The sequence below is a fragment of the Salvelinus namaycush genome, unplaced genomic scaffold, assembly GCF_016432855.1.
Source record: "Salvelinus namaycush isolate Seneca unplaced genomic scaffold, SaNama_1.0 Scaffold648, whole genome shotgun sequence".
Classification (NCBI taxonomy): domain Eukaryota; kingdom Metazoa; phylum Chordata; class Actinopteri; order Salmoniformes; family Salmonidae; genus Salvelinus; species Salvelinus namaycush.
The window spans coordinates 61,242-132,003 of NW_024061362.1; the positions used below are offsets into that span (position 1 = coordinate 61,242).

Consider the following 70,762-nt stretch of genomic DNA (forward strand, 5'->3'; position numbering starts at 1 on the left):
CGGTTGGTATGGTGTTCTTTCGCTTGCAAGCCTCTCCCTTTTTCCTCCAAACATAACGATGGTCATTATGGCCAAACAGTTCTATTTTTGTTTCATCAGACCAGAGGACATTTCTCCAAAAAGTACAATCTTTGTCCCCATGTGCAGAGTTTGAGTTCAAACTGAGTTTGAAGGTAGGCCTTGAAATACATCCACAGGTACACCTCCAATTGACTCAAATTATGTCAATTAGCCTATCAGAAGCTTCTAAAGCCATGACATAATTTTCTGGAATTTTCCAAGCTGTTTAAAGGCACAGTCAACTTAGTGTATGTTAACTTCTGACCCACTGGAATTGTGATACAGTGAATTATAAGTGAAATAATCTGTCTGTAAACAATTGTTGGAAAAATGACTTGTGTCATGCAGAAAATAGATGTCCTAACCGACATGCCAAAACTATAGTTTGTTAACAAGAAATGTGTGGAGTTGTTGAAAAATGAGTTTTAATGACTCCAACCTAAGTGTATGTAAACTTCTGACTTCAACTGTAGATGCTATAGGATAGGAATCCAGACTGGAATGATATTACCTATAATGATATTACCTGGAATGATATTACCTATAATTATATTACCTGGAATGATATGACCTATAATTATTTTACCTATAATTATATTACTTATAGTACCTTGCAGCCTGACGCACCTGTAAAACATGTTTACTCAGCACTACTATGGATGATCCTGTCTACACATCTCTATCTCTCTCAGCAAATGTATAAAAACCAAAAATCTGAAATATCACATTTACATCAGTATTCAGACCCTTTACTCACTACTTTGTTGAAGCACCTTTGGCAGCGATTAAAGCCTAGAGTCTTCTTGGGTATGACGCTACAATCTTGGCACACCAGTATTCAGGGAGTTTCTCCCATTATTCTCTGCAGATCCTCTCAAGCTCTGTCAGGTTTTTGGAAAACTCCAAGCGAGCTGTCATGTACCTTTTACTGACAGGTGTGTGCCTTTCCAAATCATGTCCAATCAATTGAATTTACTACAGGTGCACTCCAATCAAGTTGTAGAAACATCTCAAGGATGGTCAATGGAAACAGGATGTACCTGAGCTTAATTTCAAGTCTCATAGCAAATGGTCTGAATACTTATGTAAAAAGGTATTTCTGTTTTTTGTTTTTAATACATTTGCAAAAATTCTAAAAACCTGTTTTAGTTTTGTCATTATGGGGTATTGTGATGTCATTATGGGGTATTGTGATGTCATTATGGGGTATTGTGTGTAAATTGATGAGGACATTTTTATTTTAATCAATTTCAGAATAAGGCTGTAATGTAACAAAATGTGGAAAAAGTCAAGGGGTCTGAATACTTTCCGAATGCACTGTATGTGCTGTGTTGTGACTGTTGATAGTGTTATGTTTCTATACACTAGGCAGCAGGGGGTGTTGTGTTGTGACTGTTGATAGTGTTATGTTTCTATACACTAGGCAGCAGGGGGTGTTGTGTTGTGACTGTTGATAGCGTTATGTTTCTATACACTAGGCAGCAGGGGGTGTTGTGTTGTGACTGTTGATAGAGTGTTATGTTTCTATACACTAGGCAGCAGGGGGTGTTGTGTTGTGACTGTTGATAGCGTTATGTTTCTATACACTAGGCAGCAGGGGGTGTTGTGTTGTGACTGTTGATAGAGTGTTATGTTTCTATACACTAGGCAGCAGGGGGTGTTGTGTTGTGACTGTTGATAGCGTTATGTTTCTATACACTAGGCAGCAGGGGGTGTTGTGTTGTGACTGTTGATAGCGTTATGTTTCTATACACTAGGCAGCAGGGGGTGTTGTGTTGTGACTGTTGATAGAGTGTTATGTTTCTATACACTAGGCAGCAGGGGGTGTTGTGTTGTGACTGTTGATAGCGTTATGTTTCTATACACTAGGCAGCAGGGGGTGTTGTGTTGTGACTGTTGATAGAGTGTTATGTTTCTATACACTAGGCAGCAGGGGGTGTTGTGTTGTGACTGTTGATAGCGTTATGTTTCTATACACTAGGCAGCAGGGGGTGTTGTGTTGTGACTGTTGATAGTGTTATGTTTCTATACACTAGGCAGCAGGGGGTGTTGTGACTGTTGATAGTGTTATGTTTCTATACACTAGGCAGCAGGGGGTGTTGTGACTGTTGATAGTGTTATGTTTCTATACACTAGGCAGCAGGGGGTATTGTGACTGTTGATAGTGTTATGTTTCTATACACTAGGCAGCAGGGGGTGTTGTGACTGTTGATAGTGTTATGTTTCTATACACTAGGCAGCAGGGGGTGTTGTGTTGTGACTGTTGATAGAGTGTTATGTTTCTATACACTAGGCAGCAGGGGGTGTTGTGACTGTTGATAGTGTTATGTTTCGATGCGTCTGGTCCAGTCTGTTGAACACAGTGATGCGTCTGGTCCAGTCTGTTGAACACAGTGATGCGTCTGGTCCAGTCTGTTGAACACAGTGATGCGTCTGGTCCAGTCTGTTGAACACAGTGATGTGTCTGGTCCAGTCTGTTGAACACAGTGATGTGTCTGGTCCAGTCTGTTGAACACAGTGTAGTGATGTGTCTGGTCCAGTCTGTTGAACACAGTGTAGTGATGTGTCTGGTCCAGTCTGTTGAACACAGTGTAGTGTCTGGTCCAGTCTGTTGAACACAGTGATGTGTCTGGTCCAGTCTGTTGAACACAGTGATGTGTCTGGTCCAGTCTGTTGAACACAGTGATGTGTCTGGTCCAGTCTGTTGAACACAGTGTAGTGATGCGTCTGGTCCAGTCTGTTGAACACAGTGTAGTGATGCGTCTGGTCCAGTCTGTTGAACACAGTGTAGTGATGCGTCTGGTCCAGTCTGTTGAACACAGTGATGTGTCTGGTCCAGTCTGTTGAACACAGTGATGTATCTGGTCCAGTCTGTTGAACACAGTGGAGTGATGTGTCTGGTCCAGTCTGTTGAACACAGTGTAGTGATGTGTCTGGTCCAGTCTGTTGAACACAGTGATGTGTCTGGTCCAGTCTGTTTAACACAGTGATGTGTCTGGTCCAGTCTGTTTAACACAGTGATGTGTCTGGTCCAGTCTGTTTAACACAGTGATGTGTCTGGTCCAGTCTGTTTAACACAGTGATGTGTCTGGTCCAGTCTGTTTAACACAGTGATGTGCCTGGTCCAGTCTGTTGAACACAGTGCAGTGATGTGTCTGGTCCAGTCTGTTGAACACAGTGTAGTGATGTGTCTGGTCCAGTCTGTTGAACACAGTGTAGTGATGTGTCTGGTCCAGTCTGTTGAACACAGTGTAGTGATGTGTCTGGTCCAGTCTGTTTAACAAAGTGATTTGTCTGGTCCAGTCTGTTTAACAAAATGATGTGTCTGGTCCAGTCTGTTGAACACAGCGATGCGTCTGGTCCAGTCTGTTGAACACAGCGATGCGTCTGGTCCAGTCTGTTGAACACAGCGATGTGTCTGGTCCAGTCTGTTGAACACAGTGATGCGTCAGGTCCAGTCTGTTGAACACAGTGATGCGTCAGGTCCAGTCTGTTGAACACAATGATGCGTCTGGTCCAGTCTGTTGAACACAGCGATGCGTCTGGTCCAGTCTGTTGAACACAGCGATGCGTCTGGTCCAGTCTGTTGAACACAGCGATGCGTCTGGTCCAGTCTGTTGAACACAGCGATGCGTCTGGTCCAGTCTGTTGAACACAGCGATGCGTCTGGTCCAGTCTGTTGAACACAGCGATGCGTCTGGTCCAGTCTGTTTAACACAGCGATGTGTCTGGTCCAGTCTGTTTAACACAGTGATGTGTTGTGTTGTGACTGTTGATAGTGTTATGTTTCTATACACTAGGCAGCAGGGGGTGTTGTGACTGTTGATAGTGTTATGTTTCTATACACTAGGCAGCAGGGGGTGTTGTGACTGTTGATAGTGTTATGTTTCTATACACTAGGCAGCAGGGGGTGTTGTGACTGTTGATAGTGTTATGTTTCTATACACTAGGCAGCAGGGGGTGTTTGCTCTGTTCCAACATCTTTGCTGAGGAGATTCTTGTATTAATAGAGGAACCTTACTAAATAAAGTAACAATATTTCATCTATATTTCTCCCACAGGTTTGTCCCTTTACCCTAACCCCTGTACCCTAACCTCTGTTCCCTAGCCCCTAACTCCTGTACCCTAACCCCTGTACCCTAACCTCTGTACCCTAGCCCCTAACCCCTGTACCCTAGCCCCTAACCCCTGTACCCTAGCCCCTAACCCCTGTACCCTGTACCCTACCCCCTTTATCCTAACCCCTGTACCCTAGCCCCTAACCCCTGTACCCTAGCCCCTAACCCCTGTACCCTAGCCCCTAACCCCTTTACCCTGTACCCTACCCCCTTTATCCTAACCCCTGTACCCTAACCCCTTTACCCTAGCCCCTAACCCCTTTACCCTAACCCCTTTACCCTAGCCCCGACCCCATCATGGCCCACAGGTCCCAGAGTTCGGACTTCGGGGACAACCCCCTGGACCCTAACTTCCTGCCCCCCCACTACAGAGAAGAATACCGTCTCGCCATTGATGCTCTGGTGGAGACAGACCTACAGGTACAGTAGGAGTGTTTGTCTGGGACTGCGCGTTTTGGCGTGTGTGTGTGTGTGTGATAACTCAGTGTGTGTGTGTGTGTGTGTGTGTGTGTGTGTGTGTGTGTGTGTGTGTGTGTGTGTGTGTGTGTGTGTGTGTGTGTGTGTGTGTGTGTGTGTGTGTGTGTGTGTGTGTGGGTGCGTGCGTGCGTGCGTGTAATAACTCAGTGTGTGTGTGTGTGTGTGTGATAACTCAGTGTGTGTGTGTGTGTGTGCGTGCGTGATAACTCTCTCTGTGTGTGTGTGTGTGTGTGTGTGTGTGTGTGTGTGTGTGTGTGTGTGTGTGTGTGTGTGTGTGATAACTCAGTGTGTGCGTGTGCGTGATAACTCAGTGTGTGTTCTCTCTCTCCAGGGTTACTATGAGTTCCTTCAGACAGCAGACGTGGTGGACTTCCTTTGTCAACCGGAGATCGAACACATCAAGACCACCATCCAGACCCCCAGCCAGGCGCCAACCTCCAACGTACCAGAGCTGTCTTATCATGAGGTAGCGCTTATTATCATCATACTGTTATTGAAATGACAAGGACTTCTGAAAGACTGATACTGTTATTGAAATGACAAGGACTTCTGAAAGACTGATACTGTTATTGAAATGACAAGGACTTCTGAAAGACTGATACTGTTATTGAAATGACAAGGACTTCTGAAAGACTGATACTGTTGTTGAAATGAGAAGAGAAGGACTTCTGAAAGTCTGATACTGTTGTTGAAATGAGAGGGACTTCTGAAAGACTGATACTGTTGTTGAAATGAGAAGAGAAGGACTTCTGAAAGTCTGATACTGTTGTTGAAATGAGAGGGACTTCTGAAAGACTGATACTGTTGTTGAAATGAGAAGAGAAGGACTTCTGAAAGACTGATACTGTTATTGAAATGAGAGGGACTTCTGAAAGACTGATACTGTTATTGAAATGAGAGGGACTTCTGAAAGACTGATACTGTTATTGAAATGAGAAGAGAGGGACTTCTGAAAGACTGATACTGTTATTGAAATGAGAGGGACTTCTGAAAGACTGATACTGTTATTGAAATGAGAAGAGAGGGACTTCTGAAAGTCTGAGCTATGTGAAGATGTCCTAGTATAATGGAGTGTCACCTCATTCTTGACGGAGTCTGACTATGAATGATTCATTAATTTATTTCACTAAAATAGAGGTGGAGGCATTGTATAATATCGTATATATATATATATTGATATTTTCCTGTTGTCATAGTGTAAATATAGTTCACTAACAGCCCGCTCATGTTTTCCCCAGGCAGATGCAGACGGCTCGTCTGACACCTACTGGCCGTTGCACTCTGACACGGCGGCCCCGGGGTTGGACCTGGGCTGGCCCCTCCAGGCGCACAGCTTCATCGGTCCCACAGAGGTCACGACCCTGGTCAACCCCAGCGACCCCGACATGCCCAGCATCAAGGAGCAGGCCAGGAGGCTCATCAAGAACGCACAACATGTAAGAGAAGGGCTGTACACACACACACACACACACACACACACACACACACACACACACACACACACACACACACAGCTGTTCAGGTCTATGTGGTGTAAGGTGAACGTGTTCCAGCAGTGAGGTTATGAGTCTAATTGACAGATCTGTATTCTCAGAGCCAGGCCTTCTCAGCCTAATGCTCCCAACAACACACCCTCATCCCGATAGCATTCCTATCCCACGGAATCTCTCTTCTTTTTTATCAGGGCTTATCTCAGTCACTATCGCTCAGACAGAGATCCAGTGTTGCATATAGAGCCAAGACAGTGATTATCTGTCAAGTAGAACTATGGACGGTGTTGTCATAAAGTCTGTCAGTCTGTCTGTCTGTCTGTCTGTCTGTCTGTCTGTCTGTCTGTCTGTCTGTCAGTCAGTCAGTCAGTCAATCTGTCAGTCTGTCAGTCAATCTGTCTGTCTGTCTGTCAGTCAGTCAATCTGTCTGTCAGTCAGTCAATCTGTCTGTCTGTCAGTCAATCTGTCTGTCTGTCAGTCAATCTGTCTGTCTGTCTGTCAGTCAATCTGCCTGTCAGTCAATCTGTCTGTCTGTCTGTCTGTCTGTCTGTCTGTCTGTCTGTCTGTCTGTCTGTCTGTCTGTCTGTCAACCTGTCTGTCTGTCTGTCAACCTGTCTGTCTGTCTGTCAGTCAGTCAATCTGTCTGTCTGTCTGTCAATCAGTCAATCTATCTGTCTGTCAGTCAGTCAATCTGTCTGTCAGTCAGTCTGTTTGTCAATCTGTCTGTCTGACTGACTGACAGACAGACAGACAGATTGACTGATTGACTGATTGACTGACAGACAAACTGACTGACTGGCTGACAGACAGTCTGTCTGTCTGTCAGCCAGTCAGTCAGTCAGTCAGCCAGTCAGTCAGTCAGTCTGTCAGCCAGCCAGTCAGCTAGCCAGTCAGCCAGTTAGTCAGACAGTCAGTCTGTCAGTCTGTCAGTCAGCCAGTCAGTCAGGCAGTTAGTCAGCCAGCCAGTCAGCTAGCCACTCAGTCAGTCAGGTCGGTCTGTCTGTCTGTCAGTCTGTCAGTCTATTTGTCTGTCTGTCAGTCAGTCAGCCAGTCATCCTGTCAGTCGGTCGGTCTGTCTGTCAGTCTATTTGTCTGTCTGTCAGCCAGTCAGCCTGTCAGTCGGTCGGTCTGTCTGTCAGTCTATTTGTCTGTCTGTCAGCCTGTCAGTCGGTCGGTCTGTCTGTCAGTCTATTTGTCTGTCTGTCAGTCAGCCGGCCGGTCGGTCGGTCGGTCGGTCGGTCGGTCTGTCAGTCTATTTGTCTGTCTGTCAGTCAGTCAGCCTGTCAGTCGGTCGATCTGTCTGTCAGTCAGTCAGTCAGTCAGTCAGTCAGTCAGTCTGCCCCAGCTCTGCTTTGCTGTGCTCCACCACACCCTGTCCCTGAAGGTGAATGACTTGCTCTCAGCCAACCTCCTATAGAAAACAATTACATTTCAGTGTGTGTGTGTGTGTGTGTGTGTGTGTGTGTGTGTGTGTGTGTGTGTGTGTGTGTGTGTGTGTGTGTGTGTGTGTGTGTGTGTGTGTGTGTCTAAATGTCAAAAGTGTCCAAACCTGTTAGTCTGACTGACCACGTCTCTCTCACTGTCCTCCCTTCTATCTGTGTGTGTGAGCTAGTGTGTGTGAGCTAGTGGGTGTGAGCTAGTGGGTGTGAGCTAGTGTGTGTGAGCAAGTGTGTGTGAGCTAGTGTGTGTGAGCTAGTGTGTGTGAGCTAGTGGGTGTGAGCTAGTGTGTGTGAGCTAGTGGGTGTGAGCTAGTGTGTGTGAGCTAGTGTGTGTGAGCTAGTGGGTGTGAGCTAGTGTGTGTGAGCTAGTGGGTGTGAGCTAGTGTGTGTGAGCTAGTGGGTGTGAGCTAGTGGGTGTGAGCCAGTGTGTTCTATCTGTGAGTGTGAGCTAGTGTGTGTGAGCTAGTGGGTGTGAGCTAGTGTGTGTGAGCTAGTGGGTGTGAGCCAGTGTGTTCTATCTGTGAGTGTGAGCTAGTGTGTGTGAGCTAGTGGGTGTGAGCTAGTGTGTGTGAGCTAGTGGGTGTGAGCCAGTGTGTTCTATCTGTGAGTGTGAGCTAGTGTGTGTGAGCTAGTGTGTGTGAGCTAGTGGGTGTGAGCCAGTGTGTTCTATCTGTGAGTGTGAGCTAGTGGGTGTGAGCCAGTGTGTTCTATCTGTGAGTGTGAGCTAGTGTGTGTGAGCTAGTGTACAAGACTGTGTGATTCCATACAGTATTATAAAGGACAGGCAAAAGTTGCTTTTAAATGGTATCACACTTTCTGTATTTTTCATATACAACGTTGCTAAATAAACCTAGACCTAATGCAGTGGAGGCTGGTGAGGGGAGGACGGCTCATAATAATGTCTGGAACGGAGCAAATGGAATGGCATCAAACACATGGAAACCATGGAAACCAAGTGTTTGATGTATTTGATACCATTCTACTAATTCCACTCCAGGCATCACTATGAGCCTATCCTCCCCAATTAAGGTGCCACCAACCTCCTGTGACTTCTGTTTTTAATTGGCTAATGTGATATTTCCATGTCTCTGATTGGGCTTTGCTAGGTGATTGCCGTGGTGATGGACATGTTTACAGACGTGGATCTGTTTGCTGACTTGCTGGATGCCACGGCGCGTAACGTCCCCGTCTACATCCTATTGGACGAACAGAACGCCCATCACTTCGTCTCCATGGTGACTAACTGCAAGATCAACCTTGACCTTGTCCATGTGAGTCTCAATGTTTCCCCTAGTTGGAACTATTTTAGGCGGGGTGACTCACGTTTCCCCATTGAATCCCACGTTCCTGAAGACATTCTGGGTGTGCAGGAATGGCTGTAGTTATAATGGGTTTGACAACCTCTGCCTACAGTCTTAAAGACAGCATAGCAGTGTTTTTGTGTTGACTGGCAGCAGGCCACTGCCTCATAGTGGTGATGTAATGTATTTACCTACTGTGCTACGACATGACGTCTGACTGAGCCTGGTTACATAAATGTCAACAGAGCGGCTAAACTGGTTGGATTAGAACCCACTACAGAATAACACCGTTTATTAAAGACAACCCCTTGTGACTTCGATTAACGATTGTGAGTATGTGTGTGTGTGCTCGTGTGTGTGCTCGTGTGTGTGCTCGTGTGTGTGTGTGTGTGTGTGTGTGTGTGTGTGTGTGTGTGTGTGTGTGTGTGTGTGTGTGTGTGTGTGTGTGTGTGTGTGTGTGCTCGTGTGTGTGTGTGTGTGTGTGTGTGTGTGTGTGTGTGTGTGTGTGTGTGTGTGTGTGTGTGTGTGTGTGTGTGTGTGTGTGTGTGTGTGTGTGTGTGTGTGTGTGTGTGTGTGTGTGTGTGTGTGTGTGTGTGTGTGTGTGTGTGTGTGTTCGTGTGTTCGTGTGTGTGTGTTTTACAGATGATGCGTGTGCGGACTGTGGCGGGGATGACGTATTTCTGTCGGACAGGGATGTCGTTTAAAGGACAGGTGAAAGACCGCTTCCTATTGGCTGACTGCAGGGCCGTGCTCAGCGGAAACTACAGGTGCGCATTGAAATATAGAACAGATATCAGATACCTTTTAGTGTAGAAGCTAACGTGTCATTTCCTGTTTCCTCTAGTTTCATGTGGTCCTATGAGAAGCTGCATCGCTGTATCGCTCATCTCTTCCTGGGAGAACTAGTCACCACCTTTGACGAGGAGTTCCGCATCCTGTTCGCCCAATCACAGCCTCTCACCGTAGACCACGCCCTAGTGCCTGTGTCCTCTGACAGCAGCAGCAGCAGTTACTACGGCAACCAGTTCGGGATGAAGGGGCCTCATCGACACCCTCGGGGTTTCCAACGACACACCCCAGAACTTACGGGCTTCCCCTTCGGAGGAGGAGAAACTGAGCGTTCTGCATTCCGTAGGGATGACCTGTTCCGACATGCCATAGAATCCGGAGGAGGACTGAATCTTGGGACGTTTGCAGCGTCGCAGCAGCTCAGGATGCAGCAGTCCTTCCTGGAGCAGGGCCGCTCCATGGTCTCCAGGTGGGATGGTGCACATAGATGTATTATTTAAAACTAGATTTATGTAGAACTAGATTTCATGTAGAACTCACTATCACATGAAGGTTGTAGAACTCACTATCACGTGAAGTTTGTAGAACTGAATATCACGTGAAGGTTGTAGAACTCACTATCACGTGAAGGTTGTAGAACTCACTATCACATGAGGGTTGTAGAACTCACTATCACATGAGGGTTGTAGAACTCACTATGACATGAAGGTTGTAGAACTCACTATGACATGAAGGTTGTAGAACTCACTATCACATGAAGGTTGTAGAACTCACTATCACATGAGGGTTGTAGAACTCACTATGACATGAAGGTTGTAGAACTCACTATGACATGAAGGTTGTAGAACTCACTATCACATGAAGGTTGTAGAACTCACTATCACATGAGGGTTGTAGAACTCACTATCACATGAGGGTTGTAGAACTCACTATGACATGAAGGTTGTAGAACTCACTATCACATGAGGGTTGTAGAACTCACTATCACATGAAGGTTGTAGAACTCACTATCACGTGAAGGTTGTAGAACTCACTATCACATGAAGGTTGTAGAACTCACTATCACATGAAGGTTGTAGAACTCACTATCACATGAAGGTGTAGAACTCACTATCACATGAAGGTTGTAGAACTCACTATCACATGAAGGTTATAGAACTCACTATCACATGAAGGTTGTAGAACTCACTATCACATGAGGGTTGTAGAAATCACTATCACATGAAGGTTGTAGAACTCACTATGACATGAAGGTTGTTGAACTCACTATGACATGAAGGTTGTAGAACTGAATATCACATGAAGGTTGTAGAACTCACTATCACGTGAAGGTTGTAGAACTCACTATCACATGAAGGTTGTAGAACTCACTATCACATGAAGGTTGTAGGACTCAATATGACATGAAGGTTGCAGAACTCACTATCACGTGAAGGTTATAGAACTCACTATCACATGAAGGTTGTAGAACTCACTATCACATGAAGGCTGTAGAACTCACTATGACGTGAAGGTTGTAGAACTCACTATCACATGAAGGTTGTAGAACTCACTATGACGTGAAGGTTGTAGAACTCACTATCACGTGAAGGTTGTAGAACTCACTATCACGTGAAGGTTGTAGAACTCACTATGACATGAAGGTTGTAGAACTCACTATCACATGAAGGTTGTAGAACTCACTATCACATGAAGGCTGTAGAACTCACTATGACGTGAAGGTTGTAGAACTCACTATCACATGAAGGTTGTAGAACTCACTATCACATGAAGGTTGCAGAACTCACTATCACGGGAAGGTTGTAGAACTCACTATCACGTGAAGGTTGTAGAACTCACTATGACATGAAGGTTGTAGAACTCACTATCACATGAAGGCTGTAGAACTCACTATCACATGAAGGCTGTAGAACTCACTATGACGTGAAGGTTGTAGAACTCACTATCACGTGAAGGTTGTAGGACTCAATATGACATGAAGGTTGTAGAACTCACTATCACATGAAGGTTGTAGAACTCACTATCACATGAAGGTTGTAGAACTCACTATGACATGAAGGTTGTTGAACTCACTATGACATGAAGGTTGTAGAACTGAATATCACATGAAGGTTGTAGAACTCACTATCACATGAAGGTTGTAGAACTCACTATGACATGAAGGTTGTTGAACTCACTATGACATGAAGGTTGTAGAACTGAATATCACATGAAGGTTGTAGAACTCACTATCACATGAAGGTTGTAGAACTCACTATTACATGAAGGTTGTAGAACTCACTATGACATGAAGGTTGTAGAACTCACTATCACATGAGGGTTGTAGAACTCACTATCACATGAAGGTTATAGAACTCACTATCACATGAGGGTTGTAGAACTCACTATCACATGAAGGTTGTAGAACTCACTATCACATGAAGGTTGTAGAACTCACTATCACATGAAGGTTGTAGGACTCAATATGACATGAAGGTTGCAAAACTCACTATCACGTGAAGGTTGTAGAACTCACTATCACATGAAGGTTGTAGAACTCACTATCACATGAAGGCTGTAGAACTCACTATGACGTGAAGGTTGTAGAACTCACTATCACATGAAGGTTGTAGAACTCACTATCACGTGAAGGTTGTAGAACTCACTATCACGTGAAGGTTGTAGAACTCACTATGACATGAAGGTTGTAGAACTCACTATCACATGAAGGTTGTAGAACTCACTATCACATGAAGGTTGTAGAACTCACTATCACATGAAGGCTGTAGAACTCAATATGACATGAAGGTTGTAGAACTCACTATCACGTGAAGGTTGTAGAACTCACTATCACGTGAAGGTTGTAGAACTCACTATCACATGAAGGTTGTAGAACTCACTATCACATGAAAGTTGTAGAACTCAATATGACATGAAGGTTGTAGAACTCACTATCACGTGAAGGTTGTAGAACTCACTATCACATGAAGGTTGTAGAACTCACTATGACATGGAGGTTATAGAACTCACTATGACATGGAGGTTGTAGAACTCACTATGACATGAAGGTTGTAGAACTCACTATCACATGAAGGTTGTAGAACTCACTATGACATGGAGGTTGTAGAACTCACTATGACATGGAGGTTGTAGAACTCACTATGACATGAAGGTTGTAGAACTCACTATGACATGAAGGTTGTAGAACTCACTATGACATGAAGGTTGTAGAACTCACTATCAAATGAAGGTTGTAGAACTCACTATCAAATTAAGGTTGTAGAACTCACTATGACATGAAGGTTGTAGAACTCACTATCAAATGAAGGTTGTAGAACTCACTATCACATAAAGGTTGTAGAACTCACTATCACATGAAGGTTGTAGAACTCACTATGACATGAAGGTTGTAGAACTCACTATAAAATGAAGGTTGTAGAACTCACTATGACATGAAGGTTGTAGAACTCACTATTAAATGAAGGTTGTAGAACTCACTATGACATGAAGGTTGTGTCTGCAATGGCGTGCTATTCCCTATTCCCTATATTTCACTGTGAATGGAATAGGATGCCAAAGTCAATCATGAAAGTCTACTTCCACCGTCTTCACATTTTGATGCCTTAAAAATTAAATCTAAAAATGTATTCAATGTTATATTTTTCTACAGATCTACGCAACCTACTCTACATTTTCAAAGTGAATGAAAATTATAGAAAATGTTTCTAATTGAATATTAAAAAGTTTAGATTTCTTGATTGCTTATGTCTTCACACCCCAGAGTTCATACTTGGGAAGATTTAATTTAATTTAATCTCATGTAAAATGTTAATTTAAAGAGGTAAAATGTGAAAACTGTGCAAGGGGTGTGTAGACTTTCACTAGCGACTGTAACTTAGTATATTAAAGTGTATGTTTCTACTGTTCCCATATGAAAGTGTTTGTGTTTGCGGTGGTCCCAGGCAGATGGAGATAAGTGCCAGTGACTATAAGGGTCAAAGCAACGCAGAGGGAACCCAGGAGAGTTACTCCTCTTCCAGACAGTACATGAAGCACAGAGTCATCAACAACCAGGAGGAGACAGAGCAGCACTACCACAGGTACTAGTTAGTTCCTTAGTTCATTAGTTAGTTTGTTCGTTTGATAGTTAGTTCACTAGTTTGTCAGTTAGGTCGTTTATGTTGTCTTTGTCAGCTTGAATAAATATTGTGATCAAATCAGGGAAACTCTGGCCATAGTTATAATCTGTAATATGTAAATCATGTTATAATCTTTAATAAAATAATCTGTCATATGTAAATCCTTTTTATAATCTTTAATAAAATAGTCTGTGATATGTAAATCCTTTTTATAATCTTTAATAAAATAGTCTGTGATATGTAAATCCTTTTTATAATCTTTAATAAAATAGTCTGTGATATGTAAATCCTTTTTATAATCTTTAATAAAATAGTCTGTGATATGTAAATCCTTTTTATAATCTTTAATAAAATAGTCTGTGATATGTAAATCCTTTTTATAATCTTTAATAAAATAGTCTGTGATATGTAAATCCTTTTTATAATCTTTAATAAAATAGTCTGTGATATGTAAATCCTTTTTATAATCTTTAATAAAATAGTCTGTGATATGTAAATCCTTTTATAATCTTTAATAAAATAATCTGTCATATGTAAATCATTTTATAATCTTTAATAAAATAGTCTGTGATATGTAAAGCATGTTGGGTTATGATGATGATGATGATGATTTATGACTATTTCTGTATCCCAGGGAGCAGAGCCAGTCCAGCCACTACTACCAGGGTGGTGAGGGACCTGGGTTAATGCCGGGGCTGGGGCTAGGCTCAGGGCTAGGAGGACCTGGGTTAATGCCGGGGCTGGGGCTAGGCTCAGGGCTAGGAGGACATGGGTCAGGACATGGGTCAGGCCATGGACGCTACGACAGGCTGAGGAACAGACCAGCGCTGGACCAGTACTCTGACTCAGGCTACCCCCATGAGGAACCTCCTGGTCCAGAGGACTACGGCAGAGACTACCTCTCCTCTCAGGACCTGAAACACAACCCGGGACCACCACCGGCAGGGGGGAGGTACGTGGTATGGAGGGTCCACTGGACTGAAGAATGATAACTAATGTCTTTTCACTGTTGAATGCTCCCGCTACAGTTATTTGATGAAGCGTTTAGTGACACACACACAAACTTTAGTATTGTCTCAACCATATCAGTAGAAATGTGGCTAAACTAAAGTAACCCCCTCTCACCTCTCCAGGTACGGAGGTGGCAGCGACCACAAGAGACCGACGGTGGGCCAGCCCTACGTCTGCCAGTCCTCCCCCACCCATCCCAACCCCCCAGAGAAGCAGCTGTTCCCCGTCCCAGCAGAGGCAGACCAGGACCCCAAAGTCAGACAGGGCCTCCGTAGCTGGAGGATCAACTCCTACCTCAGCACCCACGAAGACACAGGAGAGGAGGGGCTGCCACAACCTCTGGGCCCTGATGCTTTCCAAGACCCAGAGTCTGAGGGGAAACCATTCGCCAGTGAGGGGTCTGTATCCCGCTTTGAAGCGAGAGAGCCTCCGGATGTCCCCTCCAAGCCTAGGCCGGATATCCGACCGCCACGGTACGGCAAGCCCTTCATGCCCGAGGGCACGAGAAAGGACGGGGCCGACAGCAGGACCATAGAGCGGGAGAGAGCGAGAGAGAAAGACCGAGAGAGGGAGAGGGAGGTGGGGGGGAGGGAGGTTGGGGTGGATGTGGAGATGCCATCGTCGAGGGAGACTTCGGGAGAGGTTGTGCTCTCCAAACACGAGTCGTTCCGGACACGGATCAACCCGATGCTCCAGAGGACCTCCCGGCTGCGCTCCTCCCTCATCTTCTCCTCCTCCAAGACGGAGACCCACCTGGGAGGCCTGGGCATGAAGGTCTTTATTACCTTTCAAATCATCTCTGATTGTTTTTATTTTGTTTATTTCAAATTGTATTTTTTGTTTATTTTTTTGCGCATTGTATCGCTACCTTGCATAAAATGTATGTGCCATACAAATAAATCTTAATTTGATTTGATGCAGGTGGCCAATGAGGAGGATGAGGAATCCGACATGCTTCGCACCACCTCCATCGTCCAACAGATCCTGGAGAAGAGATTTACCCGGGAACCCTTCGAGTGGCGGAAGAAGGCAGAGGAGAACGAGAGAGAGAAGAAGAAGAAGGCAGAGGAGAACGAGAGAGAGAAGAAGAAGGAAGACGAAGGGAAAGAGGTTGGGTTGAAAGAGGCTATGCCCCCCAAAGTCGCCCCAGCATCTATAGATCCCCCCCAGCCGTTGAACATGAATGACCCTGCCAATAGACTGCAGTACTTCAAGGAGCTGGCTGCTAAGAGAAACGCATCCAAAGAGGCCGCCATGAAAGAACCACTTCAGAAGACACCAGACCTCTCAAACACGACTTCTTCCACCACCACCTCCTCCACCACCACATCTTCCCCCACCACCTCCTCCTCCTCCACCACCACCTACTCCACCACCACCTCTTCCCCCACCACCACCTCCTCCACCACCACCTCAGCCCCCAAAGTCCCCTCGTTCTCTGTGACTGCTTCAGAGCCTGCCCCGATGAAACCACAAGTCCCAGCCATACTAGAGCGAACACGCAAACTGTCCATCACCTCAAGATTCAAAACCTTTGAGCCTTCTACTACCACAGTCCAGAGGAAAGACAGCAGCTCAGAGTCACAGAGGACAGACAGCAGCTCGGAGTCACAGAGGAAAGACAGCAGCTCTGAGTCACAGAGGACAGACAGCAGCTCTGAGTCACAGAGGAAAGACAGCAGCTCTGAGTCACAGAGGAAAGACAGCAGCTCTGAGTCACAGAGGACAGACAGCAGCTCTGAGTCACAGAGGAAAGACAGCAGCTCTGAGTCACAGAGGAAAGACAGCAGCTCTGAGTCACAGAGGAAAGACAGCAGCTCTGAGTCACAGAGGAAAGACAGCAGCTCTGAGTCACAGAGGAAAGACAGCAGCTCTGAGTCACAGAGGACAGACAGCAGCTCTGAGTCACAGAGGAAAGACAGCAGCTCTGAGTCACAGAGGAAAGACAAGGAGCCCAGTAAGATTCTGAAACCTTTCTCTTCTCTGAAGCCTTTCTCTTCTCTGAAGCCGTTCAAGAGCTCCAACCCTCGCCGCGTCTCCTGTGATGTGGAAACGCTAACAACAGACGCCACGGACGCGGAGAAAAGCGAGCTGAAAAAATCTCGCTCCCAAAGCTTGTCCAGTATGTCTCGCGCTGAGTCCAAGGAGATAAAGAACCTGGGCTCCAACACCTCCCTCAACACCCTGGGAGGGGAGGGCAAGGTCGACACCAAGCCCCTGGACTTCCTGAAGAAGCAGACCCAGAAACTCAAAGGTATGTTGTACTGTCTGTCTGTCCGTCCGTCCGTCTGTCTGTCTGTCTGTCTGTCCGTCCATCTGTCACAGATTGTTACGTCCATGTTTGCTGGTATCTTTTATTTTTTAATTGCTGTGCTCATGATCTATAAAACAAATTCCCTTCAGAGCAATTAAGATTTGAATTGATTAATTAGTTAATTCGTTCATTCATTCATTCATTCATTCTTTAATACAAAGGCTTCCTGGGACCCAAGGACAAGAAGAGCTCTGTTGGTGCGACATCGGTTTCCAGCGGAGACAACAAGACGATGAGAACTGTGGTGGAGAGCTCCGAGGAGTCTGGGGCCGCAGCTACACGCCTAGGCTCCTCTTCCGCTGCCGACACTAAAGCCGCAGACTACGTCACTTCCTCAGACAATCACAAAATGGCAGGTCCGTCTCGATACCAGACCTCCAGCGGCTCGGTTCTGTTCAGTAGCAACCTGAGAGATGACACCAAGGTCATCCTGGAACAGATTTCTGCCAACAGCCAGAAAAAACGTCTGGAGAGAGGAGGAGGAGAGGAGGCCGGAGGGGAGAAGGGGGTAGACATGGCAGGAGAGAAAGGAGGGTTGGAGAGGAATCCGTCGCTTGGGAGGAACCGCTTCCTACGGCCCCAGAGCAACCCTCAGGAGAGAGACAGCCTGCTGAAGAGGATGGAGAGCATGAGGAAGGAGAAGAAAGTCTACAGCCGTTTTGAGGTACTCTACTGTCATAGACAGGAGGTCTGAAGGGAGGAAGAGGAGGGGAGGGGGAGTTGAGGAGTTGAGGAGTTGATGTTGCTATTGAAAGATGTTACACAACATATATATATATATTTTTTACAGATAGTTTGATAAGGATTTGCAGAAGGGGGAGGATGAGAGAGTGGGGTGGAGGGGTATGACGAAGGGAAAGGGGGGTGAGAGAGAGGGGTGGATGGGGATGAGGAAGGGAAAGGGGGAGGATGAGAGAGGGGGGTGGAGGGGGATGAGGAAGGGAAAGGGGGAGGGTGAGAGAGGGGGTGGATGGGGGAAGGGAAAGGGGGAGGATGAGAGAGAGGGGTGGATGGGGTATGATGAAGGGAAAGGGGGAGGATGATAGAAGGGGGTGGAGGGGGATGATGAGAGAGAGGGGTGGAGGGGTATGGGAAAGGGGGAGGATGAGAGAGGGGGGTGGAGGGGTATGACGAAGGGAAAGGGGGAGGATGAGAGAGGGGGTGGAGGGGGATGAGGAAGGGAAAGGGGGGGTGAGAGAGAGGGGTGGAGGGGGATGAGGAAGGGAAAGGGGGAGGATGAGAGAGGGGGGTGGAGGGGGATAACGAAGGGAAAGGGGGAGGATGAGAGAGGGGGGTGGAGGGGGATGAGGAAGGGAAAGGGGGAGGATGAGAGAGGGGGTGGAGGGGGATAACGAAGGGAAAGGGGGAGGATGAGAGAGGGGGGTGGAGGGGGATGAGGAAGGGAAAGGGGGAGGATGAGAGAGGGGGTGGAGGGGGATGAGGAAGGGAAATGGGGAGGATGAGAGAGGGGGGTGGAGGGGGATGACGAAGGGAAAGGGGGGGTGAGAGAGAGAGGGGTGGAGGGGGATGACGAAGGGAAAGGGGGGGTGAGAGAGAGTCAAATTGTATTCCACTCACTGTTGTTCCTGTTGTTCTGCAGATGGGGAATAACCTGGGATAACTAAAGATGGCCGAGGAAGCTATTGACTGGAAGCTTAGTGTGCGTGGAGGGCTCACAAACACACACACCATTCCCAGTTCACCAACATATGTGGCAAACGCATCATCAGAACCCCCGAAGGAGAGAGAGGGAGAACACAAAACACAACAACAGCAGATAGCTGTGTCATCAGACTGTAGTCTTCCTGGTACAGTCAGACACCGTTCACAACCTTTAAAAAACAGACTACAAAAAACAGGAGTTGAAACTGTACCCATATGTGTGCCAAAGCTGGTCTTCTCTGGTTGGTTATTTTGCCTTATATGGACTCTATGGGACAACTCTTCACTAATTCACTGCAACCCTTCATCAAACACCTGGAGTGAGAGAGAGAGTGTGTTCATGTTTTACTGCAAGAAAGCAACTGAAAACATGCCCAGTCACAAACCATGCCTGTACAGAACTGCAAACTCCCAGTGTGTGTGTGTGTGTGTGTGTGTGTGTGTGTGTGTGTGTGTGTGTGTGTGTGTGTGTGTGTGTGTGTGTGTGTGTGTGTGTGTGTGTGTGTGTGTGTGTGTGTGTGTGTGTGTGTGTGTGTGTGTGTGTGTGTGTGTGCGCGCGCATGTGAGTGGAAATGTGTGTGTGTAAACTGGTAATGCTGAAAGTATGTCTGTGGGTTTACACAGCGCCACGTCACTCACCAAACTCAGAGAACTATTATTAACCAGTCTCTGAAGACAGAGGAGAGAGGGAAAGAAGAAGAGAGAGGGAGAGAGAGAGAGAGAGGGAGAAGGAAAGAAGAAGAGAGAGGGAGAGGGAAAGAAGAAGAGAGAGGGAGAGAGAGAGAGAGAGAGGGAAAGGGAAAGAAGAAGAGAGGGAGAGAAGGAGGGAGGGAAAATACAGATTGAAGGAGATGGAACAAGGCAGACCGACAGAGTCAGTAAGAAAGAGAGAGAGAGAGAGAGGTCTTTACAAAAAGTATTTTATTAATTAATCGGCAGTACTTTAGATGACAAGTTGACATTGAGACTGTTTTGTTTCAGCCCTGTGTGAATACAGGTACCTTGAAAACATGCATCCTTCAGTTCCTTTACTTCCTGGTCTGACCTTAGAGAGTTGGATTGGGTCTGACTTTAGAGAGTTGGATTGGGTCTGACTTTAGAGAGTTGGATTGGGTCTGACTTTAGAGAGTTGGATTGGGTCTGACTTTAGAGAGTTGGATTGGGTCTGACTTTAGAGAGTTGGATTGGGTCTGACTTTAGAGAGTTGGATTGGGTCTGACCTTAGAGAGTTGGATTGGGTCTGACCTTAGAGAGTTGGATTGGGTCTGACCTTAGAGAGTTGGATTGGGTCTGACCTTAGAGAGTTGGATTGGGTCTGACTTTAGAGAGTTGGATTGGGTCTGACCTTAGAGAGTTGGATTGGGTCTGACCTTAGAGAGTTGGATTGGGTCTGACCTTAGAGAGTTGGATTGGGTCTGACCTTAGAGAGTTGGATTGGGTCTGACCTTAGAGAGTTGGTTTGGGTCTGACCTTAGAGAGTTGGATTGGGTCTGACCTTAGAGAGTTGGATTGGGTCTGACCTTAGAGAGTTGGATTGGGTCTGACCTTAGAGAGTTGGATTGGGTCTGACCTTAGAGAGTTGGATTGGGTCTGACCTTAGAGAGTTGGATTGGGTCTGACCTTAGAGAGTTGGATTGGGTCTGACCTTAGAGAGTTGGATTGGGTCTGACCTTAGAGAGTTGGATTGGGTCTGACCTTAGAGAGTTGGATTGGGTCTGACCTTAGAGAGTTGGATTGGGTCTGACTTTAGAGAGTTGGATTGGGTCTGACCTTAGAGAGTTGGATTGGGTCTGACCTTAGAGAGTTGGATTGGGTCTGACTTTAGAGAGTTGGATTGGGTCTGACCTTAGAGAGTTGGATTGGGTCTGACCTTAGAGAGTTGGATTGGGTCTGACCTTAGAGAGTTGGATTGGGGGGGGGGGGTTAGTGGGGGGGGGGGGGGGGGGGGGGGGGTTAGTGGGTGGGTGCGTGTGAACAGAGTGGCATAGTGTATTATGGGGTAAAACTCTGGGCCTGAACTTAATAAAACAGTGACACCATAAACTACACATCCAGCTACTGTAAAACACTGCCATCTACTGTGTGTGTATGTGCTTGTGTTACTATCTTCATGGGGTACCTGAAATCCCCACAAGGAAAATTCTCCCTCATGGGGACATTTCCCAGGTCCACACGAGGACAAAGGCTATTTTAGGGGTTATGATTACAATTAGAGTTAGGGTTTAGGAGTTAGGGTTTAGTTTACATTTAGGGGTTAGGGTTTAGTTTAGGGTTAGTGTTAAAAAAAATAGGATTTTGAATGGAAATCAATTTTAGGTAATAATAATACCAATAATACCAAACGTGTGTGTCTGTGTTTTATTTCATGTTTAATCCCCTCCAAACTCAACTAACTCCACCCAGTCTGGTCTAGATAGTACAGCAGGGGTTAGAGGTTAGACAAGGAAGTGTACAGCAGGGGTTAGAGGTTAGACAAGGAAGTGTACAGCAGGGGTTAGAGGTTAGACAAGGAAGTGTACAGCAGGGGTTAGAGGTTAGACAAGGAAGTGTACAGCAGGGGTTAGAGGTTAGACAAGGAAGTGTACAGCAGGGGTTAGAGGTTAGACAAGGAAGTGTACAGCAGGGGTTAGAGGTTAGACAAGGAAGTGTACAGCAGGGGTTAGAGGTTAGACAAGGAAGGGGTTGAGGTCATGTCATGTGTTATTAAAAGGTCATAGTCAAGCTTCGTCTCACTGTCATTTCCTCTGTCTGTGGTTTTGGTAAAGAAGACAATGGAATACCCGTGTTCACTCAGAGGTTTATGTGAAGATGAAAAGATTGTGGTCAACACCGCTGCTTTTGTGCAACACGTGATCCCACGGTTTGTCTGTCTGTCTCCAAAATACACTCTATCCTTCCTCCTCAAATTGGTTTGTTGTATGTTTGTCTGTCTGTTGGTTTCTCTGTTGTCTCTTCTCAGGATTCTGGATTGTAAGAAAAGGTTAAAAGGTCATAGCTTCATCTCACTGTAATTGCATCTGTCTGTGGTTGTGGTCCTGTACAGAAGAGAAAGGATACCCGTGTTCATTCTGCTTCATTTGATTGACAGAACAAAGTTCCCAACCACTGTCTTTCTCCCGCCTTCTAGAAGAATATAAGAGAACTTATGCACGGGAATTAAGTGACATTTCTGTTGTAAATCGATGAGCATGCGATGAGGCTAGACCTATCATATTCTACGGTATGTTGTATCTTATCTACCATCTCTATTTGCATAGGTAGACCGGAGTAAAGATTATTGGCCTTGGGTTCAGAGGTTTATTTGAAAATGAAAGAATTGTGGTCAGCAACACTGCTTTTTGCCACCTGTCACCAATATATGGTTTATGAATGCTCAAACTGTCAACTTCTACTCTGTTTACATGCAACAACTTGCCTATCTGCATGTTGTATTGTCATGGTGAAGCACCTGTAGCCATCCAATGGAAAACCACGGTAGGTCAGGAGGGCAGGCTGAGATGCAACCATGGGATTGAGAACGCTGACTTCAGCGGGGGGGGGGGGGGGGGGGGGGGGGGGGGGGGGGGGGGGGTTTGCAGCTGGCCCGCTGGGACAGGGGCGACCTCCAACGTGGAACCACGTTACAATCTAACAAATGGAAGGGCCACCCTGATCATCAAATAATGTCACCGAGGAGGATGCTGGGAACTACACCTGTGAGGCATACATCATACACCAGGATCCCTCCAATGGGGTGGAGGGAGAGCTACATGTTGCATGGGTTTCTTCCTGCTCTTAAGTCATCACCACTTTTGGAAAAAAATATGGTGAAAAACTGGTGCTTTAATTGTATGGGGAGAAGTGTACGACTAGCACTCTTTGGAAGAATTAAGAAAATTAAGATGCATTATCTGTCACACCCTGACCTTAGTTCCTTTTTTATGTCTCTATTTTGGTTTGGTCAGGGCGTGAGTTGGGGTGGGCATTCTATGTTTTTGTTCTATGTTTTATATTTCTATGTGTTTGGCCGAGTGTGGTTCTCAATCAGAGGCAGCTGTCTATCGTTGTCTCTGATTGAGAACCATACTTAGGTAGCCTCATCCCACCTGTGTTTTGTGGGTAGTTGTTTTCTGTTGTGTGTCTGCACCAGCCAGAACTGTTTCGGTCGTTCTCTTTGTTATTTCTGTGTTCATTAAATAAATATGGACACGTACCACGCTGCACCTTGGTCCTCTCCTTCCAACAGCCGTTACATTATCAAAACTTTTTCAAATGAAATAATTGGCTAAATGACGTGGTAAAAATTGGCATACTGAAATAAGATGGTAATGAACTACCTTACTAATTATAATGTAATTGCCATTATCTTAGAATTACATATTTCTTATGCCATACTGATATTAATGTCATACACATGTTTTAAGATATTTCCATTGTTGTTCAGATGAATGTCTACCTGACTCAGGCAGCACAGTTCATGGTTCTCTATTCACTGGTAAGATTCTGACCTCACTCTCTACACTAGATAGAGGCCCACAATGGAAACAACTCTATTTTTTGTATATCTATCTGTTGCCTATATGTCTATTTTCTGACAGAAAAAAAGCTTGGTAAGATTTAGACAAGGGAAATAAGTGGGCAGAATCAATATTTGTTTTTTAAATAAAAACATAAACTTTAGAAGGGGGTGTTTTGCCCCACTATCGGGGGGGGGGGGGGGGGGGGACAAATCTGTGAAAAAATAACAATTATAAAATCATTTCTTTCATCTCTGTGTTTTTATAATTTTCTGTTAATTCACAAGCGGCTGAATCTCACTGGTGAAATGATCAGAGCGAGGGAAACAGCTCCCCTCTTTCTCAGTATGTGATGCCCATTTATCTGATGCTGTCTGAACCAAAAGAGTATAACCTGTTGCCGTGGTACCATTTGATTGATTGATGCTAGCAAGCATTTTGCCTAATCATTTTTTGTTTTAAGAATTAGCCAATAAGCATTGAGCTGAGCTCAACTGTGGGTTGTCCTGGCGTCGCAATACACACCCCTAAGGGAGGCCAATTTGGCTTTGGCTTCACACCAATCAAATAACATCGTAAGCGAAACGTCATAATTGTAAGAAAAACGTGTCAGTTTCTTGTCTGCTTGTGTTGATGTCGTGCAGTAGCTAGCTTGCCAAATCGGCCCTTTCCTAAGCCATGGATGGAAATTTGGGCTTGTGGTTTTGACTTAATTCTCTGTACAGGCCAATGATTATCATAGCGATTCTGATCTAACCACACATTATTATATTGTGCCTCTGGCCTGAGACAATTGAAGTTCAATATGTAGCCTAGATGTAGCCTAGTAGCCTCACGTTAACTAGCTAGCTAACTTACCTGGTTCATTGTCACCCATGCAAGGAAGTTAGGCTAGCAAGCATTTTAGCTAGGTGGCCTGTGAAAATGAAAACTAACAGCATACAGAGCCATCGACCGTTTTTCCAACATGAAAGAGAGGAGGGTGGCATTGGCATTCAACTAGTCTACAAGTAGGCTGAGTCACCCCCTCAAAAAATCTTACACATGCACGCACGCACACACACACACACACACACACACACACACACACACACACACACACACACACACACACACACACACACACACACACACACACACACACACACACACACAGAAATCAGTACCATGGACAGCCACATGATATTTAGCAACATTAATTGGACTGAATTATTTTTGGTATCTTTAAGTTTGTTTTCAGCGTATTAAACTAAGTTTATATAGCCTAGTTGATTTGATGATGTTTATGTGTTTAAGTGTAAATGGTGCTGGAATAGCGGAGGCAGGGCTCCTGTTGTCTTTGTGCTGACTTGAGGTAACTCCGTGGGTCTGAATCACTATTTGTTTAGTAAAACTATCAAAAACATTAACTTGCTTGACCGTGCTGCAGGTCATTTAACTGTTTGTATATGCAATATTTGCTTTGTGGACTTCACCAGACAGATGTCACTTCACCTGCCCCCTCCCCTGACAATCCCACCTACAGTGATTGATTGACAGGCCAAACTTCTAAAGGGATTGTTCACCCAAATTACAAAACGACACATTGGCTCTCGACAGCAGGAGCGAAAATAAAATGTATATTTTGAAAAACAAGCATTGTGGAATTTCATATCTTGCAGTAAAACTGTAAATATGACATTAATATCAAGAGAAGACAGGGGTTTAATGGTACAAAAAGGTTATCATATAGGCCTAATATCCAAAACAACTAACAATACACTGAGTTTATACATTTTCAGTAATTTTAATTGTAAAGAAATGTCTTTCTACTCAATACCAAAACAAATGTTACCAATCTGGGAGATAAAGTCGTTAAAGTATTCAATAATTTAGCTGTGTATTTCGGATGGAATCAAGGCATTAGAAGATGGATGGAATCAAGAACGCTAAAATAGAATTTGCTCTCTTCGGAACCCCCCAGCCCGGAACTCTTTTCCTATTTGGCTGACTACTCCATGTACTTACGGAAAACACTGCCTAAAGGAAGTAAAGCAGGCGACAAGCTTAGGTCTGCATATAGAGACCATTTTGTGTTTTCAAACATTGCCGCACGAGGGCGATGCGCGCAAATTGGTGGCAGAACAAGGGAGAGTTCTTATAGAACACCAGCAAAAAAAGCGTCTATTTACATGTTGCTTATGAGTGCATTTCACACTACTTTTGGATTATAATTGGATTTTAAGGCTCGTATGAATGTCTTGCTTAATATAATGTTTGTGTCATCATTGCAAATCAACTGCAAATCAACTTTTTTAAAAACACTTCAACCAGTGTAATGGCTCCCAAGTGGTGCAGTGGTCTGCATCTCAGTGCTGGAGGCGTCAATGTTTCGATCCGGGGCTGTATCACAACCGGCCGTGGTCGGGAGTCCCATAGGGCGGCACACAATTGGCCCAGCGTCATCTGGGTTAGAGGACGGTTTGGCCGGGGTAGGCCGTCATTATAAAACAAGAATTTGTACTTAACTGACTTGTCTGGTTAAATAAAATGGCTCTTTGGCTAGCTTTAGCTACAGCCTATATCAATGAGAGTTAGCATTCTAGCTAACAAATACTGCACCCAAAATAGTTATTTTCCAAATATCACAACCAAATATAATCTTAGCGAGTGTTCAAGCACGAGTCAAAACATCATTGTAAGCGTATGAGAACCCCCCAAAATTATTTTGTTTGTAAGTAATAAAAACATAAATTTAGGCTATGTTGAATGGGCGCAGATGAAGATGGCTTTCTTATACCGTACCCACGCGTGCGCCATCCTGCGCAAATTGATTTTGTCGCCCCACACCAAACGCAATCACGACACGCAGGTTGAAATATCAAAACAAACTCTGAACCAATTATATTAATTTGAGGACAGGTCGAAAAGCATTAAACATTTATGGCAATTTAGCTAGCTAGCTTGCAGTTGCTAGTTAATTTGTCCTATTTAGCTAGCTTGCTGTTGCTAGCTAATTTGTCCTAGGATAAGAACGTTGAGTTGTTATTTTACCTGAAATGCACAAGGTCCTCTACTCCGACAATTAATCCAGACATAAACCGGTCAACCGAGTCGCTTCTAGTCATCTCTCTTCCTTCCAGGCTTTTTCTTCTTTGGACATTATATTGAGATTAGCATCTAATAGTATTACCATCATGACTACTGACCTCAGTTCATCTTTCAATAAGCCACGTGGGTATAACCAATGAGGAGATGGGAGAGGCAGGACTTGCAGAGCGTTCTGCGCCACAAATAGAAGCAACTTCAATTTTAGCACCTGGCAATGCAGACGCTCGTTGGCGGCGCGAGCAGTGTGGGTGCAATGATTGAATAACATTTATGTTGAAACGCTTGCGCACGCGACGAGAGAGGTGTGGTCAGCATGTTACTGCCACCAAGAGTAGCGTGCATCTGTGCGTTATGTAAATGTGTCGTGTACTGGAAAAATATATATTCTACACAAAAAAATATATAATAATAATAAAAAATATATAAATAAATAAGAACAAAAGATTAAAATATATATATAAATGTATAAAGAAAATCTGGATATTCCCCACAGGCTTCAAAGGGATGATTTCCACCATATATGGTTAAATAGAGGCGTTTCGAAATGCAAATAGCCTAGGTCGTGCACAAGCACTGATTAATGGTTATCTCCTATGGGTGTACATATGACGCTCGTAGGATTGTTTGATAAATTACACTTTTTTTAATGTAATATTTTAGAATAGTTTCTACGCAATATTGATACATGAGGCCCCTGGTAAATATAATGGACAATCTGTGCTGAAGGGCTGGTCTTCAATAGGGCACAGTGACAGACTGCATACTACGTACGGACTGGGCTGTGGCGAAGAGAAAACAGACAGTCAGTTTCGTTTTCCAAATCTCAACGTCAGGGGAATACCAGCAGGACCATATAAAATATTCAGCTCATACCGGACAATATCATAACCACACAAACAGATCATTTGTTCTTCAACAGCATTTTGTTTTCATTTGTTCTCCGACATTGACGATCATGAGCACAGGTAGGCAATGAATACTTTTAATGTACTTTCTTTTATCCTATTATGCCGTTTTTTTTGGACATATGATCTGTGATCTAGCTTGTTTGTTTATTTATTTATTTACATAAAGGAAGTAGGCCTATTTATATGCATTAATCAGGAAAGTTATTTAATAGCTAAGCTCTTGCTGCACTATCCGAACCAGTCCGGTCCTGTCTAAGTGCGTGTGTGTTGTTTGCGTACCTGCGCTTGCATGTTTGTCTATGTGTGTGTGCGTGCTTGTTATTGTGTGTGTGCGCGCGCGCGCGCGTGTGTGTGTGTGTGTGTGTAACCCAGACTGGACACCCACCCTGTGGTCAGAGTGTTTTGAGGAGATGTTGGATGAGGAGTTGGACAGCAGTGACCAGTGGGCCTTCCACTTCAACTATGGCCTGGCAGAAGCACTCACCGAGGAGGAGAGGAGGAGAGGATGGAGGGTGTACAGCCACTGTGCCAATGGACGGTAGGTATCTCTTTCTTATACTGTCATTGTCTTTATGCTTGTTATGTGTTGTGTATGCCTGTGGTTTCCCGACTCAGTTCCACATAGAGCTCACACTTTCAGAAGATTGGCACTGCAGCACCAGTGGAAACTGACCACTCTAAAATGTACGGATAGACATGCTTTCATTCAAATGCTCTCTCTCTCTCTCCCCCTCTCTTCCTCTCTCTGTCCCCGTCTCTCTCTCCACCTCTCCCCCTCCACCTCTCCCCCTCTCTCCTCCTCTCTCTCTCCACCTCTCCCCTCTCTCTCTCCACCTCTCCCCTCTCCCCCTCCACCTCTCCCCATCTCTCCCCCTCTCTCCCCCTCTCTCTCCACCTATCCCCCTCCCCCTCCACATCTCTCCCTCTCTCTCCCCCTCTCTCCCTCTCTGTCCCCGTCTCTCTCCCCATCTCTCCCTCTCTCCCCCTCTCTCCCTCTCTCTCCCCCTCTCTCCCCCTCTACCTCTCTCCCTCAGGTTCCAGTGTGGTGAGTGCTCTAAGACGTGGTGGTCGGCGCGGGTGGTGCTAGTGTTCCGGTACCGTCTGCGGGATACGACAGCCAGGGGGACCGTGCTGATGCGGCCGTACGGCCAGGCATGCAAACGCTGCCGGGAAGAGTTTGAACTCCCAGGTTTCTCCCAGGACGAGGTGGAGGAGGCACTGCTTGGATTGTTTGGAAAAATTAAGAAGAACTGCTACGACGAGGATGAGGAGGATGATGAGGAGGATGATGAGGAAGATGATGAGGATGATGAGGAGGATGATGAGGAAGAGGAGGAGGAGGAAGAGGAGGAGGAGGAGGAAGAAGAGGATGGGTCAGAGAAGGTGTCGAGGAGGCCCCATGAGAAAGCCCTGTGTGAAGCCTGCAGACTGGGCATCTGCTGTCAAGAGTAGAGAAAAAGAGAGAAAGTGTGTGTGTGTGTGTGTGTGTGTGTGTGTGTGTGTGTGTGTGTGTGTGTGTGTGTGTGTGTGTGTGTGTGTGTGTGTGTGTGTGTGTGTGTGTGTGACAGAGAGACAGTGGGGGGTACGTATATCCTAATGCTGTCTAGAATTGGTTGTAAAAATATTAAGAACAGCATTATCTATATTGTGCCTATGGACTCCATACAATCTTTATGTAGCCTAATGTAATGTACTATCGTTGGCCAATAGCAATGACCTAATATTTTATCCATAACTTACTTGTACTTTGGAGTTGTGTAGTAAACATGTATTATGTGTAATAAACATACAAAATGGGAAGACTTTCATGTGTTTCGAGTGTTTTTTATGTCAATGGTTTGGGCAAATTTGAGGCACGTTTACCAACCTTTATAAACAATCTTTGAGACAGAGTACACGGAGACGAATACATTTATTGACCAATCAGGTGTAAGTGGCCAGAGACAGCTTGTGCTGCGCATGCGTATGATTGCACTTCCTGGCAAGCAATAAGAACAGAAACAGCAGCATCTCGAATCATCACTCAGAATAACTGAGTTTGGAGAGAAAGAGAGGAGGATGGTGGGTAGTCGAGAAGGAAAATAATGAAATAACGGTATTCTGCCCGTGTGAATGTTTGGATGTCCGACTGGTGACCAAGTGAATCGATAGTGGTGTAAGTAGTAGATTGATAGCTAGCTAAGTAACGTTACATTCTATCAGCTAGATGCTGTATCATTATCTAGCTTGTTAGCTAACGTTAGCTGTTTTAGACAGTTGTAGCTAGGTAGCTTTAATGATTTAACAACACTAAATTGAGAGGCCAACAACGATGTACTCTCTATGTATCTAGCTACCTAGCTCTTACCATTAAAACCATACAACAACAACAAAAAATGCCCCAAAAAATAAACAGCCCTGGCATCAGCTTGAACCAGCCCGGCATCAGCTTGAACCAGCCCGGTAGATAGAGTCTGTCCATGCTAGCCTGTTGAAAGAGCCAGAGACCAAGGAATAAAGCAATTAGCCAGGCTAGGCTACATGGGGGAGTGGAGTTTAGTCTGCATTATCTGTCACGCCTTGACCTTAGTTCCTTTTTTATGTCTCTATTTTGGTTTGGTCAGGGCGTGAGTTGGGGTGGGCATTCTATGTTTTTGTTCTATGTTTTATATTTCTATGTGTTTGGCCGAGTGTGGTTCTCAATCAGAGGCAGCTGTCTATCGTTGTCTCTGATTGAGAACCATACTTAGGTAGCCTCATCCCACCTGTGTTTTGTGGGTAGTTGTTTTCTGTTGTGTGTCTGCACCAGCCAGAACTGTTTCGGTCGTTCTCTTTGTTATTTCTGTGTTCATTAAATAAATATGGACACGTACCACGCTGCACCTTGGTCCTCTCCTTCCAACAGCCGTTACATTATCAAAACTTTTTCAAATGAAATAATTGGCTAAATGACGTGGTAAAAATTGGCATACTGAAATAAGATGGTAATGAACTACCTTACTAATTATAATGTAATTGCCATTATCTTAGAATTACATATTTCTTATGCCATACTGATATTAATGTCATACACATGTTTTAAGATATTTCCATTGTTGTCTACCTGACTCAGGCAGCACAGTTCATGGTTCTCTATTCACTGGTAAGATTCTGACCTCACTCTCTACACTAGATAGAGGCCCACAATGGAAACAACTCTATTTTTTGTATATCTATCTGTTGCCTATATGTCTATTTTCTGACAGAAAAAAAGCTTGGTAAGATTTAGACAAGGGAAATAAGTGGGCAGAATCAATATTTGTTTTTTAAATAAAAACATAAACTTTAGAAGGGGGTGTTTTGCCCCACTATGGGGGGGGGGGGGGGGGGGGGGACAAATCTGTGAAAAAATAACAATTATAAAATCATTTCTTTCATCTCTGTGTTTTTATAATTTTCTGTTAATTCACAAGCGGCTGAATCTCACTGGTGAAATGATCAGAGCGAGGGAAACAGCTCCCCTCTTTCTCAGTATGTGATGCCCATTTATCTGATGCTGTCTGAACCAAAAGAGTATAACCTGTTGCCGTGGTACCATTTGATTGATTGATGCTAGCAAGCATTTTGCCTAATCATTTTTTGTTTTAAGAATTAGCCAATAAGCATTGAGCTGAGCTCAACTGTGGGTTGTCCTGGCGTCGCAATACACACCCCTAAGGGAGGCCAATTTGGCTTTGGCTTCACACCAATCAAATAACATCGTAAGCGAAACGTCATAATTGTAAGAAAAACGTGTCAGTTTCTCGTCTGCTTGTGTTGATGTCGTGCAGTAGCTAGCTTGCCAAATCGTCCCTTTCCTAAGCCATGGATGGAAATTTGGGCTTGTGGTTTTGACTTAATTCTCTGTACAGGCCAATGATTATGATAGCGATTCTGATCTAACCACACATTATTATATTGTGCCTCTGGCCTGAGACAATTGAAGTTCAATATGTAGCCTAGATGTAGCCTAGTAGCCTCACGTTAACTAGCTAGCTAACTTACCTGGTTCATTGTCGCCCATGCAAGGAAGTTAGGCTAGCAAGCATTTTAGCTAGGTGGCCTGTGAAAATGAAAACTAACAGCATACAGAGCCATCGACCGTTTTTCCAACATGAAAGAGAGGAGGGTGGCATTGGCATTCAACTAGTCTACAAGTAGGCTGAGTCACCCCCTCAAAAAATCTTACACATGCACGCACGCACGCACACACACACACAGAAATCAGTACCATGGACAGCCACATGATATTTAGCAACATTAATTGGACTGAATTATTTTTGGTATCTTTAAGTTTGCTTTCAGCGTATTAAACTAAGTTTATATAGCCTAGTTGATTTGATGATGTTTATGTGTTTAAGTGTAAATGGTGCTGGAATAGCGGAGGCAGGGCTCCTGTTGTCTTTGTGCTGACTTGAGGTAACTCCGTGGGTCTGAATCACTATTTGTTTAGTAAAACTATCAAAAACATTAACTTGCTTGACCGTGCTGCAGGTCATTTAACTGTTTGTATATGCAATATTTGCTTTGTGGACTTCACCAGACAGATGTCACTTCACCTGCCCCCTCCCCTGACAATCCCACCTACAGTGATTGATTGACAGGCCAAACTTCTAAAGGGATTGTTCACCCAAATTACAAAACGACACATTGGCTCTCGACAGCAGGAGCGAAAATAAAATTTATATTTTGAAAAACAAGCATTGTGGAATTTCATATCTTGCAGTAAAACTGTAAATATGACATTAATATCAAGAGAAGACAGGGGTTTAATGGTACAAAAAGGTTATCATATAGGCCTAATATCCAAAACAACTAACAATACACTGAGTTTATACATTTTCAGTCATTTTAATTGTAAAGAAATGTCTTTCTACTCAATACCACAACAAATGTTACCAATCTGGGAGATAAAGTCGTTAAAGTATTCAATAATTTAGCTGTGTATTTCGGATGGAATCAAGGCATTAGAAGATGGATGGAATCAAGAACGCTAAAATAGAATTTGCTCTCTTCGGAACCCCCCAGCCCGGAACTCTTTTCCTATTTGGCTGACTACTCCATGTACTTACGGAAAACACTGCCTAAAGGAAGTAAAGCAGGCGACAAGCTTAGGTCTGCATATAGAGACCATTTTGTGTTTTCAAACATTGCCGCACGAGGGCGATGCGCGCAAATTGGTGGCAGAACAAGGGAGAGTTCTTATAGAACACCAGCAAAAAAAGCGTCTATTTACATGTTGCTTATGAGTGCATTTCACACTACTTTTGGATTATAATTGGATTTTAAGGCTCGTATGAATGTCTTGCTTAATATAATGTTTGTGTCATCATTGCAAATCAACTGCAAATCAACTTTTTTAAAAACACTTCAACCAGTGTAATGGCTCCCAAGTGGTGCAGTGGTCTGCATCTCAGTGCTGGAGGCGTCAATGGTTCGATCCGGGGCTGTATCACAACCGGCCGTGGTCGGGAGTCCCATAGGGCGGCACACAATTGGCCCAGCGTCATCTGGGTTAGAGGACGGTTTGGCCGGGGTAGGCCGTCATTATAAAACAAGAATTTGTACTTAACTGACTTGTCTGGATAAATAAAATGGCTCTTTGGCTAGCTTTAGCTACAGCCTATATCAATGAGAGTTAGCATTCTAGCTAACAAATACTGCACCCAAAATAGTTATTTTCCAAATATCACAACCAAATATAATCTTAGCGAGTGTTCAAGCACGAGTCAAAACATCATTGTAAGCGTATGAGAACCCCCCAAAATTATTTTGTTTGTAAGTAATAAAAACATAAATTTAGGCTATGTTGAATGGGCGCAGATGAAGATGGCTTTCTTATACCGTACCCACGCGTGCGCCATCCTGCGCAAATTGATTTTGTCGCCCCACACCAAACGCAATCACGACACGCAGGTTGAAATATCAAAACAAACTCTGAACCAATTATATTAATTTGAGGACAGGTCGAAAAGCATTAAACATTTATGGCAATTTAGCTAGCTAGCTTGCAGTTGCTAGTTAATTTGTCCTATTTAGCTAGCTTGCTGTTGCTAGCTAATTTGTCCTAGGATAAGAACGTTGAGTTGTTATTTTACCTGAAATGCACAAGGTCCTCTACTCCGACAATTAATCCAGACATAAACCGGTCAACCGAGTCGCTTCTAGTCATCTCTCTTCCTTCCAGGCTTTTTCTTCTTTGGACATTATATTGAGATTAGCATCTAATAGTATTACCATCATGACTACTGACCTCAGTTCATCTTTCAATAAGCCATGTGGGTATAACCAATGAGGAGATGGGAGAGGCAGGACTTGCAGAGCGTTCTGCGCCACAAATAGAAGCAACTTCAATTTTAGCACCTGGCAATGCAGACGCTCGTTGGCGGCGCGAGCAGTGTGGGTGCAATGATTGAATAACATTTATGTTGAAACGCTTGCGCACGCGACGAGAGAGGTGTGGTCAGCATGTTACTGCCACCAAGAGTAGCGTGCATCTGTGCGTTATGTAAATGTGTCGTGTACTGGAAAAATATATATTCTACACAAAAAAATATATCATAATAATAAAAAAATATATAAATAAATAAGAACAAAAGATTAAAATATATATATAAATGTATAAAGAAAATCTGGATATTCCCCACAGGCTTCAAAGGGATGATTTCCACCATATATGGTTAAATAGAGGCGTTTCGAAATGCAAATAGCCTAGGTCGTGCACAAGCACTGATTAATGGTTATCTCCTATGGGTGTACATATGACGCTCGTAGGATTGTTTGATAAATTACACTTTTTTTAATGTAATATTTTAGAATAGTTTCTACGCAATATTGATACATGAGGCCCCTGGTAAATATAATGGACAATCTGTGCTGAAGGGCTGGTCTTCAATAGGGCACAGTGACAGACTGCATACTACGTACGGACTGGGATGTGGCGAAGAGAAAACAGACAGTCAGTTTCGTTTTCCAAATCTCAACGTCAGGGGAATACCAGCAGGACCATATAAAATATTCAGCTCATACCGGACAATATCATAACCACACAAACAGATCATTTGTTCTTCAACAGCATTTTGTTTTCATTTGTTCTCCGACATTGACGATCATGAGCACAGGTAGGCAATGAATACTTTTAATGTACTTTCTTTTATCCTATTATGCCGTTTTTTTTGGACATATGATCTGTGATCTAGCTTGTTTGTTTATTTATTTATTTACATAAAGGAAGTAGGCCTATTTATATGCATTAATCAGGAAAGTTATTTAATAGCTAAGCTCTTGCTGCACTATCCGAACCAGTCCGGTCCTGTCTAAGTGCGTGTGTGTTGTTTGCGTACCTGCGCTTGCATGTTTGTCTATGTGTGTGTGCGTGCTTGTTATTGTGTGTGTGCGCGCGCGTGTGTGTGTGTGTGTGTGTGTGTGTGTGTGTGTGTGTGTGTGTGTGTAACCCAGACTGGACACCCACCCTGTGGTCAGAGTGTTTTGAGGAGATGTTGGATGAGGAGTTGGACAGCAGTGACCAGTGGGCCTTCCACTTCAACTATGGCCTGGCAGAAGCACTCACCGAGGAGGAGAGGAGGAGAGGATGGAGGGTGTACAGCCACTGTGCCAATGGACGGTAGGTATCTCTTTCTTATACTGTCATTGTCTTTATGCTTGTTATGTGTTGTGTATGCCTGTGGTTTCCCGACTCAGTTCCACATAGAGCTCACACTTTCAGAAGATTGGCACTGCAGCACCAGTGGAAACTGACCACTCTAAAATGTACGGATAGACATGCTTTCATTCAAATGCTCTCTCTCTCTATCTCTCTCCCCCTCTCTTCCTCTCTCTGTCCCCGTCTCTCTCTCCACCTCTCCCCCTCCACCTCTCCCCTCTCTCTCTCCACCTCTCCCCTCTCCCCCTCCACCTCTCCCCATCTCTCCCTCTCTCTCCCTCTCTCTCCCCCTCTCTCCCCCTCTCTGTCCCCGTCTCTCTCTCCACCTCTCCCCCTCCACATCTCCCCCTCTCTCCCTCTCTGTCCCCATCTCTCCCTCTCTCTCCCCCTCTACCTCTCCCCCTCTCTGTCCCCGTCTCTCTCCCCATCTCTCCCTCTCTCTCCCCCTCTCTCCCCCTCCACCCCTCCCCCTCTCTCTCCCCCCCTCCCCCTCTCTGTCCCCGTCTCTCTCCCCATCTCTCCCTCTCTCTCCCCCTCTCTCCCTCTCTCTCCCCCTCTCTCCCCCTCTACCTCTCTCCCTCAGGTTCCAGTGTGGTGAGTGCTCTAAGACGTGGTGGTCGGCGCGGGTGGTGCTAGTGTTCCGGTACCGTCTGCGGGATACGACAGCCAGGGGGACCGTGCTGATGCGGCCGTACGGCCAGGCATGCAAACGCTGCCGGGAAGAGTTTGAACTCCCAGGTTTCTCCCAGGACGAGGTGGAGGAGGCACTGCTTGGATTGTTTGGAAAAATTAAGAAGAACTGCTACGACGAGGATGAGGAGGATGATGAGGAGGATGAGGAGGAGGATGATGAGGAAGAGGAGGAGGATGAGGAGGAGGAGGAAGAGGAGGAGGAGGAGGAAGAAGAGGATGGGTCAGAGAAGGTGTCGAGGAGGCCCCATGAGAAAGCCCTGTGTGAAGCCTGCAGACTGGGCATCTGCTGTCAAGAGTAGAGAAAAAGAGAGAAAGTGTGTGTGTGTGTGTGTGTGTGTGTGTGTGTGTGTGTGTGTGTGTGTGTGTGTGTGTGTGTGTGTGTGTGTGTGTGTGACAGAGAGACAGTGGGGGGAACGTATATCCTAATGCTGTCTAGAATTGGTTGTAAAAATATTAAGAACAGCATTATTTATATTGTGCCTATGGACTCCATACAATCTTTATGTAGCCTAATGTAATGTACTATCGTTGGCCAATAGCGATGACCTAATATTTTATCCATAACTTACTTGTACTTTGGAGTTGTGTAGTAAACATGTATTATGTGTAATAAACATACAGAATGGGAAGACTTTCATGTGTTTCGAGTGTTTTTTATGTCAATGGTTTGGGCAAATTTGAGGCACGTTTACCAACCTTTATAAACAATCTTTGAGACAGAGTACACGGAGACGAATACATTTATTGACCAATCAGGTGTAAGTGGCCAGAGACAGCTTGTGCTGCGCATGCGTATGATGCATCTTCCTGGCAGCAATAACAACAGAAACAGCAGCATCTCGAATCATCACTCAGAATAACTGAGTTTGGAGAGAAAGAGAGGAGGATGGTGGGTAGTCGAGAAGGAAAATAATGAAATAACGGTATTCTGCCCGTGTGAATGTTTGGATGTCCGACTGGTGACCAAGTGAATCGATAGTGGTGTAAGTAGTAGATTGATAGCTAGCTAAGTAACGTTACATTCTATCAGCTAGATGCTGTATCATTATCTAGCTTGTTAGCTAACGTTAGCTGTTTTAGACAGTTGTAGCTAGGTAGCTTTAATGATTTAACAACACTAAATTGAGAGGCCAACAACGATGTACTCTCTATGTATCTAGCTACCTAGCTCTTACCATTTAAACCATACAACAACAAAAAATGCCCCAAAAAATAAACAGCCCTGGCATCAGCTTGAACCAGCCCGGCATCAGCTTGAACCAGCCCGGTAGATAGAGTCTGTCCATGCTAGCCTGTTGAAAGAGCCAGAGACCAAGGAATAAAGCAATTAGCCAGGCTAGGCTACATGGGGGAGTGGAGTTTAGTCTGCATTATCTGTCACGCCTTGACCTTAGTTCCTTTTTTATGTCTCTATTTTGGTTTGGTCAGGGCGTGAGTTGGGGTGGGCATTCTATGTTTTTGTTCTATGTTTTATATTTCTATGTGTTTGGCCGAGTGTGGTTCTCAATCAGAGGCAGCTGTCTATCGTTGTCTCTGATTGAGAACCATACTTAGGTAGCCTCATCCCACCTGTGTTTTGTGGGTAGTTGTTTTCTGTTGTGTCTGCACCAGCCAGAACTGTTTCGGTCGTTCTCTTTGTTATTTCTGTGTTCATTAAATAAATATGGACACGTACCACGCTGCACCTTGGTCCTCTCCTTCCAACAGCCGTTACATTATCAAAACTTTTTCAAATGAAATAATTGGCTAAATGACGTGGTAAAAATTGGCATACTGAAATAAGATGGTAATGAACTACCTTACTAATTATAATGTAATTGCCATTATCTTAGAATTACATATTTCTTATGCCATACTGATATTAATGTCATACACATGTTTTAAGATATTTCCATTGTTGTTCAGATGAATGTCTACCTGACTCAGGCAGCACAGTTCATGGTTCTCTATTCACTGGTAAGATTCTGACCTCACTCTCTACACTAGATAGAGGCCCACAATGGAAACAACTCTATTTTTTGTATATCTATCTGTTGCCTATATGTCTATTTTCTGACAGAAAAAAAGCTTGGTAAGATTTAGACAAGGGAAATAAGTGGGCAGAATCAATATTTGTTTTTTAAATAAAAACATAAACTTTAGAAGGGGGTGTTTTGCCCCACTATCGGGGGGGGGGGGGGGGGGGGGGGTGACAAATCTGTGAAAAAATAACAATTATAAAATCATTTCTTTCATCTCTGTGTTTTTATAATTTTCTGTTAATTCACAAGCGGCTGAATCTCACTGGTGAAATGATCAGAGCGAGGGAAACAGCTCCCCTCTTTCTCAGTATGTGATGCCCATTTATCTGATGCTGTCTGAACCAAAAGAGTATAACCTGTTGCCGTGGTACCATTTGATTGATTGATGCTAGCAAGCATTTTGCCTAATCATTTTTTGTTTTAAGAATTAGCCAATAAGCATTGAGCTGAGCTCAACTGTGGGTTGTCCTGGCGTCGCAATACACACCCCTAAGGGAGGCCAATTTGGCTTTGGCTTCACACCAATCAAATAACATCGTAAGCGAAACGTCATAATTGTAAGAAAAACGTGTCAGTTTCTCGTCTGCTTGTGTTGATGTCGTGCAGTAGCTAGCTTGCCAAATCGGCCCTTTCCTAAGCCATGGATGGAAATTTGGGCTTGTGGTTTTGACTTAATTCTCTGTACAGGCCAATGATTATCATAGCGATTCTGATCTAACCACACATTATTATATTGTGCCTCTGGCCTGAGACAATTGAAGTTCAATATGTAGCCTAGATGTAGCCTAGTAGCCTCACGTTAACTAGCTAGCTAACTTACCTGGTTCATTGTCGCCCATGCAAGGAAGTTAGGCTAGCAAGCATTTTAGCTAGGTGGCCTGTGAAAATGAAAACTAACAGCATACAGAGCCATCGGCCGTTTTTCCAACATGAAAGAGAGGAGGGTGGCATTGGCATTCAACTAGTCTACAAGTAGGCTGAGTCACCCCCTCAAAAAATCTTACACATGCACGCACGCACGCACACACACACACACACACACACACACACACACACACACACACACACACACACACACACACACACACACACACGCACACACACACACGCACACACACACACGCACACACACACACAGAAATCAGTACCATGGACAGCCACATGATATTTAGCAACATTAATTGGACTGAATTATTTTTGGTATCTTTAAGTTTGTTTTCAGCGTATTAAACTAAGTTTATATAGCCTAGTTGATTTGATGATGTTTATGTGTTTAAGTGTAAATGGTGCTGGAATAGCGGAGGCAGGGCTCCTGTTGTCTTTGTGCTGACTTGAGGTAACTCCGTGGGTCTGAATCACTATTTGTTTAGTAAAACTATCAAAAACATTAACTTGCTTGACCGTGCTGCAGGTCATTTAACTGTTTGTATATGCAATATTTGCTTTGTGGACTTCACCAGACAGATGTCACTTCACCTGCCCCCTCCCCTGACAATCCCACCTACAGTGATTGATTGACAGGCCAAACTTTTAAAGGGATTGTTCACCCAAATTACAAAACGACACATTGGCTCTCGACAGCAGGAGCGAAAATAAAATTTATATTTTGAAAAACAAGCATTGTGGAATTTCATATCTTGCAGTAAAACTGTAAATATGACATTAATATCAAGAGAAGACAGGGGTTTAATGGTACAAAAAGGTTATCATATAGGCCTAATATCCAAAACAACTAACAATACACTGAGTTTATACATTTTCAGTCATTTTAATTGTAAAGAAATGTCTTTCTACTCAATACCACAACAAATGTTACCAATCTGGGAGATAAAGTCGTTAAAGTATTCAATAATTTAGCTGTGTATTTCGGATGGAATCAAGGCATTAGAAGATGGATGGAATCAAGAACTCTAAAATAGAATTTGCTCTCTTCGGAACCCCCCAGCCCGGAACTCTTTTCCTATTTGGCTGACTACTCCATGTACTTACGGAAAACACTGCCTAAAGGAAGTAAAGCAGGCGACAAGCTTAGGTCTGCATATAGAGACCATTTTGTGTTTTCAAACATTGCCGCACGAGGGCGATGCGCGCAAATTGGTGGCAGAACAAGGGAGAGTTCTTATAGAACACCAGCAAAAAAAGCGTCTATTTACATGTTGCTTATGAGTGCATTTCACACTACTTTTGGATTATAATTGGATTTTAAGGCTCGTATGAATGTCTTGCTTAATATAATGTTTGTGTCATCATTGCAAATCAACTGCAAATCAACTTTTTTTAAAACACTTCAACCAGTGTAATGGCTCCCAAGTGGTGCAGTGGTCTGCATCTCAGTGCTGGAGGCGTCAATGTTTCGATCCGGGGCTGTATCACAACCGGCCGTGGTCGGGAGTCCCATAGGGCGGCACACAATTGGCCCAGCGTCATCTGGGTTAGAGGACGGTTTGGCCGGGGTAGGCCGTCATTATAAAACAAGAATTTGTACTTAACTGACTTGTCTGGTTAAATAAAATGGCTCTTTGGCTAGCTTTAGCTACAGCCTATATCAATGAGAGTTAGCATTCTAGCTAACAAATACTGCACCCAAAATAGTTATTTTCCAAATATCACAACCAAATATAATCTTAGCGAGTGTTCAAGCACGAGTCAAAACATCATTGTAAGCGTATGAGAACCCCCCAAAATTATTTTGTTTGTAAGTAATAAAAACATAAATTTAGGCTATGTTGAATGGGCGCAGATGAAGATGGCTTTCTTATACCGTACCCACGCGTGCGCCATCCTGCGCAAATTGATTTTGTCGCCCCACACCAAACGCAATCACGACACGCAGGTTGAAATATCAAAACAAACTCTGAACCAATTATATTAATTTGAGGACAGGTCGAAAAGCATTAAACATTTATGGCAATTTAGCTAGCTAGCTTGCAGTTGCTAGTTAATTTGTCCTATTTAGCTAGCTTGCTGTTGCTAGCTAATTTGTCCTAGGATAAGAACGTTGAGTTGTTATTTTACCTGAAATGCACAAGGTCCTCTACTCCGACAATTAATCCAGACATAAACCGGTCAACCGAGTCGCTTCTAGTCATCTCTCTTCCTTCCAGGCTTTTTCTTCTTTGGACATTATATTGAGATTAGCATCTAATAGTATTACCATCATGACTACTGACCTCAGTTCATCTTTCAATAAGCCACGTGGGTATAACCAATGAGGAGATGGGAGAGGCAGGACTTGCAGAGCGTCCTGCGCCACAAATAGAAGCAACTTCAATTTTAGCACCTGGCAATGCAGACGCTCGTTGGCGGCGCGAGCAGTGTGGGTGCAATGATTGAATAACATTTATGTTGAAACGCTTGCGCACGCGACGAGAGAGGTGTGGTCAGCATGTTACTGCCACCAAGAGTAGCGTGCATCTGTGCGTTATGTAAATGTGTCGTGTACTGGAAAAATATATATTCTACACAAAAAAATATATAATAATAATAAAAAATATATAAATAAATAAGAACAAAAGATTAAAATATATATATAAATGTATAAAGAAAATCTGGATATTCCCCACAGGCTTCAAAGGGATGATTTCCACCATATATGGTTAAATAGAGGCGTTTCGAAATGCAAATAGCCTAGGTCGTGCACAAGCACTGATTAATGGTTATCTCCTATGGGTGTACATATGACGCTCGTAGGATTGTTTGATAAATTACACTTTTTTTAATGTAATATTTTAGAATAGTTTCTACGCAATATTGATACATGAGGCCCCTGGTAAATATAATGGACAATCTGTGCTGAAGGGCTGGTCTTCAATAGGGCACAGTGACAGACTGCATACTACGTACGGACTGGGCTGTGGCGAAGAGAAAACAGACAGTCAGTTTCGTTTTCCAAATCTCAACGTCAGGGGAATACCAGCAGGACCATATAAAATATTCAGCTCATACCGGACAATATCATAACCACACAAACAGATCATTTGTTCTTCAACAGCATTTTGTTTTCATTTGTTCTCCGACATTGACGATCATGAGCACAGGTAGGCAATGAATACTTTTAATGTACTTTCTTTTATCCTATTATGCCGTTTTTTTTGGACATATGATCTGTGATCTAGCTTGTTTGTTTATTTATTTATTTACATAAAGGAAGTAGGCTTATTTATATGCATTAATCAGGAAAGTTATTTAATAGCTAAGCTCTTGCTGCACTATCCGAACCAGTCCGGTCCTGTCTAAGTGCGTGTGTGTTGTTTGCGTACCTGCGCTTGCATGTTTGTCTATGTGTGTGTGCGTGCTTGTTATTGTGTGTGTGCGCGCGCGCGTGTGTGTGTGTGTGTGTGTGTGTGTGTGTGTGTGTGTGTGTGTGTGTGTGTGTGTGTGTGTAACCCAGACTGGACACCCACCCTGTGGTCAGAGTGTTTTGAGGAGATGTTGGATGAGGAGTTGGACAGCAGTGACCAGTGGGCCTTCCACTTCAACTATGGCCTGGCAGAAGCACTCACCGAGGAGGAGAGGAGGAGAGGATGGAGGGTGTACAGCCACTGTGCCAATGGACGGTAGGTATCTCTTTCTTATACTGTCATTGTCTTTATGCTTGTTATGTGTTGTGTATGCCTGTGGTTTCCCGACTCAGTTCCACATAGAGCTCACACTTTCAGAAGATTGGCACTGCAGCACCAGTGGAAACTGACCACTCTAAAATGTACGGATAGACATGCTTTCATTCAAATGCTCTCTCTCTCTATCTCTCTCCCCCTCTCTTCCTCTCTCTGTCCCCGTCTCTCTCTCCACCTCTCCCCCTCCACCTCTCCCCTCTCTCTCTCCACCTCTCCCCTCTCCCCCTCCACCTCTCCCCATCTCTCCCTCTCTCTCCCTCTCTCTCCCCCTCTCTCCCCCTCTCTGTCCCCGTCTCTCTCTCCACCTCTCCCCCTCTACCTCTCCCCCTCTCTGTCCCCGTCTCTCTCCCCATCTCTCCCTCTCTCTCCCCCCCTCTCCCCCTCCCCCTCTCCCCCTCTCTCTCCCCCCCCTCCCCCTCTCTGTCCCCGTCTCTCTCCCCATCTCTCCCTCTCTCTCCCCCTCTCTCCCTCTCTCTCCCCCTCTCTCCCCCTCTACCTCTCTCCCTCAGGTTCCAGTGTGGTGAGTGCTCTAAGACGTGGTGGTCGGCGCGGGTGGTGCTAGTGTTCCGGTACCGTCTGCGGGATACGACAGCCAGGGGGACCGTGCTGATGCGGCCGTACGGCCAGGCATGCAAACGCTGCCGGGAAGAGTTTGAACTCCCAGGTTTCTCCCAGGACGAGGTGGAGGAGGCACTGCTTGGATTGTTTGGAAAAATTAAGAAGAACTGCTACGACGAGGATGAGGAGGATGATGAGGAAGATGAGGAGGATGAGGAGGAGGATGATGAGGAAGAGGAGGAGGATGAGGAGGAGGAGGAAGAGGAGGAGGAGGAGGAAGAAGAGGATGGGTCAGAGAAGGTGTCGAGGAGGCCCCATGAGAAAGCCCTGTGTGAAGCCTGCAGACTGGGCATCTGCTGTCAAGAGTAGAGAAAAAGAGAGAAAGTGTGTGTGTGTGTGTGTGTGTGTGTGTGTGTGTGTGTGTGTGTGTGTGTGTGTGTGTGTGTGTGTGTGTGTGACAGAGAGACAGTGGGGGGAATGTATATCCTAATGCTGTCTAGAATTGGTTGTAAAAATATTAAGAACAGCATTATTTATATTGTGCCTATGGACTCCATACAATCTTTATGTAGCCTAATGTAATGTACTATCGTTGGCCAATAGCGATGACCTAATATTTTATCCATAACTTACTTGTACTTTGGAGTTGTGTAGTAAACATGTATTATGTGTAATAAACATACAGAATGGGAAGACTTTCATGTGTTTCGAGTGTTTTTTATGTCAATGGTTTGGGCAAATTTGAGGCACGTTTACCAACCTTTATAAACAATCTTTGAGACAGAGTACACGGAGACGAATACATTTATTGACCAATCAGGTGTAAGTGGCCAGAGACAGCTTGTGCTGCGCATGCGTATGATGCATCTTCCTGGCAGCAATAACAACAGAAACAGCAGCATCTCGAATCATCACTCAGAATAACTGAGTTTGGAGAGAAAGAGAGGAGGATGGTGGGTAGTCGAGAAGGAAAATAATGAAATAACGGTATTCTGCCCGTGTGAATGTTTGGATGTCCGACTGGTGACCAAGTGAATCGATAGTGGTGTAAGTAGTAGATTGATAGCTAGCTAAGTAACGTTACATTCTATCAGCTAGATGCTGTATCATTATCTAGCTTGTTAGCTAACGTTAGCTGTTTTAGACAGTTGTAGCTAGGTAGCTTTAATGATTTAACAACACTAAATTGAGAGGCCAACAACGATGTACTCTCTATGTATCTAGCTACCTAGCTCTTACCATTTAAACCATACAACAACAAAAAATGCCCCAAAAAATAAACAGCCCTGGCATCAGCTTGAACCAGCCCGGCATCAGCTTGAACCAGCCCGGTAGATAGAGTCTGTCCATGCTAGCCTGTTGAAAGAGCCAGAGACCAAGGAATAAAGCAATTAGCCAGGCTAGGCTACATGGGGGAGTGGAGTTTAGTCTGCATTATCTGTCACGCCTTGACCTTAGTTCCTTTTTTATGTCTCTATTTTGGTTTGGTCAGGGCGTGAGTTGGGGTGGGCATTCTATGTTTTTGTTCTATGTTTTATATTTCTATGTGTTTGGCGGAGTGTGGTTCTCAATCAGAGGCAGCTGTCTATCGTTGTCTCTGATTGAGAACCATACTTAGGTAGCCTCATCCCACCTGTGTTTTGTGGGTAGTTGTTTTCTGTTGTGTCTGCACCAGCCAGAACTGTTTCGGTCGTTCTCTTTGTTATTTCTGTGTTCATTAAATAAATATGGACACGTACCACGCTGCACCTTGGTCCTCTCCTTCCAACAGCCGTTACATTATCAAAACTTTTTCAAATGAAATAATTGGCTAAATGACGTGGTAAAAATTGGCATACTGAAATAAGATGGTAATGAACTACCTTACTAATTATAATGTAATTGCCATTATCTTAGAATTACATATTTCTTATGCCATACTGATATTAATGTCATACACATGTTTTAAGATATTTCCATTGTTGTTCAGATGAATGTCTACCTGACTCAGGCAGCACAGTTCATGGTTCTCTATTCACTGGTAAGATTCTGACCTCACTCTCTACACTAGATAGAGGCCCACAATGGAAACAACTCTATTTTTTGTATATCTATCTGTTGCCTATATGTCTATTTTCTGACAGAAAAAAAGCTTGGTAAGATTTAGACAAGGGAAATAAGTGGGCAGAATCAATATTTGTTTTTTAAATAAAACATAAACTTTAGAAGGGGGTGTTTTGCCCCACTATCGGGGGGGGGTGACAAATCTGTGAAAAAATAACAATTATAAAATCATTTCTTTCATCTCTGTGTTTTTATAATTTTCTGTTAATTCACAAGCGGCTGAATCTCACTGGTGAAATGATCAGAGCGAGGGAAACAGCTCCCCTCTTTCTCAGTATGTGATGCCCATTTATCTGATGCTGTCTGAACCAAAAGAGTATAACCTGTTGCCGTGGTACCATTTGATTGATTGATGCTAGCAAGCATTTTGCCTAATCATTTTTTGTTTTAAGAATTAGCCAATAAGCATTGAGCTGAGCTCAACTGTGGGTTGTCCTGGCGTCGCAATACACACCCCTAAGGGAGGCCAATTTGGCTTTGGCTTCACACCAATCAAATAACATCGTAAGCGAAACGTCATAATTGTAAGAAAAACGTGTCAGTTTCTCGTCTGCTTGTGTTGATGTCGTGCAGTAGCTAGCTTGCCAAATCGTCCCTTTCCTAAGCCATGGATGGAAATTTGGGCTTGTGGTTTTGACTTAATTCTCTGTACAGGCCAATGATTATGATAGCGATTCTGATCTAACCACACATTATTATATTGTGCCTCTGGCCTGAGACAATTGAAGTTCAATATGTAGCCTAGATGTAGCCTAGTAGCCTCACGTTAACTAGCTAGCTAACTTACCTGGTTCATTGTCGCCCATGCAAGGAAGTTAGGCTAGCAAGCATTTTAGCTAGGTGGCCTGTGAAAATGAAAACTAACAGCATACAGAGCCATCGACCGTTTTTCCAACATGAAAGAGAGGAGGGTGGCATTGGCATTCAACTAGTCTACAAGTAGGCTGAGTCACCCCCTCAAAAAATCTTACACATGCACGCACGCACGCACACACACACACAGAAATCAGTACCATGGACAGCCACATGATATTTAGCAACATTAATTGGACTGAATTATTTTTGGTATCTTTAAGTTTGCTTTCAGCGTATTAAACTAAGTTTATATAGCCTAGTTGATTTGATGATGTTTATGTGTTTAAGTGTAAATGGTGCTGGAATAGCGGAGGCAGGGCTCCTGTTGTCTTTGTGCTGACTTGAGGTAACTCCGTGGGTCTGAATCACTATTTGTTTAGTAAAACTATCAAAAACATTAACTTGCTTGACCGTGCTGCAGGTCATTTAACTGTTTGTATATGCAATATTTGCTTTGTGGACTTCACCAGACAGATGTCACTTCACCTGCCCCCTCCCCTGACAATCCCACCTACAGTGATTGATTGACAGGCCAAACTTCTAAAGGGATTGTTCACCCAAATTACAAAACGACACATTGGCTCTCGACAGCAGGAGCGAAAATAAAATTTATATTTTGAAAAACAAGCATTGTGGAATTTCATATCTTGCAGTAAAACTGTAAATATGACATTAATATCAAGAGAAGACAGGGGTTTAATGGTACAAAAAGGTTATCATATAGGCCTAATATCCAAAACAACTAACAATACACTGAGTTTATACATTTTCAGTCATTTTAATTGTAAAGAAATGTCTTTCTACTCAATACCACAACAAATGTTACCAATCTGGGAGATAAAGTCGTTAAAGTATTCAATAATTTAGCTGTGTATTTCGGATGGAATCAAGGCATTAGAAGATGGATGGAATCAAGAACGCTAAAATAGAATTTGCTCTCTTCGGAACCCCCCAGCCCGGAACTCTTTTCCTATTTGGCTGACTACTCCATGTACTTACGGAAAACACTGCCTAAAGGAAGTAAAGCAGGCGACAAGCTTAGGTCTGCATATAGAGACCATTTTGTGTTTTCAAACATTGCCGCACGAGGGCGATGCGCGCAAATTGGTGGCAGAACAAGGGAGAGTTCTTATAGAACACCAGCAAAAAAAGCGTCTATTTACATGTTGCTTATGAGTGCATTTCACACTACTTTTGGATTATAATTGGATTTTAAGGCTCGTATGAATGTCTTGCTTAATATAATGTTTGTGTCATCATTGCAAATCAACTGCAAATCAACTTTTTTAAAAACACTTCAACCAGTGTAATGGCTCCCAAGTGGTGCAGTGGTCTGCATCTCAGTGCTGGAGGCGTCAATGGTTCGATCCGGGGCTGTATCACAACCGGCCGTGGTCGGGAGTCCCATAGGGCGGCACACAATTGGCCCAGCGTCATCTGGGTTAGAGGACGGTTTGGCCGGGGTAGGCCGTCATTATAAAACAAGAATTTGTACTTAACTGACTTGTCTGGATAAATAAAATGGCTCTTTGGCTAGCTTTAGCTACAGCCTATATCAATGAGAGTTAGCATTCTAGCTAACAAATACTGCACCCAAAATAGTTATTTTCCAAATATCACAACCAAATATAATCTTAGCGAGTGTTCAAGCACGAGTCAAAACATCATTGTAAGCGTATGAGAACCCCCCAAAATTATTTTGTTTGTAAGTAATAAAAACATAAATTTAGGCTATGTTGAATGGGCGCAGATGAAGATGGCTTTCTTATACCGTACCCACGCGTGCGCCATCCTGCGCAAATTGATTTTGTCGCCCCACACCAAACGCAATCACGACACGCAGGTTGAAATATCAAAACAAACTCTGAACCAATTATATTAATTTGAGGACAGGTCGAAAAGCATTAAACATTTATGGCAATTTAGCTAGCTAGCTTGCAGTTGCTAGTTAATTTGTCCTATTTAGCTAGCTTGCTGTTGCTAGCTAATTTGTCCTAGGATAAGAACGTTGAGTTGTTATTTTACCTGAAATGCACAAGGTCCTCTACTCCGACAATTAATCCAGACATAAACCGGTCAACCGAGTCGCTTCTAGTCATCTCTCTTCCTTCCAGGCTTTTTCTTCTTTGGACATTATATTGAGATTAGCATCTAATAGTATTACCATCATGACTACTGACCTCAGTTCATCTTTCAATAAGCCATGTGGGTATAACCAATGAGGAGATGGGAGAGGCAGGACTTGCAGAGCGTTCTGCGCCACAAATAGAAGCAACTTCAATTTTAGCACCTGGCAATGCAGACGCTCGTTGGCGGCGCGAGCAGTGTGGGTGCAATGATTGAATAACATTTATGTTGAAACGCTTGCGCACGCGACGAGAGAGGTGTGGTCAGCATGTTACTGCCACCAAGAGTAGCGTGCATCTGTGCGTTATGTAAATGTGTCGTGTACTGGAAAAATATATATTCTACACAAAAAAATATATCATAATAATAAAAAAATATATAAATAAATAAGAACAAAAGATTAAAATATATATATAAATGTATAAAGAAAATCTGGATATTCCCCACAGGCTTCAAAGGGATGATTTCCACCATATATGGTTAAATAGAGGCGTTTCGAAATGCAAATAGCCTAGGTCGTGCACAAGCACTGATTAATGGTTATCTCCTATGGGTGTACATATGACGCTCGTAGGATTGTTTGATAAATTACACTTTTTTTAATGTAATATTTTAGAATAGTTTCTACGCAATATTGATACATGAGGCCCCTGGTAAATATAATGGACAATCTGTGCTGAAGGGCTGGTCTTCAATAGGGCACAGTGACAGACTGCATACTACGTACGGACTGGGATGTGGCGAAGAGAAAACAGACAGTCAGTTTCGTTTTCCAAATCTCAACGTCAGGGGAATACCAGCAGGACCATATAAAATATTCAGCTCATACCGGACAATATCATAACCACACAAACAGATCATTTGTTCTTCAACAGCATTTTGTTTTCATTTGTTCTCCGACATTGACGATCATGAGCACAGGTAGGCAATGAATACTTTTAATGTACTTTCTTTTATCCTATTATGCCGTTTTTTTTTGGACATATGATCTGTGATCTAGCTTGTTTGTTTATTTATTTATTTACATAAAGGAAGTAGGCCTATTTATATGCATTAATCAGGAAAGTTATTTAATAGCTAAGCTCTTGCTGCACTATCCGAACCAGTCCGGTCCTGTCTAAGTGCGTGTGTGTTGTTTGCGTACCTGCGCTTGCATGTTTGTCTATGTGTGTGTGCGTGCTTGTTATTGTGTGTGTGCGCGCGCGTGTGTGTGTGTGTGTGTGTGTGTGTGTGTGTGTGTGTGTAACCCAGACTGGACACCCACCCTGTGGTCAGAGTGTTTTGAGGAGATGTTGGATGAGGAGTTGGACAGCAGTGACCAGTGGGCCTTCCACTTCAACTATGGCCTGGCAGAAGCACTCACCGAGGAGGAGAGGAGGAGAGGATGGAGGGTGTACAGCCACTGTGCCAATGGACGGTAGGTATCTCTTTCTTATACTGTCATTGTCTTTATGCTTGTTATGTGTTGTGTATGCCTGTGGTTTCCCGACTCAGTTCCACATAGAGCTCACACTTTCAGAAGATTGGCACTGCAGCACCAGTGGAAACTGACCACTCTAAAATGTACGGATAGACATGCTTTCATTCAAATGCTCTCTCTCTCTATCTCTCTCCCCCTCTCTTCCTCTCTCTGTCCCCGTCTCTCTCTCCACCTCTCCCCCTCCACCTCTCCCCTCTCTCTCTCTCCACCTCTCCCCTCTCCCCCTCCACCTCTCCCCATCTCTCCCTCTCTCTCCCTCTCTCTCTCCCCCTCTCTCCCCCTCTCTGTCCCCGTCTCTCTCTCCACCTCTCCCCCTCCACATCTCCCCCTCTCTCCCTCTCTGTCCCCATCTCTCCCTCTCTCTCCCCCCTCTACCTCTCCCCCTCTCTGTCCCCGTCTCTCTCCCCATCTCTCCCTCTCTCTCCCCCTCTCTCCCCCTCCACCTCTCCCCCTCTCTCTCCCCCCCTCCCCCTCTCTGTCCCCGTCTCTCTCCCCATCTCTCCCTCTCTCTCCCCCTCTCTCCCTCTCTCTCCCCCTCTCTCCCCCTCTACCTCTCTCCCTCAGGTTCCAGTGTGGTGAGTGCTCTAAGACGTGGTGGTCGGCGCGGGTGGTGCTAGTGTTCCGGTACCGTCTGCGGGATACGACAGCCAGGGGGACCGTGCTGATGCGGCCGTACGGCCAGGCATGCAAACGCTGCCGGGAAGAGTTTGAACTCCCAGGTTTCTCCCAGGACGAGGTGGAGGAGGCACTGCTTGGATTGTTTGGAAAAATTAAGAAGAACTGCTACGACGAGGATGAGGAGGATGATGAGGAAGATGAGGAGGATGAGGAGGAGGATGATGAGGAAGAGGAGGAGGATGAGGAGGAGGAGGAAGAGGAGGAGGAGGAGGAAGAAGAGGATGGGTCAGAGAAGGTGTCGAGGAGGCCCCATGAGAAAGCCCTGTGTGAAGCCTGCAGACTGGGCATCTGCTGTCAAGAGTAGAGAAAAAGAGAGAAAGTGTGTGTGTGTGTGTGTGTGTGTGTGTGTGTGTGTGTGTGTGTGTGTGTGTGTGTGTGTGTGTGTGTGTGTGTGTGTGTGTGTGTGTGACAGAGAGACAGTGGGGGGAACGTATATCCTAATGCTGTCTAGAATTGGTTGTAAAAATATTAAGAACAGCATTATTTATATTGTGCCTATGGACTCCATACAATCTTTATGTAGCCTAATGTAATGTACTATCGTTGGCCAATAGCGATGACCTAATATTTTATCCATAACTTACTTGTACTTTGGAGTTGTGTAGTAAACATGTATTATGTGTAATAAACATACAGAATGGGAAGACTTTCATGTGTTTCGAGTGTTTTTTATGTCAATGGTTTGGGCAAATTTGAGGCACGTTTACCAACCTTTATAAACAATCTTTGAGACAGAGTACACGGAGACGAATACATTTATTGACCAATCAGGTGTAAGTGGCCAGAGACAGCTTGTGCTGCGCATGCGTATGATGCATCTTCCTGGCAGCAATAACAACAGAAACAGCAGCATCTCGAATCATCACTCAGAATAACTGAGTTTGGAGAGAAAGAGAGGAGGATGGTGGGTAGTCGAGAAGGAAAATAATGAAATAACGGTATTCTGCCCGTGTGAATGTTTGGATGTCCGACTGGTGACCAAGTGAATCGATAGTGGTGTAAGTAGTAGATTGATAGCTAGCTAAGTAACGTTACATTCTATCAGCTAGATGCTGTATCATTATCTAGCTTGTTAGCTAACGTTAGCTGTTTTAGACAGTTGTAGCTAGGTAGCTTTAATGATTTAACAACACTAAATTGAGAGGCCAACAACGATGTACTCTCTATGTATCTAGCTACCTAGCTCTTACCATTTAAACCATACAACAACAAAAAATGCCCCAAAAAATAAACAGCCCTGGCATCAGCTTGAACCAGCCCGGCATCAGCTTGAACCAGCCCGGTAGATAGAGTCTGTCCATGCTAGCCTGTTGAAAGAGCCAGAGACCAAGGAATAAAGCAATTAGCCAGGCTAGGCTACATGGGGGAGTGGAGTTTAGTCTGCATTATCTGTCACGCCTTGACCTTAGTTCCTTTTTTATGTCTCTATTTTGGTTTGGTCAGGGCGTGAGTTGGGGTGGGCATTCTATGTTTTTGTTCTATGTTTTATATTTCTATGTGTTTGGCCGAGTGTGGTTCTCAATCAGAGGCAGCTGTCTATCGTTGTCTCTGATTGAGAACCATACTTAGGTAGCCTCATCCCACCTGTGTTTTGTGGGTAGTTGTTTTCTGTTGTGTCTGCACCAGCCAGAACTGTTTCGGTCGTTCTCTTTGTTATTTCTGTGTTCATTAAATAAATATGGACACGTACCACGCTGCACCTTGGTCCTCTCCTTCCAACAGCCGTTACATTATCAAAACTTTTTCAAATGAAATAATTGGCTAAATGACGTGGTAAAAATTGGCATACTGAAATAAGATGGTAATGAACTACCTTACTAATTATAATGTAATTGCCATTATCTTAGAATTACATATTTCTTATGCCATACTGATATTAATGTCATACACATGTTTTAAGATATTTCCATTGTTGTTCAGATGAATGTCTACCTGACTCAGGCAGCACAGTTCATGGTTCTCTATTCACTGGTAAGATTCTGACCTCACTCTCTACACTAGATAGAGGCCCACAATGGAAACAACTCTATTTTTTGTATATCTATCTGTTGCCTATATGTCTATTTTCTGACAGAAAAAAAGCTTGGTAAGATTTAGACAAGGGAAATAAGTGGGCAGAATCAATATTTGTTTTTTAAATAAAAACATAAACTTTAGAAGGGGGTGTTTTGCCCCACTATCGGGGGGGGGGGGGGGGGGGGGGGTGACAAATCTGTGAAAAAATAACAATTATAAAATCATTTCTTTCATCTCTGTGTTTTTATAATTTTCTGTTAATTCACAAGCGGCTGAATCTCACTGGTGAAATGATCAGAGCGAGGGAAACAGCTCCCCTCTTTCTCAGTATGTGATGCCCATTTATCTGATGCTGTCTGAACCAAAAGAGTATAACCTGTTGCCGTGGTACCATTTGATTGATTGATGCTAGCAAGCATTTTGCCTAATCATTTTTTGTTTTAAGAATTAGCCAATAAGCATTGAGCTGAGCTCAACTGTGGGTTGTCCTGGCGTCGCAATACACACCCCTAAGGGAGGCCAATTTGGCTTTGGCTTCACACCAATCAAATAACATCGTAAGCGAAACGTCATAATTGTAAGAAAAACGTTGTCAGTTTCTCGTCTGCTTGTGTTGATGTCGTGCAGTAGCTAGCTTGCCAAATCGGCCCTTTCCTAAGCCATGGATGGAAATTTGGGCTTGTGGTTTTTGACTTAATTCTCTGTACAGGCCAATGATTATCATAGCGATTCTGATCTAACCACACATTATTATATTGTGCCTCTGGCCTGAGACAATTGAAGTTCAATATGTAGCCTAGATGTAGCCTAGTAGCCTCACGTTAACTAGCTAGCTAACTTACCTGGTTCATTGTCGCCCATGCAAGGAAGTTAGGCTAGCAAGCATTTTAGCTAGGTGGCCTGTGAAAATGAAAACTAACAGCATACAGAGCCATCGGCCGTTTTTCCAACATGAAAGAGAGGAGGGTGGCATTGGCATTCAACTAGTCTACAAGTAGGCTGAGTCACCCCCTCAAAAAATCTTACACATGCACGCACGCACGCACACACACACACACACACACACACACACACACACACACACACACACACACACACACACACACACACACACACACGCACACACACACACGCACACACACACACGCACACACACACACAGAAATCAGTACCATGGACAGCCACATGATATTTAGCAACATTAATTGGACTGAATTATTTTTGGTATCTTTAAGTTTGTTTTCAGCGTATTAAACTAAGTTTATATAGCCTAGTTGATTTGATGATGTTTATGTGTTTAAGTGTAAATGGTGCTGGAATAGCGGAGGCAGGGCTCCTGTTGTCTTTGTGCTGACTTGAGGTAACTCCGTGGGTCTGAATCACTATTTGTTTAGTAAAACTATCAAAAACATTAACTTGCTTGACCGTGCTGCAGGTCATTTAACTGTTTGTATATGCAATATTTGCTTTGTGGACTTCACCAGACAGATGTCACTTCACCTGCCCCCTCCCCTGACAATCCCACCTACAGTGATTGATTGACAGGCCAAACTTTTAAAGGGATTGTTCACCCAAATTACAAAACGACACATTGGCTCTCGACAGCAGGAGCGAAAATAAAATTTATATTTTGAAAAACAAGCATTGTGGAATTTCATATCTTGCAGTAAAACTGTAAATATGACATTAATATCAAGAGAAGACAGGGGTTTAATGGTACAAAAAGGTTATCATATAGGCCTAATATCCAAAACAACTAACAATACACTGAGTTTATACATTTTCAGTCATTTTAATTGTAAAGAAATGTCTTTCTACTCAATACCACAACAAATGTTACCAATCTGGGAGATAAAGTCGTTAAAGTATTCAATAATTTAGCTGTGTATTTCGGATGGAATCAAGGCATTAGAAGATGGATGGAATCAAGAACTCTAAAATAGAATTTGCTCTCTTCGGAACCCCCCAGCCCGGAACTCTTTTCCTATTTGGCTGACTACTCCATGTACTTACGGAAAACACTGCCTAAAGGAAGTAAAGCAGGCGACAAGCTTAGGTCTGCATATAGAGACCATTTTGTGTTTTCAAACATTGCCGCACGAGGGCGATGCGCGCAAATTGGTGGCAGAACAAGGGAGAGTTCTTATAGAACACCAGCAAAAAAAGCGTCTATTTACATGTTGCTTATGAGTGCATTTCACACTACTTTTGGATTATAATTGGATTTTAAGGCTCGTATGAATGTCTTGCTTAATATAATGTTTGTGTCATCATTGCAAATCAACTGCAAATCAACTTTTTTAAAACACTTCAACCAGTGTAATGGCTCCCAAGTGGTGCAGTGGTCTGCATCTCAGTGCTGGAGGCGTCAATGTTTCGATCCGGGGCTGTATCACAACCGGCCGTGGTCGGGAGTCCCATAGGGCGGCACACAATTGGCCCAGCGTCATCTGGGTTAGAGGACGGTTTGGCCGGGGTAGGCCGTCATTATAAAACAAGAATTTGTACTTAACTGACTTGTCTGGTTAAATAAAATGGCTCTTTGGCTAGCTTTAGCTACAGCCTATATCAATGAGAGTTAGCATTCTAGCTAACAAATACTGCACCCAAAATAGTTATTTTCCAAATATCACAACCAAATATAATCTTAGCGAGTGTTCAAGCACGAGTCAAAACATCATTGTAAGCGTATGAGAACCCCCCAAAATTATTTTGTTTGTAAGTAATAAAAACATAAATTTAGGCTATGTTGAATGGGCGCAGATGAAGATGGCTTTCTTATACCGTACCCACGCGTGCGCCATCCTGCGCAAATTGATTTTGTCGCCCCACACCAAACGCAATCACGACACGCAGGTTGAAATATCAAAACAAACTCTGAACCAATTATATTAATTTGAGGACAGGTCGAAAAGCATTAAACATTTATGGCAATTTAGCTAGCTAGCTTGCAGTTGCTAGTTAATTTGTCCTATTTAGCTAGCTTGCTGTTGCTAGCTAATTTGTCCTAGGATAAGAACGTTGAGTTGTTATTTTACCTGAAATGCACAAGGTCCTCTACTCCGACAATTAATCCAGACATAAACCGGTCAACCGAGTCGCTTCTAGTCATCTCTCTTCCTTCCAGGCTTTTTCTTCTTTGGACATTATATTGAGATTAGCATCTAATAGTATTACCATCATGACTACTGACCTCAGTTCATCTTTCAATAAGCCACGTGGGTATAACCAATGAGGAGATGGGAGAGGCAGGACTTGCAGAGCGTCCTGCGCCACAAATAGAAGCAACTTCAATTTTAGCACCTGGCAATGCAGACGCTCGTTGGCGGCGCGAGCAGTGTGGGTGCAATGATTGAATAACATTTATGTTGAAACGCTTGCGCACGCGACGGAGAGTAGGTGTGGTCAGCATGTTACTGCCACCAGAGTAGCGTGCATCTGTGCGTTATGTAAATGTGTCGTGTACTGGAAAAATATATATTCTACACAAAAAATATATAATAATAATAAAAAATATATAAATAAATAAGAACAAAAGATTAAAATATATATATAAATGTATAAAGAAAATCTGGATATTCCCCACAGGCTTCAAAGGGATGATTTCCACCATATATGGTTAAATAGAGGCGTTTCGAAATGCAAATAGCCTAGGTCGTGCACAAGCACTGATTAATGGTTATCTCCTATGGGTGTACATATGACGCTCGTAGGATTGTTTGATAAATTACACTTTTTTTAATGTAATATTTTAGAATAGTTTCTACGCAATATTGATACATGAGGCCCCTGGTAAATATAATGGACAATCTGTGCTGAAGGGCTGGTCTTCAATAGGGCACAGTGACAGACTGCATACTACGTACGGACTGGGCTGTGGCGAAGAGAAAACAGACAGTCAGTTTCGTTTTCCAAATCTCAACGTCAGGGGAATACCAGCAGGACCATATAAAATATTCAGCTCATACCGGACAATATCATAACCACACAAACAGATCATTTGTTCTTCAACAGCATTTGTTTTCATTTGTTCTCCGACATTGACGATCATGAGCACAGGTAGGCAATGAATACTTTTAATGTACTTTCTTTTATCCTATTATGCCGTTTTTTTTGGACATATGATCTGTGATCTAGCTTGTTTGTTTATTTATTTATTTACATAAAGGAAGTAGGCTTATTTATATGCATTAATCAGGAAAGTTATTTAATAGCTAAGCTCTTGCTGCACTATCCGAACCAGTCCGGTCCTGTCTAAGTGCGTGTGTGTTGTTTGCGTACCTGCGCTTGCATGTTTGTCTATGTGTGTGTGCGTGCTTGTTATTGTGTGTGTGCGCGCGCGCGTGTGTGTGTGTGTGTGTGTGTGTGTGTGTGTGTGTGTGTGTGTGTGTGTGTGTGTGTGTGTAACCCAGACTGGACACCCACCCTGTGGTCAGAGTGTTTTGAGGAGATTGTTGGATGAGGAGTTGGACAGCAGTGACCAGTGGGCCTTCCACTTCAACTATGGCCTGGCAGAAAGCACTCACCGAGGAGGAGAGGAGGAGAGGATGGAGGGTGTACAGCCACTGTGCCAATGGACGGTAGGTATCTCTTTCTTATACTGTCATTGTCTTTATGCTTGTTATGTGTTGTGTATGCCTGTGGTTTCCCGACTCAGTTCCACATAGAGCTCACACTTCAGAAGATTGGCACTGCAGCACCAGTGGAAACTGACCACTCTAAAATGTACGGATAGACATGCTTTCATTCAAATGCTCTCTCTCTCTATCTCTCTCCCCCTCTCTTCCTCTCTCTGTCCCCGTCTCTCTCTCCACCTCTCCCCCTCCACCTCTCCCCTCTCTCTCTCCACCTCTCCCCTCTCCCCCTCCACCTCTCCCCATCTCTCCCTCTCTCTCCCTCTCTCTCCCCCTCTCTCCCCCTCTCTGTCCCCGTCTCTCTCTCCACCTCTCCCCCTCTACCTCTCCCCCTCTCTGTCCCCGTCTCTCTCCCCATCTCTCCCTCTCTCTCCCCCTCTCTCCCCCTCCACCTCTCCCCCTCTCTCTCCCCCCCTCCCCCTCTCTGTCCCCGTCTCTCTCCCCATCTCTCCCTCTCTCTCCCCCTCTCTCCCTCTCTCTCCCCCTCTCTCCCCCTCTACCTCTCTCCCTCAGGTTCCAGTGTGGTGAGTGCTCTAAGACGTGGTGGTCGGCGCGGGTGGTGCTAGTGTTCCGGTACCGTCTGCGGGATACGACAGCCAGGGGGACCGTGCTGATGCGGCCGTACGGCCAGGCATGCAAACGCTGCCGGGAAGAGTTTGAACTCCCAGGTTTCTCCCAGGACGAGGTGGAGGAGGCACTGCTTGGATTGTTTGGAAAAATTAAGAAGAACTGCTACGACGAGGATGAGGAGGATGATGAGGAAGATGAGGAGGATGAGGAGGAGGATGATGAGGAAGAGGAGGAGGATGAGGAGGAGGAGGAAGAGGAGGAGGAGGAGGAAGAAGAGGATGGGTCAGAGAAGGTGTCGAGGAGGCCCCATGAGAAAGCCCTGTGTGAAGCCTGCAGACTGGGCATCTGCTGTCAAGAGTAGAGAAAAAGAGAGAAAGTGTGTGTGTGTGTGTGTGTGTGTGTGTGTGTGTGTGTGTGTGTGTGTGTGTGTGTGTGTGTGTGTGTGACAGAGAGACAGTGGGGGGAATGTATATCCTAATGCTGTCTAGAATTGGTTTGTAAAAATATTAAGAACAGCATTATTTATATTGTGCCTATGGACTCCATACAATCTTTATGTAGCCTAATGTAATGTACTATCGTTGGCCAATAGCGATGACCTAATATTTTATCCATAACTTACTTGTACTTTGGAGTTGTGTAGTAAACATGTATTATGTGTAATAAACATACAGAATGGGAAGACTTTCATGTGTTTCGAGTGTTTTTTATGTCAATGGTTTGGGCAAATTTGAGGCACGTTTACCAACCTTTATAAACAATCTTTGAGACAGAGTACACGGAGACGAATACATTTATTGACCAATCAGGTGTAAGTGGCCAGAGACAGCTTGTGCTGCGCATGCGTATGATGCATCTTCCTGGCAGCAATAACAACAGAAACAGCAGCATCTCGAATCATCACTCAGAATAACTGAGTTTGGAGAGAAAGAGAGGAGGATGGTGGGTAGTCGAGAAGGAAAATAATGAAATAACGGTATTCTGCCCGTGTGAATGTTTGGATGTCCGACTGGTGACCAAGTGAATCGATAGTGGTGTAAGTAGTAGATTGATAGCTAGCTAAGTAACGTTACATTCTATCAGCTAGATGCTGTATCATTATCTAGCTTGTTAGCTAACGTTAGCTGTTTTAGACAGTTGTAGCTAGGTAGCTTTAATGATTTAACAACACTAAATTGAGAGGCCAACAACGATGTACTCTCTATGTATCTAGCTACCTAGCTCTTACCATTTAAACCATACAACAACAAAAAATGCCCCAAAAAATAAACAGCCCTGGCATCAGCTTGAACCAGCCCGGCATCAGCTTGAACCAGCCCGGTAGATAGAGTCTGTCCATGCTAGCCTGTTGAAAGAGCCAGAGACCAAGGAATAAAGCAATAGCCAGGCTAGGCTACATGGGGGAGTGGAGTTTAGTCTGCATTATCTGTCACGCCTTGACCTTAGTTCCTTTTTTATGTCTCTATTTGGTTTGGTCAGGGCGTGAGTTGGGGTGGGCATTCTATGTTTTTGTTCTATGTTTTATATTTCTATGTGTTTGGCGGAGTGTGGTTCTCAATCAGAGGCAGCTGTCTATCGTTGTCTCTGATTGAGAACCATACTTAGGTAGCCTCATCCCACCTGTGTTTTGTGGGTAGTTGTTTTCTGTTGTGTCTGCACCAGCCAGAACTGTTTCGGTCGTTCTCTTTGTTATTTCTGTGTTCATTAAATAAATATGGACACGTACCACGCTGCACCTTGGTCCTCTCCTTCCAACAGCCGTTACATTATCAAAACTTTTTCAAATGAAATAATTGGCTAAATGACGTGGTAAAAATTGGCATACTGAAATAAGATGGTAATGAACTACCTTACTAATTATAATGTAATTGCCATTATCTTAGAATTACATATTTCTTATGCCATACTGATATTAATGTCATACACATGTTTTAAGATATTTCCATTGTTGTTCAGATGAATGTCTACCTGACTCAGGCAGCACAGTTCATGGTTCTCTATTCACTGGTAAGATTCTGACCTCACTCTCTACACTAGATAGAGGCCCACAATGGAAACAACTCTATTTTTTGTATATCTATCTGTTGCCTATATGTCTATTTTCTGACAGAAAAAAAGCTTGGTAAGATTTAGACAAGGGAAATAAGTGGGCAGAATCAATATTTGTTTTTTAAATAAAAACATAAACTTTAGAAGGGGGTGTTTTGCCCCACTATCGGGGGGGGGTGACAAATCTGTGAAAAAATAACAATTATAAAATCATTTCTTTCATCTCTGTGTTTTTATAATTTTCTGTTAATTCACAAGCGGCTGAATCTCACTGGTGAAATGATCAGAGCGAGGGAAACAGCTCCCTCTTTCTCAGTATGTGATGCCCATTTATCTGATGCTGTCTGAACCAAAAGAGTATAACCTGTTGCCGTGGTACCATTTGATTGATTGATGCTAGCAAGCATTTTGCCTAATCATTTTTTGTTTTAAGAATTAGCCAATAAGCATTGAGCTGAGCTCAACTGTGGGTTGTCCTGGCGTCGCAATACACACCCCTAAGGGAGGCCAATTTGGCTTTGGCTTCACACCAATCAAATAACATCGTAAGCGAAACGTCATAATTGTAAGAAAAACGTGTCAGTTTCTCGTCTGCTTGTGTTGATGTCGTGCAGTAGCTAGCTTGCCAAATCGTCCCTTTCCTAAGCCATGGATGGAAATTTGGGCTTGTGGTTTTGACTTAATTCTCTGTACAGGCCAATGATTATGATAGCGATTCTGATCTAACCACACATTATTATATTGTGCCTCTGGCCTGAGACAATTGAAGTTCAATATGTAGCCTAGATGTAGCCTAGTAGCCTCACGTTAACTAGCTAGCTAACTTACCTGGTTCATTGTCGCCCATGCAAGGAAGTTAGGCTAGCAAGCATTTTAGCTAGGTGGCCTGTGAAAATGAAAACTAACAGCATACAGAGCCATCGACCGTTTTTCCAACATGAAAGAGAGGAGGGTGGCATTGGCATTCAACTAGTCTACAAGTAGGCTGAGTCACCCCCTCAAAAAATCTTACACATGCACGCACGCACGCACACACACACACAGAAATCAGTACCATGGACAGCCACATGATATTTAGCAACATTAATTGGACTGAATTATTTTTGGTATCTTTAAGTTTGCTTTCAGCGTATTAAACTAAGTTTATATAGCCTAGTTGATTTGATGATGTTTATGTGTTTAAGTGTAAATGGTGCTGGAATAGCGGAGGCAGGGCTCCTGTTGTCTTTGTGCTGACTTGAGGTAACTCCGTGGGTCTGAATCACTATTTGTTTAGTAAAACTATCAAAAACATTAACTTGCTTGACCGTGGCTGCAGGTCATTTAACTGTTTGTATATGCAATATTTGCTTTGTGGACTTCACCAGACAGATGTCACTTCACCTGCCCCCTCCCCTGACAATCCCACCTACAGTGATTGATTGACAGGCCAAACTTCTAAAGGGATTGTTCACCCAAATTACAAAACGACACATTGGCTCTCGACAGCAGGAGCGAAAATAAAATTTATATTTTGAAAAACAAGCATTGTGGAATTTCATATCTTGCAGTAAAAACTGTAAATATGACATTAATATCAAGAGAAGACAGGGTTTAATGGTACAAAAAGGTTATCATATAGGCCTAATATCCAAAACAACTAACAATACACTGAGTTTATACATTTTCAGTCATTTTAATTGTAAAGAAATGTCTTTCTACTCAATACCACAACAAATGTTACCAATCTGGGAGATAAAGTCGTTAAAGTATTCAATAATTTAGCTGTGTATTTCGGATGGAATCAAGGCATTAGAAGATGGATGGAATCAAGAACGCTAAAATAGAATTTGCTCTCTTCGGAACCCCCCAGCCCGAACTCTTTTCCTATTTGGCTGACTACTCCATGTACTTACGGAAAACACTGCCTAAAGGAAGTAAAGCAGGCGACAAGCTTAGGTCTGCATATAGAGACCATTTTGTGTTTTCAAACATTGCCGCACGAGGGCGATGCGCGCAAATTGGTGGCAGAACAAGGGGAGAGTTCTTATAGAACACCAGCAAAAAAAGCGTCTATTTACATGTTGCTTATGAGTGCATTTCACACTACTTTTGGATTATAATTGGATTTTAAGGCTCGTATGAATGTCTTGCTTAATATAATGTTTGTGTCATCATTGCAAATCAACTGCAAATCAACTTTTTAAAAACACTTCAACCAGTGTAATGGCTCCCAAGTGGTGCAGTGGTCTGCATCTCAGTGCTGGAGGCGTCAATGGTTCGATCCGGGGCTGTATCACAACCGGCCGTGGTCGGGAGTCCATAGGGCGGCACACAATTGGCCCAGCGTCATCTGGGTTAGAGGACGGTTTGGCCGGGGTAGGCCGTCATTATAAAACAAGAATTTGTACTTAACTGACTTGTCTGGATAAATAAAATGGCTCTTTGGCTAGCTTTAGCTACAGCCTATATCAATGAGAGTTAGCATTCTAGCTAACAAATACTGCACCCAAAATAGTTATTTTCCAAATATCACAACCAAATATAATCTTAGCGAGTGTTCAAGCACGAGTCAAAACATCATTGTAAGCGTATGAGAACCCCCCAAAATTATTTTGTTTGTAAGTAATAAAACATAAATTTAGGCTATGTTGAATGGGCGCAGATGAAGATGGCTTTCTTATACCGTACCCACGCGTGCGCCATCCTGCGCAAATTGATTTTGTCGCCCCACACCAAACGCAATCACGACACGCAGGTTGAAATATCAAAACAAACTCTGAACCAATTATATTAATTTGAGGACAGGTCGAAAAGCATTAAACATTTATGGCAATTTAGCTAGCTAGCTTGCAGTTGCTAGTTAATTTGTCCTATTTAGCTAGCTTGCTGTTGCTAGCTAATTTGTCCTAGGATAAGAACGTTGAGTTGTTATTTTACCTGAATGCACAAGGTCCTCTACTCCGACAATTAATCCAGACATAAACCGGTCAACCGAGTCGCTTCTAGTCATCTCTCTTCCTTCCAGGCTTTTTCTTCTTTGGACATTATATTGAGATTAGCATCTAATAGTATTACCATCATGACTACTGACCTCAGTTCATCTTTCAATAAGCCATGTGGGTATAACCAATGAGGAGATGGGAGAGGCAGGACTTGCAGAGCGTTCTGCGCCACAAATAGAAGCAACTTCAATTTTAGCACCTGGCAATGCAGACGCTCGTTGGCGGCGGCGAGCAGTGTGGGTGCAATGATTGAATAACATTTATGTTGAAACGCTTGCGCACGCGACGAGAGAGGTGTGGTCAGCATGTTACTGCCACCAAGAGTAGCGTGCATCTGTGCGTTATGTAAATGTGTCGTGTACTGGAAAAATATATATTCTACACAAAAAAATATATCATAATAATAAAAAAATATATAAATAAATAAGAACAAAAGATTAAAATATATATATAAATGTATAAAGAAAATCTGGATATTCCCCAAAGGCTTCAAAGGGATGATTTCCACCATATATGGTTAAATAGAGGCGTTTCGAAATGCAAATAGCCTAGGTCGTGCACAAGCACTGATTAATGGTTATCTCCTATGGGTGTACATATGACGCTCGTAGGATTGTTTGATAAATTACACTTTTTTAATGTAATATTTTAGAATAGTTTCTACGCAATATTGATACATGAGGCCCCTGGTAAATATAATGGACAATCTGTGCTGAAGGGCTGGTCTTCAATAGGGCACAGTGACAGACTGCATACTACGTACGGACTGGGATGTGGCGAAGAGAAAACAGACAGTCAGTTTCGTTTTCCAAATCTCAACGTCAGGGGAATACCAGCAGGACCATATAAAATATTCAGCTCATACCGGACAATATCATAACCACACAAACAGATCATTTGTTCTTCAACAGCATTTTGTTTTCATTTGTTCTCCGACATTGACGATCATGAGCACAGGTAGGCAATGAATACTTTTAATGTACTTTCTTTTATCCTATTATGCCGTTTTTTTTGGACATATGATCTGTGATCTAGCTTGTTTGTTTATTTATTTATTTACATAAAGGAAGTAGGCCTATTTATATGCATTAATCAGGAAAGTTATTTAATAGCTAAGCTCTTGCTGCACTATCCGAACCAGTCCGGTCCTGTCTAAGTGCGTGTGTGTTGTTTGCGTACCTGCGCTTGCATGTTTGTCTATGTGTGTGTGCGTGCTTGTTATTGTGTGTGTGCGCGCGCGTGTGTGTGTGTGTGTGTGTGTGTGTGTGTGTGTGTGTAACCCAGACTGGACACCCACCCTGTGGTCAGAGTGTTTTGAGGAGATGTTGGATGAGGAGTTGGACAGCAGTGACCAGTGGGCCTTCCACTTCAACTATGGCCTGGCAGAAGCACTCACCGAGGAGGAGAGGAGGAGAGGATGGAGGGTGTACAGCCACTGTGCCAATGGACGGTAGGTATCTCTTTCTTATACTGTCATTGTCTTTATGCTTGTTATGTGTTGTGTATGCCTGTGGTTTCCCGACTCAGTTCCACATAGAGCTCACACTTTCAGAAGATTGGCACTGCAGCACCAGTGGAAACTGACCACTCTAAAATGTACGGATAGACATGCTTTCATTCAAATGCTCTCTCTCTCTATCTCTCTCCCCCTCTCTTCCTCTCTCTGTCCCCGTCTCTCTCTCCACCTCTCCCCCTCCACCTCTCCCCTCTCTCTCTCCACCTCTCCCCTCTCCCCCTCCACCTCTCCCCATCTCTCCCTCTCTCTCCCTCTCTCTCCCCCTCTCTCCCCCTCTCTGTCCCCGTCTCTCTCTCCACCTCTCCCCCTCCACATCTCCCCCTCTCTCCCTCTCTGTCCCCATCTCTCCCTCTCTCTCCCCCTCTACCTCTCCCCCTCTCTGTCCCCGTCTCTCTCCCCATCTCTCCCTCTCTCTCCCCCTCTCTCCCCCTCCACCTCTCCCCCTCTCTCTCCCCCCCTCCCCCTCTCTGTCCCCGTCTCTCTCCCCATCTCTCCCTCTCTCTCCCCCTCTCTCCCTCTCTCTCCCCCTCTCTCCCCCTCTACCTCTCTCCCTCAGGTTCCAGTGTGGTGAGTGCTCTAAGACGTGGTGGTCGGCGCGGGTGGTGCTAGTGTTCCGGTACCGTCTGCGGGATACGACAGCCAGGGGGACCGTGCTGATGCGGCCGTACGGCCAGGCATGCAAACGCTGCCGGGAAGAGTTTGAACTCCCAGGTTTCTCCCAGGACGAGGTGGAGGAGGCACTGCTTGGATTGTTTGGAAAATTAAGAAGAACTGCTACGACGAGGATGAGGAGGATGATGAGGAAGATGAGGAGGATGAGGAGGAGGATGATGAGGAAGAGGAGGAGGATGAGGAGGAGGAGGAAGAGGAGGAGGAGGAGGAAGAAGAGGATGGGTCAGAGAAGGTGTCGAGGAGGCCCCATGAGAAAGCCCTGTGTGAAGCCTGCAGACTGGGCATCTGCTGTCAAGAGTAGAGAAAAAGAGAGAAAGTGTGTGTGTGTGTGTGTGTGTGTGTGTGTGTGTGTGTGTGTGTGTGTGTGTGTGTGTGTGTGTGTGTGTGTGTGTGTGTGTGTGTGTGTGTGACAGAGAGACAGTGGGGGGAACGTATATCCTAATGCTGTCTAGAATTGGTTGTAAAAATATTAAGAACAGCATTATTTATATTGTGCCTATGGACTCCATACAATCTTTATGTAGCCTAATGTAATGTACTATCGTTGGCCAATAGCGATGACCTAATATTTTATCCATAACTTACTTGTACTTTGGAGTTGTGTAGTAAACATGTATTATGTGTAATAAACATACAGAATGGGAAGACTTTCATGTGTTTCGAGTGTTTTTTATGTCAATGGTTTGGGCAAATTTGAGGCACGTTTACCAACCTTTATAAACAATCTTTGAGACAGAGTACACGGAGACGAATACATTTATTGACCAATCAGGTGTAAGTGGCCAGAGACAGCTTGTGCTGCGCATGCGTATGATGCATCTTCCTGGCAGCAATAACAACAGAAACAGCAGCATCTCGAATCATCACTCAGAATAACTGAGTTTGGAGAGAAAGAGAGGAGGATGGTGGGTAGTCGAGAAGGAAAATAATGAAATAACGGTATTCTGCCCGTGTGAATGTTTGGATGTCCGACTGGTGACCAAGTGAATCGATAGTGGTGTAAGTAGTAGATTGATAGCTAGCTAAGTAACGTTACATTCTATCAGCTAGATGCTGTATCATTATCTAGCTTGTTAGCTAACGTTAGCTGTTTTAGACAGTTGTAGCTAGGTAGCTTTAATGATTTAACAACACTAAATTGAGAGGCCAACAACGATGTACTCTCTATGTATCTAGCTACCTAGCTCTTACCATTTAAACCATACAACAACAAAAAATGCCCCAAAAAATAAACAGCCCTGGCATCAGCTTGAACCAGCCCGGCATCAGCTTGAACCAGCCCGGTAGATAGAGTCTGTCCATGCTAGCCTGTTGAAAGAGCCAGAGACCAAGGAATAAAGCAATTAGCCAGGCTAGGCTACATGGGGGAGTGGAGTTTAGTCTGCATTATCTGTCACGCCTTGACCTTAGTTCCTTTTTTATGTCTCTATTTTGGTTTGGTCAGGGCGTGAGTTGGGGTGGGCATTCTATGTTTTTGTTCTATGTTTTATATTTCTATGTGTTTGGCCGAGTGTGGTTCTCAATCAGAGGCAGCTGTCTATCGTTGTCTCTGATTGAGAACCATACTTAGGTAGCCTCATCCCACCTGTGTTTTGTGGGTAGTTGTTTTCTGTTGTGTCTGCACCAGCCAGAACTGTTTCGGTCGTTCTCTTTGTTATTTCTGTGTTCATTAAATAAATATGGACACGTACCACGCTGCACCTTGGTCCTCTCCTTCCAACAGCCGTTACATTATCAAAACTTTTTCAAATGAAATAATTGGCTAAATGACGTGGTAAAAATTGGCATACTGAAATAAGATGGTAATGAACTACCTTACTAATTATAATGTAATTGCCATTATCTTAGAATTACATATTTCTTATGCCATACTGATATTAATGTCATACACATGTTTTAAGATATTTCCATTGTTGTTCAGATGAATGTCTACCTGACTCAGGCAGCACAGTTCATGGTTCTCTATTCACTGGTAAGATTCTGACCTCACTCTCTACACTAGATAGAGGCCCACAATGGAAACAACTCTATTTTTTGTATATCTATCTGTTGCCTATATGTCTATTTTCTGACAGAAAAAAAGCTTGGTAAGATTTAGACAAGGGAAATAAGTGGGCAGAATCAATATTTGTTTTTTAAATAAAAACATAAACTTTAGAAGGGGGTGTTTTGCCCCACTATCGGGGGGGGGGGGGGGGGGGGGGTGACAAATCTGTGAAAAAATAACAATTATAAAATCATTTCTTTCATCTCTGTGTTTTTATAATTTTCTGTTAATTCACAAGCGGCTGAATCTCACTGGTGAAATGATCAGAGCGAGGGAAACAGCTCCCCTCTTTCTCAGTATGTGATGCCCATTTATCTGATGCTGTCTGAACCAAAAGAGTATAACCTGTTGCCGTGGTACCATTTGATTGATTGATGCTAGCAAGCATTTTGCCTAATCATTTTTTGTTTTAAGAATTAGCCAATAAGCATTGAGCTGAGCTCAACTGTGGGTTGTCCTGGCGTCGCAATACACACCCCTAAGGGAGGCCAATTTGGCTTTGGCTTCACACCAATCAAATAACATCGTAAGCGAAACGTCATAATTGTAAGAAAAACGTGTCAGTTTCTCGTCTGCTTGTGTTGATGTCGTGCAGTAGCTAGCTTGCCAAATCGGCCCTTTCCTAAGCCATGGATGGAAATTTGGGCTTGTGGTTTTGACTTAATTCTCTGTACAGGCCAATGATTATCATAGCGATTCTGATCTAACCACACATTATTATATTGTGCCTCTGGCCTGAGACAATTGAAGTTCAATATGTAGCCTAGATGTAGCCTAGTAGCCTCACGTTAACTAGCTAGCTAACTTACCTGGTTCATTGTCGCCCATGCAAGGAAGTTAGGCTAGCAAGCATTTTAGCTAGGTGGCCTGTGAAAATGAAAACTAACAGCATACAGAGCCATCGGCCGTTTTTCCAACATGAAAGAGAGGAGGGTGGCATTGGCATTCAACTAGTCTACAAGTAGGCTGAGTCACCCCCTCAAAAAATCTTACACATGCACGCACGCACGCACACACACACACACACACACACACACACACACACACACACACACACACACACACACACACACACACACACACACGCACACACACACACGCACACACACACACGCACACACACACACAGAAATCAGTACCATGGACAGCCACATGATATTTAGCAACATTAATTGGACTGAATTATTTTTGGTATCTTTAAGTTTGTTTTCAGCGTATTAAACTAAGTTTATATAGCCTAGTTGATTTGATGATGTTTATGTGTTTAAGTGTAAATGGTGCTGGAATAGCGGAGGCAGGGCTCCTGTTGTCTTTGTGCTGACTTGAGGTAACTCCGTGGGTCTGAATCACTATTTGTTTAGTAAAACTATCAAAAACATTAACTTGCTTGACCGTGCTGCAGGTCATTTAACTGTTTGTATATGCAATATTTGCTTTGTGGACTTCACCAGACAGATGTCACTTCACCTGCCCCCTCCCCTGACAATCCCACCTACAGTGATTGATTGACAGGCCAAACTTTTAAAGGGATTGTTCACCCAAATTACAAAACGACACATTGGCTCTCGACAGCAGGAGCGAAAATAAAATTTATATTTTGAAAAACAAGCATTGTGGAATTTCATATCTTGCAGTAAAACTGTAAATATGACATTAATATCAAGAGAAGACAGGGGTTTAATGGTACAAAAAGGTTATCATATAGGCCTAATATCCAAAACAACTAACAATACACTGAGTTTATACATTTTCAGTCATTTTAATTGTAAAGAAATGTCTTTCTACTCAATACCACAACAAATGTTACCAATCTGGGAGATAAAGTCGTTAAAGTATTCAATAATTTAGCTGTGTATTTCGGATGGAATCAAGGCATTAGAAGATGGATGGAATCAAGAACTCTAAAATAGAATTTGCTCTCTTCGGAACCCCCCAGCCCGGAACTCTTTTCCTATTTGGCTGACTACTCCATGTACTTACGGAAAACACTGCCTAAAGGAAGTAAAGCAGGCGACAAGCTTAGGTCTGCATATAGAGACCATTTTGTGTTTTCAAACATTGCCGCACGAGGGCGATGCGCGCAAATTGGTGGCAGAACAAGGGAGAGTTCTTATAGAACACCAGCAAAAAAAGCGTCTATTTACATGTTGCTTATGAGTGCATTTCACACTACTTTTGGATTATAATTGGATTTTAAGGCTCGTATGAATGTCTTGCTTAATATAATGTTTGTGTCATCATTGCAAATCAACTGCAAATCAACTTTTTTTAAAACACTTCAACCAGTGTAATGGCTCCCAAGTGGTGCAGTGGTCTGCATCTCAGTGCTGGAGGCGTCAATGTTTCGATCCGGGGCTGTATCACAACCGGCCGTGGTCGGGAGTCCCATAGGGCGGCACACAATTGGCCCAGCGTCATCTGGGTTAGAGGACGGTTTGGCCGGGGTAGGCCGTCATTATAAAACAAGAATTTGTACTTAACTGACTTGTCTGGTTAAATAAAATGGCTCTTTGGCTAGCTTTAGCTACAGCCTATATCAATGAGAGTTAGCATTCTAGCTAACAAATACTGCACCCAAAATAGTTATTTTCCAAATATCACAACCAAATATAATCTTAGCGAGTGTTCAAGCACGAGTCAAAACATCATTGTAAGCGTATGAGAACCCCCCAAAATTATTTTGTTTGTAAGTAATAAAAACATAAATTTAGGCTATGTTGAATGGGCGCAGATGAAGATGGCTTTCTTATACCGTACCCACGCGTGCGCCATCCTGCGCAAATTGATTTTGTCGCCCCACACCAAACGCAATCACGACACGCAGGTTGAAATATCAAAACAAACTCTGAACCAATTATATTAATTTGAGGACAGGTCGAAAAGCATTAAACATTTATGGCAATTTAGCTAGCTAGCTTGCAGTTGCTAGTTAATTTGTCCTATTTAGCTAGCTTGCTGTTGCTAGCTAATTTGTCCTAGGATAAGAACGTTGAGTTGTTATTTTACCTGAAATGCACAAGGTCCTCTACTCCGACAATTAATCCAGACATAAACCGGTCAACCGAGTCGCTTCTAGTCATCTCTCTTCCTTCCAGGCTTTTTCTTCTTTGGACATTATATTGAGATTAGCATCTAATAGTATTACCATCATGACTACTGACCTCAGTTCATCTTTCAATAAGCCACGTGGGTATAACCAATGAGGAGATGGGAGAGGCAGGACTTGCAGAGCGTTCTGCGCCACAAATAGAAGCAACTTCAATTTTAGCACCTGGCAATGCAGACGCTCGTTGGCGGCGCGAGCAGTGTGGGTGCAATGATTGAATAACATTTATGTTGAAACGCTTGCGCACGCGACGAGAGAGGTGTGGTCAGCATGTTACTGCCACCAAGAGTAGCGTGCATCTGTGCGTTATGTAAATGTGTCGTGTACTGGAAAAATATATATTCTACACAAAAAAATATATAATAATAATAAAAAATATATAAATAAATAAGAACAAAAGATTAAAATATATATATAAATGTATAAAGAAAATCTGGATATTCCCCACAGGCTTCAAAGGGATGATTTCCACCATATATGGTTAAATAGAGGCGTTTCGAAATGCAAATAGCCTAGGTCGTGCACAAGCACTGATTAATGGTTATCTCCTATGGGTGTACATATGACGCTCGTAGGATTGTTTGATAAATTACACTTTTTTTAATGTAATATTTTAGAATAGTTTCTACGCAATATTGATACATGAGGCCCCTGGTAAATATAATGGACAATCTGTGCTGAAGGGCTGGTCTTCAATAGGGCACAGTGACAGACTGCATACTACGTACGGACTGGGCTGTGGCGAAGAGAAAACAGACAGTCAGTTTCGTTTTCCAAATCTCAACGTCAGGGGAATACCAGCAGGACCATATAAAATATTCAGCTCATACCGGACAATATCATAACCACACAAACAGATCATTTGTTCTTCAACAGCATTTTGTTTTCATTTGTTCTCCGACATTGACGATCATGAGCACAGGTAGGCAATGAATACTTTTAATGTATTTTTTTAATGCCGTTTTTTTTGGACATATGATCTGTGATCTAGCTTGTTTGTTTATTTATTTATTTACATAAAGGAAGTAGGCCTATTTATATGCATTAATCAGGAAAGTTATTTAATAGCTAAGCTCTTGCTGCACTATCCGAACCAGTCCGGTC

General features: G+C 43.6%; 6 protein-coding genes and 2 pseudogenes across 6 annotated transcripts in view; all 8 read left to right on the forward strand.

Annotated features, from left to right (window-relative positions):
* The first annotated feature begins 4,407 nt into the window (after positions 1-4,407).
* LOC120042245 (protein FAM83H-like) lies at positions 4,408-19,256 on the forward strand. The gene is made up of 13 exons (XM_038987114.1): positions 4,408-4,598; positions 4,987-5,121; positions 5,894-6,091; positions 8,691-8,855; positions 9,528-9,652; positions 9,730-10,143; positions 13,616-13,753; positions 14,427-14,744; positions 14,926-15,577; positions 15,725-15,832; positions 16,259-17,057; positions 17,279-17,781; positions 18,718-19,256. The coding sequence occupies exons 1-13, from the start codon at positions 4,476-4,478 to the stop codon at positions 18,736-18,738; spliced, it is 3,699 nt and encodes a 1,232-aa protein (XP_038843042.1). The 5' UTR covers positions 4,408-4,475; the 3' UTR covers positions 18,739-19,256.
* Positions 19,257-26,832: 7,576 nt separating this feature from the next.
* On the forward strand, positions 26,833-29,078 carry LOC120042239 (receptor-transporting protein 3-like). The gene is made up of 3 exons (XM_038987108.1): positions 26,833-27,330; positions 27,646-27,811; positions 28,308-29,078. The coding sequence occupies exons 1-3, from the start codon at positions 27,321-27,323 to the stop codon at positions 28,723-28,725; spliced, it is 594 nt and encodes a 197-aa protein (XP_038843036.1). The 5' UTR covers positions 26,833-27,320; the 3' UTR covers positions 28,726-29,078.
* Positions 29,079-33,930: 4,852 nt separating this feature from the next.
* LOC120042238 (receptor-transporting protein 3-like) lies at positions 33,931-36,261 on the forward strand. Its single transcript, XM_038987107.1, has 3 exons — positions 33,931-34,391; positions 34,729-34,894; positions 35,517-36,261. The coding sequence occupies exons 1-3, from the start codon at positions 34,382-34,384 to the stop codon at positions 35,923-35,925; spliced, it is 585 nt and encodes a 194-aa protein (XP_038843035.1). The 5' UTR covers positions 33,931-34,381; the 3' UTR covers positions 35,926-36,261.
* Positions 36,262-41,185: 4,924 nt separating this feature from the next.
* LOC120042242 (receptor-transporting protein 3-like) lies at positions 41,186-43,520 on the forward strand. The gene is made up of 3 exons (XM_038987112.1): positions 41,186-41,684; positions 42,038-42,203; positions 42,773-43,520. The coding sequence occupies exons 1-3, from the start codon at positions 41,675-41,677 to the stop codon at positions 43,188-43,190; spliced, it is 594 nt and encodes a 197-aa protein (XP_038843040.1). The 5' UTR covers positions 41,186-41,674; the 3' UTR covers positions 43,191-43,520.
* A 4,842-nt stretch (positions 43,521-48,362) lies between these two features.
* LOC120042241 (receptor-transporting protein 3-like) lies at positions 48,363-50,714 on the forward strand. The gene is made up of 3 exons (XM_038987111.1): positions 48,363-48,827; positions 49,158-49,323; positions 49,951-50,714. The coding sequence occupies exons 1-3, from the start codon at positions 48,818-48,820 to the stop codon at positions 50,366-50,368; spliced, it is 594 nt and encodes a 197-aa protein (XP_038843039.1). The 5' UTR covers positions 48,363-48,817; the 3' UTR covers positions 50,369-50,714.
* Positions 50,715-56,129: 5,415 nt separating this feature from the next.
* LOC120042246 lies at positions 56,130-57,754 on the forward strand (annotated as a pseudogene).
* Positions 57,755-62,978: 5,224 nt separating this feature from the next.
* On the forward strand, positions 62,979-64,899 carry LOC120042243 (annotated as a pseudogene).
* A 5,184-nt stretch (positions 64,900-70,083) lies between these two features.
* Positions 70,084-70,762, forward strand: part of LOC120042240 (receptor-transporting protein 3-like) — a 2,339-nt gene continuing 1,660 nt past the window's right edge. The window contains exon 1 of the mRNA XM_038987110.1: positions 70,084-70,580. Within this exon, the coding sequence (XP_038843038.1) occupies positions 70,571-70,580 (10 nt within the window). The 5' untranslated portion in view covers positions 70,084-70,570. The remainder of the gene's footprint in view (positions 70,581-70,762) is intronic.

Excerpts from the sequence above, each read along its gene's own strand:
- LOC120042239 (XM_038987108.1), top strand. Across the intron at positions 27,812-28,307 it reads AGCCACTGTGCCAATGGACG|GTTCCAGTGTGGTGAGTGCT; the intron begins GTAGGTATCTCT and ends TCTCTCCCTCAG.
- LOC120042241 (XM_038987111.1), top strand. Across the intron at positions 49,324-49,950 it reads AGCCACTGTGCCAATGGACG|GTTCCAGTGTGGTGAGTGCT; the intron begins GTAGGTATCTCT and ends TCTCTCCCTCAG.
- LOC120042238 (XM_038987107.1), top strand. Across the intron at positions 34,895-35,516 it reads AGCCACTGTGCCAATGGACG|GTTCCAGTGTGGTGAGTGCT; the intron begins GTAGGTATCTCT and ends TCTCTCCCTCAG.
- LOC120042242 (XM_038987112.1), top strand. Across the intron at positions 42,204-42,772 it reads AGCCACTGTGCCAATGGACG|GTTCCAGTGTGGTGAGTGCT; the intron begins GTAGGTATCTCT and ends TCTCTCCCTCAG.
- LOC120042245 (XM_038987114.1), top strand. The coding sequence starts at position 4,476 with ATGGCCCACAGGTCCCAGAGTTCGGACTTCGGGGACAACCCCCTGGAC. Across the intron at positions 14,745-14,925 it reads CCACCACCGGCAGGGGGGAG|GTACGGAGGTGGCAGCGACC; the intron begins GTACGTGGTATG and ends TCACCTCTCCAG. Across the intron at positions 17,058-17,278 it reads GCAGACCCAGAAACTCAAAG|GCTTCCTGGGACCCAAGGAC; the intron begins GTATGTTGTACT and ends TTTAATACAAAG.